Genomic DNA, 72089 nt, shown 5'->3' on the forward strand with positions numbered 1-72089 from the left:
GAGCTACATGGTGAATAGATCCCCATCGACTGTGATTGGATGTCGGATTCCCTAAGAAGTATGATCATGTAATGTTGCTTATTATTCTATTATTAGAATATTTGGTTGCCTGTGTTATGTTCGAGGAGCTCAATAGGAGGGCTAGAAAGTGCAAGTTCCTATGCTATAGACAAGTGAGCAAGGTTATCGATTGTAGTGCCCGAATTAAATTCACCTTTTATCAATAGAGAAATTACATTTGATGAATTTTCAATATTCAGGATAGGAGTGTTATTATCAGTGTTCATGTTGAGAAAACCTCCTATAATATTTTGAAGTTGACAAAACAATCCATGATACTTTGTGAACTTGATAAGTGCCAACATTGTTTATGTTTTAGGTAATATCCACTCTTAAGGAAACTTATATGTACGAAGGAAAAGATTCGTGAAGATTGGATGAACATAAGTTTGAACAAGTTTAAATGAATGTGAAAAGACTTGGAGGCACCATGGTGATCAGGACTACATGATCTACATCTCTAACATACTCAAGTTTCCTATTGAAACGTAGTCGAATATCGCTGGGAAACCTGATATAATCAGGAACAGATATCACTAGGAAGCCAAATATAACTGGGAATTGCTGATATAGGCGGAGTGATTATATTACCTGCACAACTAGTTTAGCACATGCTCAAGAAATCTAAATAAAATATCCCTTGACGATATTTATATAAAATATTTATGATAGCTAGTGATCTGGCTTGGATTTTAAGATCGAAGAAATAGATTGATTATCAATCTCAAGAAGTATCTATGTGAAAGATACTAATTATGCATAGCATCTTGATTGATTGACAATCATTCTTAAGACTTAATACTTTCCATAGTTCAAGCTACTTTGCTTATGGAAACTGGAAGATTTGATTGTATGGGCGATCGAATCTTTGGAAACTCTGATTAATTGACTTCAATGACTAAATTGATCTACTCAACAATTGTCCAACGAATAGCTTAAGATTGATTCTCTTAAAGATTGTCCAATGGGAAGATTGGATACCGAGAAGTATAAAAGGAGATCAACAAACGCTGAAGATGTACAAGAGATCAAGAGTGACAAACAATCCATCTTACGGAGACAGCTGTACTCATTTAAGTGTGATGAAAAGAGTAATCTCTTGAGAAGTGTATCAATATTATAGTTTGTGCTTAGGTGTGAGATAGTGGAATCTATTCGCTTGAGTGTATGCAACACCAGCTTCGGGAAGAAGTGCTTGAGTATAGATGGCACAAACTACTGTTATGACTCAAATATTGCTAGTGGAATCCAACTAATAGGTTGTTTGTCTGGGATAGTAGGCACGAGTTTACACCAAGCCGAACCACTGTAAAGCTCTGAGTGCTTCATTCTCTATCTCTCTACTTATATCTATTACTGTATGATAGAAGTGCACTGCACTAGATAACATTATCTGTTATTGCTCATATCAACTCGATTATGTGATTTCGTTCATATAAAACTTGGCTTTCGTAATTTGCAAAATTTAGTCAAGTTTCTTAGAATTACCAATTCACTCGCTCTAGGTGATATTGTTAGTCATCAGAATTTATACGGATCTAGAAGGTGTTTAGCTCGAGGTGGAGTTGCAAGCAGAAACTCCTGAGGTAACGGGTACCAACCGAGTAATTGACACAAATGGTGATTATAGCGAGTTGGAGCCTGGAGAGCCAATGGTTGTTATAACTACTGAGTTTGACATTGTGCATATTCAATCTCCTAACAGGTATGAATGCAACAATGGTTTTGTTTCATTTATGATTGAAGAGGTTGTATCAGAAAATTCTTGTGAATTAGATATTAGATAAAGGTGCAAATGGAGTTGGTATTCTATTGTGGTCCACGAAATTCAAGTGAGACTTGAACTTGAAATATGTCTGTGGTGAGTGAGCCCATGAGGGGCTATGGGAGATTAGTAGCGAAGTTCATATTTCAATGAAATGATTGTGACTTGGCTCAAATGTTGAGCTATGGTAGAGATTGTTGAAAATAGAGATAAGTGCATTGGAAGTCCTAAAACTTGTCGCGAAAGTACAATTGAGTCATAAAATTTTCAAAGGTGCAATTAAGTCCTAAAACTTGTCAGAAAGTGCAATTGAGTCTTTAAACTTTCAAAATGTACAATCCAGTTCTAAAACTTGTGAAATTGGTCCAATTAACTCATTCCGTTGATTGCACTTTTTGAAAGTTTTAGGACTCAATTGTATTTTCGTGACAAGTTTTAGGATTTGATTACACTTTTTGATAGTTTTAGAACTCAATTGCACTTTCGTGAAAACTTTTAGGACTTTCAGTGCACTTATCCCTTGAAAATATCTCTTAAGTTTTAGCCCAAAAAAGGAAATTTTTCTAATTTGAATAAGTTTACTAGTATGAATAGGTTTCCTATTTTGAATCCAATTTTTGTGTGTGTATACATATACACAAGAGGAACTTGTAATAATCAAATATTTGATTACATTTGATTCTTTAATATATATAATTATATATATAAAGTGCGACTTATTGTGAATAGTATCCAAGAGGAACTTGTACTTGTGAATTACATCTCAAGTGTTTGAAGCCATAAAAATCTGGTGTTAAGATTTTGTATGATTCCTTTATGAGAATGAGAGATTATTTCGTGCGAAATTGTTGGGCTAAACATTATGTGAGTTTGGTGTAAATAGGGGCTGGGAAACACTGAGAGTGTTTGATTAACTCGAATGTGGTTATAATATCCATCTATAGTGGAATTCTTTTCTACTTTCCTCGTTGACGTAAGTCACACTGACCGAACCACGTAAATTTGGGATTCGATTATTTTCTTTTTTTTTGGTGTAAAATGTAAGTAGTATATAATAGAAGATGTACAGCAGCTTAGGGGCATTCCCCGGCATTACAACTAGTACTAATAATTCGAGAATATGGAGGTAGGAAGTCTCCATAAAGTAGCTAAAACAAAGTTAGCTTGCGAAGGTTTGATTTTTTGGTATAGCGAAGCTCTACCTCTTACATTTTTCCGCACCATCGCCAAAATAATCTGTATGTCAGTTGGATTGTTTTGAAACCGCCTATGGTTGCGCTCCATCCAAGTGCAATATACAGTCGCTAGGAAAGATACTTTGAGGAGTTTCGCTGCCAAATCTTTGCCTCTTGTTGCTCTAACCATCCATTGAAGCTCCTCATTCCATATCCATACATTATGCCTGATCCCATGTCTATTTTACTGTTCTGTCGCTTGTTTTTGCAACATAAATATTGTTGTGAATGGTGAAAATATTTTTCATTCATTCATTTTTGGAAACAATATAAGCAATCATTTTTTGAAATATATTATCCAAATCATTCATATTACATGAAACAAATGGAGCCTAAGGGTGTGAATGATAATCATTATGTTCCAGAAATCAATTTTTCTATTTCTATTCCATGAACGAGTTTTTGTGCCAAAATATCCATTTGATAATGATACAAAATTTTTATTCCTGAAATATAAATTCGTTTGATAACGATACAAAATTTCTTCCTCCCCAACGGTCGGAGGCGGCTGGCAATAGCAGGAGGTGGCCGGTGTTGGATGGCGACGGACGACGATGGGCGGCGATAGAGGACAGTGGCGGGAGGGCGGTAGCCGATGGTGGGAGGTAGCCGGCGTCGCGCAACGGCAGTGGACTACAGACGGTAGTGGAGGACGGTGGCGAGAGTAGGTCAATGTTGGCTGGTGGCGGATGACAATGGGCAGCGACAGAGGACGGTGGCAGGAGGCGGCCGGCGAAGGACGGTGGCGGGAGGCAGCAGGTGGGCGGCGGCCGATGATGGGAGGTGGCCGGCATTGCCCAACGACGGAAGATTACAAACAGCGACTGACGGTGAAGGACGGTGGTGGGAGTTGGCTCACGGGTAGCGGCCGACGGCGGGAGGCGACTAGCGATGGCTGACGACGGCCAGTGTCGAGCGACGGCGGAGGACGGGAGGAGGCGATCGGCGAAGGACGGTAGAAGGTGGCTAGCGGGCAGTGTTGAACGGGGGTGGACAGCAGCGACCAATGGTGGGAGGCATACGGTGTTGGGAGGCGGTGGAAGGCGGCCAGCGGCAGAGGACGGTGGCGAACGATAACGGATGATGGTGGTGGGAGGTGGCCGCCGGCGAGGGTAGGTGATTGGTGGTGACGACGGGCGATGGGTGGGTAGCCAGCTAGTAGCGAGGGCGAGCGATGAGAAAAGTTTTTATTTCTCATTTTTTGTTTCAGGAATAGAAAAGTAGATTTTTTTTACTTCTGATTTATGTTCCAAACTTATTTCTAGAGTAAAAATCTGTTTCAGAAATAAAAAAATGAAATTGTGTTACCAAACGGATTTCTGTTCTAAACTTGTTTCTAGGAACAGAAAAATAGAAAAATAGAGAAACAGAATGGTTATCATTCGCACCCTAAATTTAATAGTGATGCGTTACACTATACAACTAGAGCGCTTACTTATATACTTGAAGGATGGGAAAAGGACACTAGAAATGTTAAAAGTTGTGTACGGCGCTCACTTTAGTGCAAAAAGTTTTCGCCGGCTCACTTAAGTATCAAACTAGAGTATAAACAATCACTTAAGTGCTTTCGGCGAGAATTTCCGATCAAAAATATTACGTGGCATTTATATTAAAAAATTTAATACGAGTTGGCAATTTTTATTAAAAAAGCAGTCGTTGGCTTTTTAGCTGCTATCCCACAAAGAAGAAAAGAAAATATCAGACTTTTTTTTTTTCTCTTCATCTCTCTCCTCTGTTACTCTCTCTAAAAGCTCCCTCTTTACGACAATGGCGTCGCCTCCTCCCACGCCTCCAGTCCCTTTTGCTCAAAAAACTCATATGGCTATCCCCTCCCACCAAATTCGACTTTCGCCCCTCCCTCATCGTTGCCACCAGCTAAGTCGCCGGCACTAATCGAGCCAACTAGATCTAGGCGAACGACGCCGACAACGGTCATGGACGAGCATGCGTCGCTCGTCTAGATTTGGCCTCGCCCATCTCAATCTTCAAACACCACTTGTTTTTATTTGGATTCCCCTTTCCTTGCCTTCATCTTTGCCAATCTCGAATTTTGTTCCTGGGAGGAGCAATTACTCACCGAATTAGGGTTTTTAGAGGCTGATTTCTGCAATTTTGTGGACTTTGCTAGTGTTCATAAAATTCTGCACGTGTCAACAAACGCTTTAAATAAGTAATACAATAATGAAAAGAGTATCGTCCCACAGGAATTGATAATAATAAACTAATTAAATATAAAAAATAGACTAATTCTAAAATTTATCTAACAAATCAAAATAGAATTGAGAGTAAATAAAAATTGACAATTTTTAAAAAACGAAATTTTAGAAATTAAAGGCAGATAATTAATCAAATAAAATATGTTAGAGTATCCGATTTCACCATAACCACTAGATATAAATTTTAGATTTTATGCATACAAGAACAATATTAAACATGTGATAGCGGAATTTCCTAGTCTATTTACTATCATATCTCTAGGTATAGCAAACCTACTTAGTTTATCAATTCACTATATCTCTATGTGAATTTAAATAAACATAAGTGCATTAAAATCTGTGAATATTCCTAGTTTACAATGAATCTTTTGGACCACCTTATCACCGAAAGCTACACAAATAACATGGTATATTTCTATCCACATTTAATTCATGATTATATGTTATAATGAGCAATTACATATTATCACTTTTCAGTCTCAAACATGCACATCAGATCATTCAAATGATGGCAAGTCACTTAAAGGCATTAAGCACAGTAATATATAGCTCACATGAATGAAATTACTTGCAAAGCATAAAAACACATGAAATTCATATCATCATGGTTAGGCTACGTCGTAGCTCTAACAAAGAAAATTAGAACATAATAGAAGAAGAAATGAAAAATATAGATTAAACCAAATATCTTGAAACAAAGAACAAGAATTCTGTCACCACTTTTGTCTTCTCTTCAAAATACTTGAAAAACTCTCAGAACATTGAAAAAAAAAACGATCTAAAAAAAACTAGCTGTTCCTCCAAATTATTCTATTTATATGATAACATCCAAGACTCCTCTCACAAGGCAATTGCTTCTTTTTCGCATAAAATTAGGGAATAAATCACAGAATTCTCAATGTGATATCCACCTTCTAACTCTTCTATGGGTAGCATATTCCTTTCCTTCTTTTTGCCATAGTTTCCTTATTTTCTCCATATCTCAATATTCTGCATAAACAAGGAAAAATTAAGTAAATAAAAGGAAATCCAAATATATTCTAACAAATATTGCATTATTTATTGCCTAAAGTAGATAAAATAACTCTATGTTTATAGAGTTATCAAACCCCCAAACTTAACATTTTGCTAGTCCTCGAGCAAAAGTAAGATATAAAACATATTCAAGCTAACAACCCCCTCCATGACTTCCTTCCATAATTGCTCGAAATCACAATTCAAAGAAAAACACAAATTTCATCCAAACAATGAAATATTTTCATAAGTTAAAACCAATTCTAACTATGTGATCCAAATGTGTGTGTGAGTCCTCATTTTTTCGAATTATATGCAATCCAGATAAATTCACATTGGTATGCAATTTCTCAAAAACTCTTTATAATTATAACCAAATCTCATAGGTTTGCTTTTCATTCCTCTCTCCACTAATATAAGCTAATCATCCAACCAAAAATGAATCGGACTTTCCTCATGTTGTAATGTAAGGCTGGGCTAACAGTGAGATGATAGTAAATTTAAGCTCAAATCACCCATGAACACTTTGATTTTTAGGATCTAATTAGAGCACATGCCAATATCCCCAATTTCACATCTTCAAAATAATCTTTCCGCCATCACGTATCATCATTCTTTCTCCTTTTTTTTTCTTTTTTTATTTTTTTATTGCTTAATGGTGGAGTTCCTCCCTAAATCCCTCCTAATATAACGTGAACATTCCCAGCCCATTAGTATCCAAAAGGCTCACTCAATTGAAAGTTGGATGGGGAACCATAAAAGCAAATTTTTTTTCCTTTTCTTTTCTTTCTTTTTTTCTTCTTTTTTTTTAAAATGATACACCCCAAACAACCATAGCAATCAAATTAATTCCATGCTTCACCCTTCCTCCCAAATTGCTATTATGCTCAAATAAACTTTTATCCAAAAAAAATCAACATGTTCATAGGGCGTGGGATAATGATATAATTTGGCAAAAGGTAAGCTAAAAAATTATGCGGATGCCAATGAAAGATTGGATAAGAATTATGGCTCAACGGGGTGACTATGGATAAATAAATAGGGTTGGCTTGAAAGGCTCAATCGATTCAAAATTGCCTAAATCATTTTCTAAGTTAGATGTAGCCTAGGATTTCGCCTCAAATGAAAATCAAACAAATTCTAAGATTTGGGTGAGATCTAAGAAAAGCACATACTTTACATGAATGTTCCTAGATGCACACACTACTAAAAAATTAAGGACTTTTAGTGCTCAGTAAGTGGATCAACATAATCAGAATCAAAATTAACTCACATATCATTCACAAGTTTGAACAAAATTTAAATTTTCCTAAGAATCGCAAAATTCACAATAAGGAATGTAAGCATGAAAAAAAATTCACATTTAGCAAAAATTTTGTCTCCCCCCAAACTTGAATGAAGCATTGTCCTCAATGTGAAAAACAAAAGAAACAAAAGAAAAACAGGAACAAGAAAACTCCCCTTACTATAGGATGTGTCCATGGATGGTCTTGATGACTAAACTCTAAAAAGGTGATCCTTCAAGAAAGAAAATTAACCTGGATAAAAAAAGTTAATTATGTTTTTTTTTTATTTTTTTGAAAAAAAAATGAACATAAAAATTAATGAGGAAACATAATAAAAGTGCTTGGGTTGCCTCCCAAGAAGCACGTGCTTTATAGTTTTCAGCCAAACTATCTCATATGTCCCTATTCTGGAGGATGAAGTTCAATAGTGATCTTCTGCTTGTTGTAACCACCATCGAAGCACGGCTTCAAACATTGACTGTTCACCTTAAATGTGCCTTTGGTATCATGTGCAACTTCAACCATTCCATATGGAAATACCTGTGTGACTGTATAAGGACCAAACCATTGAGAACGTAACTTTCCTGGAAAAAGTTTAAGACGAGAGTTATAAAGTAAAACTTTTTGGCTAATTTTGAACTCTCTTCTGAATATGTGTTTATCATGCCGTCTTTTTGTACGCTCCTTGTACGTCTTAGCATTTTCATAGGCCTCATTGTGAAATTCCTCCAATTTATTCGGTTGTGACAATGTTTCTTCACCTGCAGACTGTATGTCAAAATTCAAAAATTTCAGTGCCCAATATGCTTTATGCTCTAATTCCACCGGTAAATGACAAGCCTTCCCAAACACTAGCCTAAAAGGAGACATCTCAATTGGAGTTTTGAATGATGTCCTATAGGCCCAAAGTGCATCATCAAGTTTCATTGACCAATCTTTCCTAGAGGCCTTCACTGTTTTTTTCTAAAATTCTCTTGATTTCCCTATTTGAAACCTCTACTTGATCACTAGTCTGAGGATGATAAGGTGTTGCAACCTTATGTGTGACTCCACACTTGCTCAAAAGTGCTTCAAACTATTTATTGCAAGAGTGTGTTCCCCTATCACTTATGATTGCCCTAGGAGTGCCAAATCGGGTAAAAATATTTTTCTTCAAGAATTTGACAACAGCCTTAGCATCATTGTTTGGCAATGCTACAACTTCTACCCATTTAGACACATACTCCATAGCCACTAAAATGTATAAATTCCCATAAGAAGGTGTAAAGGGTCTCATGAAATCAATACCCCAAACATCAAATAATTCACATACAATAATGTTGTTTAAAGGCATCTCATTTTTTCTAGAAATATTTCCAGTTCTCTGACATCGATCACATGAAGCTACATAGGAGTAAGCATCTTTAAAAAGTGTGGGCCAATAAAATCCAGATTGTAAAACCTTCGCTGCAGTTTTGGTGGCACCAAAATGACCACCTGCCTCTCTGTCATGACAATGATGTAGAGTATTTGCCTTTTCTTCATCTTGAAAATATCTCCTTATGACCTGGTCTGCACATACTTTAAAAAGAAAAGGTTCTTCCCAAAAATAATTTTTAACATCAGAAAAGAATTTTTGCTTCTGTTGATATGACAATTCAGAAGGAAGAATATTACTTACCAAATAATTCACAAAATCAGCGTACCAAGGAATTTTTGTGGATTTGATGGAAAAAATTTTCTCATCAGGGAACTCTTCCATAATTGGACTTACCTCTTCCTTTAAAATCGAAATTCTTGACAAGTGATCTGCAACTAGATTTTCAGTCCCCTTCTTATCTTTGATTTCCAAATCAAATTCTTGCAGCAATAGAATCCACCTGATTAAACGTAGTTTTGATTCTTTCTTTTCAAGCAGATACTTAAGAGCAGAGTGATCAGAATAAACTATAACTTTTGAGCCAATTAAATAAGAACGAAATTTATCAAAAGCAAAAACTACTGCCAAAAGTTCCTTTTCTGTTGTTGAATAATTCAATTGTGCACCTGACAAGGTTCGACTGGCATAGCAAATGGTTTGAAAAATTTCATTCTTCCTCTATCCCAAAACAGGTCCCAGTGCAGAATCGCTAGCATCACACGTCAGCTTAAAAGGTAAATCCCATTCCGATGCTGCCATGATTGGTGCTGATATTAACTTCTCCTTTAAAGTGTTAAAAGCCTGCACATATTCATCAGTAAAATTAAATATTGTATCTTTTACCAAAAGATTATATAGGAGTTTAGCAATTTTTGAAAAATCTTTTATAAGCCGCCTGTAGAATCCTACATGCCCCAAAAATCCTTTGACAAGTTTCACAGATGTTGGTGGAGGCAATTTTGCAATAACCTCCACTTTCGCTCGATTGACTTCTATTCCATTTCTAGAAATCTTATGACCGAGCACTATTCCTTCCTGCACCATAAAATGACACTTTTCCCAATTTAAAATGAAGTTAGTCTCCTCACATCTTTGTAAGACCAAAGCCAAATTATTTAAACAAAAGTTAAATGATGAGCCAAAAACGGAAAAAATCATTCGTAAAAATTTCAATATATTTTTCAACCATATCAAAAAAATAGCCATCATGCATCTCTGAAAAGTAGTTGGTGCATTACAAAGACCAATTGGCATTCTTCTAAAAGCAAAAGTACCATAGGGACAAGTGAAAGTAGTTTTTTCTTGATCTTCTGGTGCAATAGGGATCTGATTATACCCTGAATATCCATCAAGAAAGTAATAAAACTCATGTCTTGCAAGTCTTTTCAACATCTGATTAATAAATGGTAAAGGAAAATCATCTTTTCTAGTGGCATCATTCAATTTTCTATAATCCATGCACACACGCCACCCAGTAACTGTCTTAGTAGGAATCAATTCATTATTGTCATTTTTCTGAATAGTCATACCTCCTTTCTTTGGCACAACTTGCACAGGACTTACCTAGGAACTATTAAAAATAGGATAGATGATCCCTGCATTAAGTAACTTAATTACCTCAGCTTTCACCACTTCTTGCATTTTCGGGTCCAAACGCCTCTGAGGTTGGATAGTGGGTTTATGTTGTTTCTCCATCAAAATTTTGTGCATGCAAAGCGAAGGACTAATTCCCTTTATGTTAGCTATTTTCCATCCAATTGCACCTTTATGTTCTCTCAACACTCTGAGCAATTTCTCCTCCATCAAATCTGTCAAAGAAGAAGATATAATTACTGGTAAAGAAGAAATTCCATCTAAATAAGCATATTTCAAATGAGAGGGTAAGGGTTTGAGTTCAAAAATATGAGGCTCTTCAATTGATGGCTTAAGCTTTGTTGTGTGTTGCCCCAACTCCTCAAATTTTGTTGCCTTATGCCTTGAATATGTTGGATTTGCCTCCATAAAATGTGCATACTCCATTATCTCCTCATTCTCAATTTCTCTATCTTTTGGTTGAACCGGACATGCTTCAAGTGGGTCTTTAAAAATATTTTCTTGAAAAACCTTGTTCACCAACTTGTCAACTGTCTCAACTCTAAAATAAGAATTATCATCAGACAAAACATTAAAAGAAACAAGATCATCTTGAACTCTAAGAATCAACTTCCCCTATTATACATCAATAAGAGCTTTTCCTGTTGCTAGAAAAGGACGACCTAAGATAAGTGGTACCTCAAAATCTTCCTCCATGTCAAGAACTACGAAATCTGCAGGAAAGATAAATTTGTCAACTTTTACCAATACATCTTCCACAATATCTCTCGGATATTTAATTGATCGATCAGCTAGTTGAAGCGACATTGTGGTTGCTTTTACTTCACCCAATCCTAATTTCCTGAAAACAGAGAAATGCATCAAATTAATACTTGCACCTAAATCACACAATGCCTTTTCAAAGTAAGAATCCCCAATTGTGCAAGGAATTGTAAAACTCCCCAGATCTTTTAACTTCAGAGGTAATTTATTTTGTAGGATGGCTGAACATTCCTCATTCAACTTCACAGTTTCATAATCCTCTAGCTTCCTTTTGTTTGCCAAAATCTCCTTCAAAAATTTTGCATAGCTAGGTATTTGCACTAAAGCATATGCAAAAGGAATATTAATGTGCAATTTTTTAAAAACATCAAGAAATTTAGAAAATTGCTTATCTATTTTGTGCTGCTAGAGTCGCTGAGGGAATGGAACTGGCAGCACGTATGGCTTGGGATTATCTAGAAAAAGTTTGCTCTTGCCTGTCTCCTTTGGTTGTTTCTTAACCTCTTCATCTTTGTCTCTGGAAATCTCTTGTTTAGCATCTTCTTCACCCACTTGTTTACCACTTCTCAGGGTTATAGCTTTTACATTTTCAATTAGATTTTTCTCTATGTTGCTAGGCAAAGAACCCTGTTGTCTTCCCGACATCATGTTTGCTAACTGCCTCACTTGCATCTCTAGATTTCTAATTGAAGCCTCTCGGTTCTGAAATCTCACATCTGTACTCTTGATGAAGTCCTGAGTATAGAGGTGGCCACGGTTCAGAACCGGCGGTTCCGGTTCGTGGCCAAGCGTGAACCGGAACCGTAACCGCCTCTGGCGGTTCCGGTTCCGGGTCGGAACCGTACGGTTCAGGTCCGGTTCCGGTTCGGAACCGGTTCCGGGCCGGTTCCTATTTTTTCTGTTTTTTTTCTTTTCCTTTTCCTTTTCTTTTTTTTTCTTCCTCCGCGGCCGGCCATAGCCGGGGCCGGCGTGGAGGTCGCCGGGCCTCCTAGGCGAGGCGGTCCTCGCCGGGCGTCGGGCGAGGCCGGCCTCGCTTGGGCCGGGCGAGGTCGGCCGGCCTCGCCCCGACGCCGGCGGGTCGAGCCTCGCCGATTGCAGGCGAGGCCGAGCCTTGCCGGCGCCGGGCGAGGCCGGCCTCGCCACGGCCCAGCGGCGGCCGGCCTCGCCCGACGCCGGCGAGGTCGAGCCTCGCCGGTTGCAGGCGAGGCCGAGCCTTGCCTGCGTCGGGCGAGGCCGGCCTCGCCCGGCCCGAGCGAGGCCGGCGAGGTCGAGCCTCGCGCCGGTGCGAGGCCGAGCCTCGCCTCGCGGCGTCGGGCGAGGCCGGCCTCGCCCGGCCCAGCGAGGGCCGCCTCGCCTCGACGCGGCGAGGGCCCTCGCCCGACGCCGGCGACTCCTCCGCGCCGGCCCCGGCCATGGCCGGCCGGCGGCGCGGAAGGAAGAAAAAAAAAATTAAAATATAAATTATAATTTTAAAAACAAAAACAAGGAAAAAAGACAAAAGAGAAAAAGGAAAAACAGAAAAGGAAAAGGAAAAGAAAAAAAAGAAAAACAGAAAAGGAAAAACAGAAATGAAAATAAAAAAAATTAAAAAAATACTATTCTTGTGATAGAACATTATTCAATATAAATTGTGATTAAAATGTAAATTGTACTCAAATTTGGGGACAAAAAGACAAGAGAGAAAGAGAGGGCTTCAACTTAATAAATTATCATTAAGCACATTACAATTAAATTATAACGATCTTAAAAAAAAGGAAAGTACAATATATATACCCTAAAATTATCCCAAAACCTAAGCATTCCGTGCGCAGGGACCGAGAGGTCACATATCGTCGGATTATATTTCGGTTTCCCTAAGCTCACGTGGGCGTACCCGGTATGAGAAACAAGAGTTCCGAAATATTTGCCAACTCCAATAGTTCTTTTACCCTCAATCGTCACTACCCGTTCCAAGTTACCGATAGTGGTAGCGGTAGTATCTCCGTCGTTAAAGAATTCGGATTCATTATTCCGATCTATCTCTTGTTGCCGGTATTGAGCCTTCGTCCAATCAGCAACACAAGCTTGCATCTCCACTGATTTTGGATATAATCTTGAACGATGTTCGTTCAAAATATTACCTCCGGCACTGAATGCTTGTTCGACCGCAACTGTAGAACAAGGGATTGAAAAAATCTGTTTTGCAATAAGAGAAAGGATTGGGTATTGGCTTGCGTGCCTCTTCCACCAATCCAAAATAAAAAAATCTGTACCACCTTCGGCTTCAGTAAACTCAAATAAAATGGTTAGATAACTCTCTAATTCAGAAATATTTCCTATTACTCCCTTTTGTTTTTTTTGTCTATGTAATAAAAGTTGGTACCCTCTACTAATTTTACCTGTACTGTCATTTTGTATCTCCATAGATTGAGAAGATCTAATATCACCTAAATTATATTTAGTATAAAATTCATTATATAATTCTATTACTACGTTTTTAACCTCACGTACTATGGTTGTAACATTTGTCACATCATAATGTAAACATTGATAATACGCACGCAAAAAATCATTTAAGCCATCCAATTTGCAACGTGGATCAAAAACACAAGCAACTAAATAAATCATGGGAATTTCACTATAATAATGAAGCCATTTCATTTTCATTGCAACTACAGTAGGTTGTAATTCAACATCATTTTCATATTCATCAAAAGTTCCGACAATATTAGTACACTCTACTAAAAATAAATGTGTAGTAGGATAATAAACACCAGACAAAGTATAAGTTGCATCATTAAAAACCTTTAAAAGATCTAAAAAATTTTGGCAAATATGCCACTCTTGTGGGTATAAATTAATCTCAGGTATATTATTAGAAATGAATGCACATAATAAATCTTTATATGCTAAAGATTCACTAAGCAAGTGGAAAGTATAATTCCAACGAGTTGGAACATCTCTTGGAAATCTTTTTGGCTTTTTGCCATTATCTCTACAAAATCTACCTCATTCTTTCATTTTTTTGGGGTGTTTCCATAAAAATTGAATCGCCGTTTTTATTGGTTGAAGAAAAATATCAAGAATTTTCAAACCATCTTGTACACATAAATTTAAAACATGACAAGCACATCTAATGTGAAAAAATTTTCCACCAAAAGCGGGTTTACAAATATTTTCTAACTCGGCAATTGAAGCGGTATTTGCTGCGGCATTATCAAAACCAATTGAAAAAATTTTGTTAAGCAAATAATATTCTTCTAAAACTTGCCTAATTAGTCTATAAATATTATTTGCCGTATGATGATCATCGAAAACTCTAAATGCAATAACTCTTTTTTGAATAGTCCACTCGTCATCTATCCAATGACATGTTATGCCCATGTAAGAATGATTTTGCCAATGATCACTCCAAATATCACTACCTATATGCACGCATCCATTAAATTGCATAAAAAAGTTTTGTAAATCATTTTTTTCCATTTTTGTAAAGATCTTTAATTACTCGTTTAGTTGTATTTCTAGAAACACGTTTTGCTTGTGGAGCACATGCTTTTTGTACAAATTCATTAAAACCAAATCTTTCTCCAAAATTAAATGCTAAATGCTCAACGGAAATAAATTTGCCTAATTCTTCCTTATAAGTTTTTTCATTAAAACGAAATAAAGGGGAAGTGTTAGGATTGACGTACCCAGAAATTTGTTGTTGCCCGATATCGATTCCCGTTTCAGTTGGATGTTTGCTCACAAGATGTCGTTTAAATGTTCCATATCCTTGTCCACCTGTATATTTATATATTTTTCCACAATATTTACAAATTATATCATACCTTTTTTGACCGATATCAAACCTTTCCATTTTCGTGAAGTGATTCCAAATGTCGGATGTAAATTCTCGTTCCGCTTCCTTTGTTGTAGATATTTCAGCAGGAGGATGAAAACTTTCTTGCGTCGGGACGCGCTCCACATCGTGAAAAATGTTGATTTCATCATCTTGAAAATCTGCATATTCACGAGGATCAAAAGAATGATGGGATTCCGTCGCGATATTCTTACCTTTGCCAGTTGGCACTCGACTTCCACTTGCCATTTTTCGAATGGATTGAGAGAATTGAGCGGATTAATTGGGAGAATTAAGAAAGAATTGTGTGGATTGAGAAAATTGAGAGAATTTCAGAGAATTTGAGAGAATTTCGAGTATTGAGAAAATTTGAGACTTGAGAGAAGAGAATTGGAGAGAATTTGAGAGAATTTATAGGAAAAAAATAGAAGAAAATTTAGAATTAAAAAAAATAAAACATAACCGTTGCAATTTTGCAACGGTTATGTGTTTTTTTTTTTTTTTATTATTATCAAAATGCCCGTTGGGGCGTAGTCGTTGCCCCAACGGGCCGCAAGCTCGTGCGGCGCGCAGCGGGGCTCTGCACGTCTGCGAGCCCTGCTGCAAATAAATCTTTTTTTTTTTTTTTTGTTGGGTCGTCCGTTGGCCCGTTCTCCCGCGGTGCAGGCTGTCAGCGTGGCTGCCTTGCGGCAGTCGTGCCTTGCTCGCACCGGCAGGCTTTTTTTTTTTTTTTTTTTTGCAGAACCGGCCCGGAACCGGCGGTTCCAGGCCGGTTCAAGTTTTTCAGGAACCGGAACCGGGACCGTATGCCACGGGCCGGTTCCGGTTCGAACCGCTGGGCCCGGTCAACGGGCCGGGCTCCGGGTTTGACCGGGCCGGTTCGTCCGGTTCCGTCAAAACCGGCCCGTGGCCACCTCTACCTGAGTAGTGTTGGCAAGTTTTGTGACTATATCTTCCAAACTGGACTTTGTCTCTTCTGGTTGTTTGAATCCTGGTGGCGGTCTCGTCACATTTTGATTATTCCATGAAAAATTTGGATGATTGCGCCATCTCGAATTGTACGTATTAGAGTAGGGATTATTTTGTGATCTGTTAAAATTCCCAACAAAGTTAGCATTTTCATTAGGTTGTGTAAAAGTATTACCTACCTGACATTCTGTGCTAACATGTCCTCCACCGTAAAAATCGCATGTCATATTCTGAATTTTCATGCCTAAAACACTCATATTATCTATCTTTTTGTTGAGTGCTTCAATTTGCGCAACAATTGCCGTGAAAGCATCCACCTCATGAACTCCGCTAGCTTTGCGCACTGGTATTCTCTCAGTAGGCCACTGATAACTATTGGATGCCATCTCCTCTAAAAAGTTGTAGGCTTCTTCTAGTGTTTTATTATTCAGAGTTCCCCTGCAGCTGCATCAATCATAGAATGAAGATTTGTACTACACCCATTATAAAAAGTTTGTACCTGCATCCATATGGGTAGTCCATGATGTGGGTATCTCCTAAGAAACTCCTTGAATCTTTCCCATGCTTCTTACAATGATTCATTGTCCATCTGTATAAAATTAGTAATATCGTTACGCATTTTTGCAGATTTTGCAGGTGGAAAGAACTTACCAAGAAATTTTTGGGGTATATCATTCCACGTAGTGATTGATCCTGCAGGAAGAGAAGAGAGCCAACTTTTGGCTTTATCTCTAAGGGAAAATGGAAATAATCTTAATTTAATAGCATCATCTGTAACTCCATTATATTTCATTGTGTCACAAATTTCAAGAAAAGCATCAATGTGAGCGTTTGGATCATCGCTTGGTAGCCCACTAAATTGCACTGATTGTTGAAGCATCTGAATCAATGATGGCTTGATCTCAAAGTTGTTTGCTTGAATTGCAGGTCTCTTGATGCTTGATATGGTGCCCTCAACTGTTGACGCAGCATAATCTTTCAAGAGTCAACATTGATTTCTACCATCACCAACTCCCTCAATCTTTTTAGTGTGATATCTCTGTTCTCTCAGTCGCTTTTTAAATGTAGGTTCGATTTCTAGATCAAACTCAGTAAGTTTTCCTTGTTGGCTACGTGTCATACACCAATGTATACTCTGAAAAAAGAAGAAGATAAAAGCTAGATTAAACTTAGAATTATCTGGTATCAATATTAATTGGTATTAAATAAACAATCCCTGGCAACGGCGCCAAAAACTTGTTCGTAAAATTTTGCATGTGTCAACGAACGTGTTAAACAAGTAATACAATGATGAGAAGAGTATCGTCCCACAGAGATTGATAATAATAAACCAATTAAATATTAAAAATAGACTAATTCTAAAATTTATCTAACAAATCAAAATAGAATTGAGAGTAAATAAAAATTGACAATTTTTAAAAAACGAAATTTTAGAAACTAAAGGCAGATAATCAATCAGATAAAATATGTTAGAGCATCCGATTTCACCATAACCACTAGATATGAATTTTAGATTTTATGCATACAAGAACAATATCAAACATGTGATAGCGGAATTTCTTAATCTATTTACTATCATATCTCTAGGTATAGCAAACCTACTCAGTTTATCAATTCACTATATCTCTATGTGAATTTAAATAAACATAAGTGCATTAAAATCTGTGAATATTCCTGGTTTACAATGAATCTTTTGGACTACCTTATCACCGAAAGCTACATAAATAACATGGTATATTTCTATCCACATTTAATTCATGGTTATATATTATAATGAGCAATTACATATTATCACTTCTCAGTCTCAAACATGCACATCAGATCATTCAAGTGATGGCCAGTCACTTAAAGGCATTAAGCACAATAATATATAACTCACATGAATGAAATTACTTGCAAAACATAAAAAACATGAAATTCATATCATCATGGTTAGGCTACGTCGTAGCTCTAACAAAGAAAATTAGAACATAATAGAAGAAGAAACGAAAATATAAATTAAACCAATCATCTTGAATCAAAGAACAAGAATTCTGTCACCACTTTTGTCTTCTCTTCAAAATACTTGAAAAACTCTCAGAACATTGAAAACAAAAACGATCTAAAAAAAACTAGCTATTCCCCTAAATTGTCCTATTTATATGATAACATTCAAGACTCCTCTCACAAGGCAATTGCTTCTTTTTCGCATAAAATTAGGGAATAAATCGTAAAATTCCCAATGTGATATCCACCTTCTAACTTTTCTCTAAGTAGCATATTCCTTTCCTTCTTTTTGCCATATTTTCCTTATTTTCTCTATATATCAATATTCTGCATAAACAAGGAAAAATAAAGTAAATAAAAGGAAATTCAAATATATTCTAACAAATATTGCATTATTTATTGCCTAAAGTAGATAAAATAACTCTATGTTTATGGAGTTATCAGCTAGCGCAAGGGAATCGGCCACTTTGGGGATCTTGAAAATCTCTCTTTTTTCTTGGTGGTGTCATGGTGGAAATGGACGCGAAGAGGGCACAACGAAGCAAAATCTATTAGCGTCGAGCCTTCGTCGTCAGTCACCACCAGATCCATGAGAACAGAGCACATTCGAGAACATGAAAATTTATCTTTCGACAAAAAAAATCGATTAAGGGTTCCAAACAAAAAGAATCGATTAAGGGATTATATTTAGGGGAAAAACGACGTCGTTTCGGGGTTAAATGTTGACTGGGCACGCTGGCGAGCCACATCAGCCTGAAAAATTAATAAAAAATTGTCACATCGGATTTCCAGCAACCTTGATTAGAATTGATACTTAAGTGATCGTTTTTTATTTAAATTGGCACTTAAGTGATTCAAAAAAAACTTTCGGTACTAAAGTGAGCGTCGTACACAACTTTTGACACTTCTAGTGTTCTTCTCCCTCAGAAGGATTAAATCGTGAGGCTCAACATAGGATGTGCTAACGCGAACAATACATCATGTAAGTTAAGCCAAAATAATAATGTCATATCATATTCATCGCTTTTTATGATACTTGATCGACTCAATCCATGATTGCTCCATTCCCATCAGACTCGTACGATATGTAAGAAGTTTGCCTCACGATGGAAAGCCCCTTTACCATTCGAGTTAGCATTTGATTAGGTTGAGACTAATTTCTTTTACTACAGGTTGAGACTAATTGGTTCCCCTATTTAAACACCCAAAAGCAAACATGCATGCATGCCATAATTTTTCTTTCACATTTAAGGCTAAGCATTTAGTGCGACTTTTGGAAGATGAGTACTACTCCTTTTCATAAATGTCCCATTTTCCTTGTGCTGACTGTCATGAATCACGATCCCACCCATTAACCACACTAGACACATGTGCTTGCACGTGGAGTCCTCAAATGTTGACCATCAAGCGTCTTTATTGTCGAAAAAATTCCAGAATCAGCGATTGGAAAGGAGAAAAATTATCTGACACGTGCAAGCAATGTCCTTGATGACAAATTTTTGCTCTTTAGAGAGAGCAAAAGGTAGATGTGCAAATATCTTCTAGGATTCAACAGGCCTTCCAATCAGTATGCACTTCACTATTAAGATAAAGTAAGAACATCGAAAAACGTAAAACCAATAGAAGAATGGCGAAGAAAAGGCTTGTATTTGTAAGAGAAGTAGGCTGTCTGAAAGCTGGAAATGATAAGGATATTAAATTTACAAGTGAGGAGGAACCCTAGACCGGGCCTCGCTCATGTGTCGTTCGTGCGCAGGGGTGTGGTGGCGAAACTCAACTTTACACTTGGTTAGACCCAATTCATGTACTGAGTCCCACACCTTTTCCTTGTTATTAAATTTTTATAGTGAACCCATAAATAAAATGAACAAGAGAGAGCTTTGAAGTAACGTCGGACAAATGTAAATAACATGTATAACTCAATTTGGAGTCCTAACTAAGTGTGTCGTGAGTCTATATCTGTCTTCTTTTGGGGCTCTGATTGATAACTACGGGGGTTGTTACATAGGTTGGCGAGGGAAAAGACTTTTACTTATGTTTTAATGCTCCTAGCCATCTCTAGATTTCTTCGAAATTGAACGATTAGATGTCTAGGGTTAGTGGATAATCTCGGGCGCAGTCAAACGCTACTCCACGGTGCTATGTATATACCAAACCCTAATGATGTTTCGGAGGTTGCAATTTAATTTAGTATTGCTGTAGCCTAGCCATTGTTTATTTAAATAGCGTTCTCTTCTTGCAAAAAGAAAGAAAAAGGTGGTGGGGGATAAGAAGAAAGATAAAAGAATTCGGCTCACGTGCCACAGTGCACAGCTGCACATGCATCCTTTCACAAGAACTAGGCCTCACATGGTGGACAATTTGGGGAAATGCTAGATTATAGTTGCATTACATTTCAAGGTGTACAAATTTACATGAGCAACCTAAAGTTCTAGAAAGGATAGAGATTTCACATATTGAATCTCGGTTTACCTTGTCAAATAAATCTCGAACCTTCTAAGATCTTGTAAAAAGATCTTAAAATCCGTCTCGAAACTCAAAATCCGCAAATCCCACTAGAGTTGGAGCAGGTCGGACCCTAATTAAACTCTAGTCACTCGCATCCCGTCTCTACTCCCATGAAAGGGTCCTTCACAATCACAATGCGAATATTAGCATCATTATGTGAAGACATCAGTACGATATATTTGTGCCCTTGAAGTGAATGCACCTTTGTCCACAACTTAATGTCACAAAATTTAACTCGCAAATCGTACTGTACCACATCTATAACCTCCAAATTAATGGTACTTGGACCGCTTGGACTTTCATATGGTCATATCGTTTGTACAAGTGCATTAAAGTGGTCAAAAGTACACAAATTTCCGATCATTTCGCAACCGTTTGCGTGAAGCAATCATAAAAAGCTTGCGGACAACGGCTATCACAAGTAATGGTAGATGACTAACTAACTGCTCTTGGTTGCATGCTCTAACACATAAACTTAACCATGTTTATTACACTCATTTGGCAATGACCAAAACCCAAGTGACACAATCCATTGCCATTGTTCGGCCAATTCATGAATAGATACCCTATCGAAAGCTCTTGGCTAAGTTGAAGTGGAAATCATCCGATGATGGGTCTTTTCGCACCAGGAATGTTAGAAGTCGATATCAATCGGAAATGGACGCGCGCTCGTCCAAGTTTTGATTGAGACGGTGAACCACCCAATGAAGTTCATCCTCAGGAACTGGGGAAGTATTATTGCGTCGAATTCAATGTGATCCTGGACCACAACATAGAACCGAGGCCGCGGAATCCAAGGTATCGTACTACATGCGAAGCATTTCATTAGCTGATAAGGCTCCTCCCTCTATCTGATGAATGGTTTTCGGAACAGCTGAGAGATTGAAACCAGAGCGTTGAGAAGTGACCTAACTATTGCGTGCCGAGGATGCACACATTAATTTGTGGAACGCGAATGAGACTAATAACCTTATGTGGGGGGTCTTTGTCTTCTATGTGTCCTAAATAAACAGCCACGATATGTACGTTGCTCGTCCCACGAGCATCAATCAAATCAAACACATGTTGTTGGAAAAATTGTTAGATAACATGAAAAAATAAGAATAATTGTGGAAATTCTATTGAAAAAGATGAGAAAATAATATCGATGTCTGAGGCATGCTAGTGACTGTCCTTAAGGATAATTCCGCCTCTTGGGGTACAAAACTCGATGCGCAAAGCTCTGGTGGCTATCCTTCCAACATACAACAGACCTTCTTCTATACTCCGCATTGAATATTAGAAGGAAACAGGAACAACGTTATGTGTATAACCCAGCAAAGAAAGGAAAGATAGATAAAATAAAGAACAAAGAATATTCTTTATTTTATATGTATATATATCACTTTTTAATTATGCTCAAAGTAACAATTTTATAGATACAAGAAAGAGTGCAGTTAAGAAACCGTTATAAAGCCGTTGTAAAATAGTGGAGGGTTAAGAACAATTAAATCAAATGTTACAAAGCCCTTAGAAAGCCGTTGCAAAACCGTTACAAAATAATGGCTTCATGGCAATCATAAATTATAACAAATATTTCAAAACTATTGAAATATCCAACACGTGTTCTATGCGATTTTAGCGTTCCCAATTTCCCGAGCCGATGTTCTCAAGTAGTGTATGCTTTTTGGCATGTCTTCGTCATTATAAATACGTCATCGGAATAGAGTTCTCGCGTGGGACTAAACAATTGTAGTTGTAGTTGAATAGGTAAAAATAAGTTGGAATCTTCCGGCGTTGCGAATGGTTAATCGGATCGGTAATTAAGGTATCTATGACTTTAGAACTCGGACAGCCTAAAAAGCTCTTTTATATCAGATGCTAGCTAGGGTTTGGCATAGAGTAGAAACCGGTAGTTTAACTTCCTAGTCTCAGTCAACGTACATGACCTGCATTTGACTGGATCAAGAACATGACACTTGATCCGGTGATACCAAAAAGACCGAGGCAGACAAATGTTTCTGACATTTGAACTGTTAGAAGACATGCATTCCATGATTTTTCCCTCGCACTTTTGCCCTATTTTGAACATGAAACACAATGTGTAAGCATCAAATGAAACACGGCAATCATAGTACTTGGATAGGAGAAAGCATCGTATGTGTGACATCCTGAAAATTGATCCATTTGGGATTTATAAAATACTGAGTTTTATGAATGTACTCATAGTTAGTTCTCACCCGGAACTGATCATTCCTAGGATACCAACCATTAGGGAAATGCTAATTAGGGATTTAAATTCGTACGACTAAAAGAAAATTCGATCGTGGACTGACTTTCGATCATGAAATCGTCGAGGTGATATTTTGAGCCACTGTTGGCCGATCCAAGGATAGCCAGGGGTCAGCTCGCCACTGTCATAGTAATGGATCGCGGGTGATACCGCCAGACCACGAAATGAATTGACGAATGATCCTGAGCCTATACCGAACGATCGTACCTTTCGGATCTAGTGATTGATCCTCGCGATTTAATTGACAACCGAAGTCGTCATGAACCGAATAAAATTTGCACGTGACTCGATTTAGTATCAGTCACAGGTCGAATACGCGAATTTCTCCAAAAAGCCACCCGTTAGTTTGAGAAACGCTCGAGTTGCGTTTAATAAAATTTAATTATTTAATTGAGCCCAAATTGGACATCGGAAAAATTTGGAAGTCACAACGGGACGCTAGGACGACGTTGCGGATGGAACGTGCAATTTTGGATCGTCCCGATTTCTTCAGAAAAATTCAATTTTGGCGAGAAATGAGAGAAATGACCATTTTGCCCTTGGGAATTTATGAAGGGCATGTTTTATGAAGGAGGGGTATTTTGGTAATTTTTCCCTAGTTTTGGAAAATGACAGTTTTACCCTTGGACTTTTTGAGAAATTTCTGAATTGCCCTTGGATATTTTGGGTAAGATTCGATCTCGGCCGTCAGTTCCAAGATAGGATCGAATCTGGGCCGTCGATTTCGTTTGTGAGAGATGGGTAGGATTGTAAATTGCTAATTTGGTCAAAAGTGCACTATTTAGTCCAAGAACACTCTCTCTCTCTCTTCATTCTCCCTCTTCTCTCTCCGGCCAGCCCCTCCCTACCGTGAGCTTTCTCTCTCTCCCTCCCTCACCGCCGATCGCCCCCCTTCGCCCGTACGCCGGCGCCGCCGCTCACCGCCCATCGTGCCACCGTTCCCCGCCGCCGTACCGTACCCCCCATCACCACCCCATGCCGTCCGTCTCTCTCTCCTCACCGTGGCCGTGACCCACGGCAAGGAAGCCGTGCCGCCGCCGTGCGCCGATCGCCGTCCGCCGAGCCAAGCCGCACCGTCCGCCGCCGTCCCCGCCAATCGTCGCCACTTGTCGCTCTAGCCAAGATAGTCTAGGGCTCGGTAAGTCATATCCTAAACCTAACCTAGGACGTCGGGTATCGACGGATAATTTTTGGGTTCAAATCGGGTTTATTCGGGTACGGAATTGTACGGATTAGGAGTAGAATCAATTGGCGGGCCTAGGATTGAATTTGGGAAATTTTTAATGGAGACTTTGAGGACAACAGTTGACTGTGAGCGACTGTTCAGTGGACTGTGATGGGCCGATCGGGACGAAAATTGAATTTTTAGAACCGGCAATTAATTGTGAGAAAGTGTCGTGAAGGACCGGAATTGATTTGACGCCATTTGGTTGGAGAAAAATGGCAAATTGTGTGTTTAATGTGTGTTGGAACTGCAACTGGGTTGGGGTGATGAAATTGAGTACATGTTGCGTAATTACATGATTGAAATATGCCTATTGGGTGCACGCTTGGGCCAAACTGATTTAATTATTAAAATTGGCCATGTCAAATGCTTAGTGAACATGTTTTGCGTGTGAATTGAGGCGTGCACGGGCCACGTGTGATTGGCGAGTTAAGTGTGGTAAATGCTTGTTGAGCATGTGCATGAGTAAGAAAGAAATGTGTATGACATGTGTTCGTGGAAATTGTGCCGTCCTGAGGCGTGTACTTCAACGCGGGACGATGCCCGGTACTACCGGAAGACTGCCAGCCTGAGGCGTGTACTTCAACGCGGGTTGCGCAATAGGTGGTAGATGTTGAGCCTGAGGCATGTACTTTAACGTGGGCAAGAAACATGGCCTGAGGCGTGTACGTTAACGCGGGCCCTGAAGTGTTGTGATAAGTGGTCGCAGTGAACCTGAGGCGTGTACTGTAACGCGAGTCACTGGCGAGGAATGTGGAAAAGAAATAATGAGAACGGCATGAGTGCATGGCATGAGATTTGTACATGCTTGTGATTGTACGTGATGTGCCTGTTATGTGATAATTGGGTGTATGTGTGATTGTGTTCTGTGATTGTCTGGAGGTACGTGATAGCATAGGTGGGGTTTAGGGGTGTACTTACTGAGATGTAGTCTCATAGTTGTTTCAACCAACATTTTTCAGAACCCCGACCTGAGCCATGAATCCTCCGCCACCGCCACCTGAGCGTTTTGGGGTACGAGTGCACACCGAGTATGAGGTTGCAGAATTTCCCATGGGTGATGGCATGACCTGGATTAAGCATATTACGACTGTTTTTGTAGAGGTAGGACTACCTTTATGGGAGACCCATGTTTATACTGCCTGGTTCTTCTGGGATATAGCAGGGGATGAGTTCGGGCCCGTTAGGGGTTTTGATGTTCCGTTTGACTTAGTTGGGGATTGGGACTCGTCTGCCATACCTCCGATAGATGGAGAGTTGACCAGTGCAGACACTAGTTTAGCTCAGTCTGGTTTGCATCCAACGCCCGCAGCTCAAGAATCTTCGGGGGCTGAGCATGAACTCGAGCCCGAAGCATCGCAAGCTGAAGTCGACCCGATGGACATAGATTTAGAGCCTATTCCCGAGGAGGAACCAGAGGAGGTAGAGCCCGAGGCAGAACCCGAGAATGAGCCTAATGAGTCTGACGAGCCTGAGGAGGAACCCGAGTATATACTCCCGTATGAGCAGTTTATGGATCCCAATTTCGTACCTGAGTACAATTTCTTTGATGGACTAGCTGAGGAGGATCAGGACGAAGTTCCAGCTGAGTCTGGTGACATTAATCACCCGATTGAGATTGAGGCAGAGCCGGATTCTTCGGAGGAGCAAACTGCTCAGGGGAGTTCGGATTCAGACGACGAGGAGTCGGACTTAGAATGGACGCCGAGCAAGGGGCGTAGGGCCTAGTATAGGGGTTGAGAATAGGTTTTTTTTGGAGAGCACCATTTTTGAGGTTAGAATACCAGGTCATCGAACCCTTTTTATTATCGATGGTTTGTAATACGGTGTGCAATTGTATATGATGGTTGTAGCTTGTAAATATTCTATAAGTTTGTTAATGGAAAGGAATATGTGTATATTCTCCCTGGATGTTTCCCCAGTTTTAAATTGTCCGGGTATAATCGTGGTATCCGATGTTGCTTTAAATCTCTGATGTTATAAGTGAGGTCGGCGATACCCTGGGATGTCGTCTTAAACGACCGGTAGAGGGTGTCGTGCGCTCGATGGGGTTCGGGGCGTGACATCCCTGTTTGAATTGGTATCAGAGCGAGGACAGCTCGATCTAAACTGGCCGAAGTGGAGTGATAAGCAGCAGAGAGCCTGGGGGTAGTATTTTGGGGAGACTTTAGTAAGTTAGAGGGCGGAATGAGCTGTACGTACCTCCATATTGTTTGCTGTGATTGATTGATTGATTGAGTTGATTGTTGTGACAACTGAAATGCAGGTGCGTCTGGACCTAAGGTGAGTGTTCTGACCCTATTGATTGTGGCTTTGTGCTTGTAGCATTTGATTGCCTGCTGAGTGAATCTTTGCGTTAATTCACTGCCTAGGGCTGGATAGATCTAGTTGGCCTAGGTTACTAATTCCTGAGTGGAATTATAGCAGGTAGGAGAGTGGTAGAACTGTGACGATGAGTAGCGAAGGAAGAGGTGTAGGAAGAGTCCCAAGAAGGGGCGCAGAAAGAGGAACAAAGGGTAGAGGTCGTGCTCGAGCTAGAGCTGTAGAGGACCTTAGAATGGGTGCAGGAGTGATAGAAAATCTTGAGGTTGATGCTGGAGTTGCAGTGGATCCCTGAGTCGATGTTAGACCTGCAGAGGACCCTAGAATGGAAGCGGTCATGAGGACCCTAGAGCAGATTGGTAATATAATAGGACAGCAGACTCAGGAACGAGCTGCTACGATTGCCCAAGCTGCCGAGGCCGCTGTGGCCGCTGCTGCCGTTAATAATAATGAGAATCAAGGGCAGGGGCAAGTGGTTGTGAATAGACCAATGCATCAACTGGTAGAGCAGTTTATGAAGCTAAAACCGCCTAAGTTTTCTGGGAAAGGTGACCCTGAGGCTGCACCCCGATGGGTAGAGGAGCTTGAGAAAGCTTTTGAGGTGTTAGAGTGTACTGATAATGAGAAAGTAACCCTGGCAGTATACCAGTTGCAGGATAACGCGAATGATTGGTGGAAGGCTACCAGGGATAGAATATTTCCGGAAGGTACTGCCCGGACTTGGATTGCTTTTACTGAGAGTTTTTATGAGAAATATTTCTCGGCCAGCGCCAGGGAAAGGAAGCTAGCCGAATTTATGAGACTCCGCTAAGGTCTGATGACGGTAGATCAATATGAGGCGGTATTTGCGAGATTGTCTAAGTTTGCGCCGAGAATGGTAGAACATCTCGATGATAAGGCGCAAAGATTTCGGGACGGATTAAAGGCTGATATTCGCAGCCAGTTGTTACTGGTAAATCTGAGGACGTATGAGGAAATATTTGATAGAGCTCAAGTTCTAGAGCGAGATTAGGTGGAAAGGGCTGCTGCTTCTGGATCAATGTTTGTCCAGGGTAGGGATAATCGAAATCCTGGGAAGAGACCGATGTTAGATAATAGGCGTTTTACTCCTCCCGTTAGAAGAAATATTGGGAAGCCAGCTCGGAATCAGAATGGTCCCTGTAGAATATGCGGAGGTAGGCACGGAAATGGACCTTGTCCAACCCGGGGTGGAGCGTGTTTTGGATGTGGAGGATTCGGTCACCACATAAGGAATTGCCCCAATCCCAGATAGAATAGGCCGCCTGCATTGCCGCCACCTCGAATCGGGAATCAGACTGGAGCGGCCCAGACAGTAAACCAGAATAGGCCTCAAGCGCAAGGACGAGTGTATGCTATGACCAGAAGAGAGGTTGAGAACGCACTAGGGGTTGTCACAGGTACGATTTCTCTGTGCAACCATGCTGCGTATGCTTTATTTGACCCTGGAGCGTCACATTCTTTCATATCGAAACAGTTTGTTGAGTTAATTGGATTGGAACCGCAATTGCTTGATATGGTGTTATGTGTGACAACTCCCTTAAATGATAAAATGCTGGTCTCATTGGGGTGTACAAATTGTAAGATCGTAATTGGGGCTAGGGAGGAGAAGATTGATTTAGCGGTTCTAGACATGTATAATTTTGATGTGATAGTGGGTATGGATTGGCTGTCTAAGCAGAGGGCTGTAATGGATTGCGATAGCAGGGTGATCCAATTTAATCCCGTTGGACATCCAGAATTTAAATTTGTGGGAAGTCGAGGAGGACCCTCGATTCCATGGATTTCGTCGCTAGAAATGACGAAGTTGTCAAGTGAAGGTTGTCAAGGATTCCTAGCGGCAGTAGTTGATTCAACGGCTGAGGAGCCGAGATTGGAAGATATAGCTGTGGTGTGCGAGTATCCCGATGTGTTTCCTCAGGAATTGCCGGGACTGCCACCAGCAAGGGAGGTAGAATTTATAATCGAATTGGCACCTGGAACCAACCCGATCTCGAAAGCACCTTATATGATGTCATTGTCGGAGTTAAAGGAGTTAAAGGTGCAGATACAAGAATTATTAGACAATGAATTTATTCGTCCCAGTGCGTCTCCCTGGGGAGCGCCGGTGTTATTTGTGAGGAAAAAGGATGGATCATTGAGATTGTGTATTGATTATAGGCTATTGAATCAGGTGACAATTAAAAATAAATATCCCTTGCCGAGGATTGATGATTTGTTTGACCAATTACAAGGGGCTTCGGTGTTCTCTAAAATTGATTTGAGAACGGGATATCATCAGTTGAGGATTAGGAAGGAGGATATACCGAAGACGGCATTTAGGACGAGATATGGACATTATGAATTTACGGTAATGCCGTTCGGATTAACAAACGCCCCTGCTGCCTTTATGGATCTGATGAATCGAGTGTTTTTGGAATTCTTAGATCAATTTGTGATTGTGTTTATAGACGATATATTAGTATACTCGAAGAGCCTAGAGGAACATGAATTTCATTTGAATCGAGTGTTTCAGACTTTAAGGGAGAAAGCGTTGTATGCCAAGTTTAGCAAGTGCGAATTCTGGCTCAGTCGAGTAGCATTTCTTGGTCATGTAATTTCTGGGGAAGGAATCTCAGTGGACCCATCGAAAATTGAGGCAGTAATGAAATGGCCTAGACCATCGACGGTAACAGAAGTTCGAAGTTTTCTGGGCTTGGCTAGATATTATCGCCGTTTCGTGGAAGGATTTTCGGCGATAGCAACGCCGTTGACGCATTTGTTGAAAAAGGAAACAAAATTTGAATGGACTGATAGATGTGAAAGAAGTTTTCAGGAGTTGAAGCATAGATTGACAACGGCACCCGTATTGACGATTCCATCAGGACTCGGAGGGTATGAGATATATAGTGACGCGTCGTTGAAATGATTAGGGCGTGTACTCATGCAAAATGGGTGAGTAGTGGCTTATGCGTCAAGGTAGTTAAGACCGCATGAGTTGAACTATCCGACGCATGACTTGGAATTGGCCACAATTGTATTTGCCCCGAAGATTTGGCGACATTATTTATGCGGAGAGAAATTTCAGATTTTTACAGACCATCAGAGCCTCAAGTACTTATTTTCTCAAAAGGAGTTAAACATGAGGCAGCGTCGATGGATGGAGTTATTGAAGGATTACGACTGTGAAATTCTATATCACCCAGGAAAGGCTAACCGGGTAGCCGATGCTTTGAGTCGTAAGTCGAGTATAGCCCATTTGATGGTCAAGGAGTGGACATTGTTGGAAAAAATGCGAGACTCGGAATTTAGATTTGAGGTAAATCAAGTCTCGAGCTTGTTGTCTACGCTTAGGATTGAACCGGAGATCCAGGCTAAAATTAAGATGTTGCAACCTTCGGATCAGGAAATTCAAAAGTTTTAGAGATGGAGGAAGCTAAAAGAAAGCCAGATTTCCTGGTATCGGAAGATGGGATATTAAAGTTTCGTGGGCGCTTATGTGTACCCGACGATGCGAAGCTTAAGGAAGAAATTTTATCAGAAGCGCATCGTAGCAGTTATAGTATCCATCCATGTAGTACTAAAATGTATCGAAATTTGAGGCAATATTACTAGTGAAACGGTATGAAGGCGGATATCGCTAAACACGTGGCTAAGTGCCTGACGTGTCAGCAAGTGAAGGCACAGCATTGTAAGCCTGGAGGATTATTGCGACCCTTGAAAATTTCAGAGTGGAAATGGGAGTATATAACTATGGATTTTGTGTCGGGATTGCCAAGGAGCCAACGAGGCCATGATACTATTTGGGTGATTGTCGACAGATTATCAAAGTCAGCACACTTTTTGGCTGTGCGAAAGGATTTCACATTAGAACGGTATGCTGAGTTGTACATGCAGCAGATAGTTCGTCTTCATGGGGTACCAGTGTCAATAACCTCATATCGTGATCCTAGGTTTACCGCCAGTTTTTGGAAAAGTCTGCAGACGGCTTTAGGATCCAAGTTACAGTTCAGTACGGCTTACCATTCTCATACAGATGGCCAGTCTGAGAGGACGATTCAGACTCTAGAGGATATGCTCAGGGTATAATCGTGGTATCCGCTGTTGCTTTAAATCTCTGATGTTATAAGTGAGGTCGGCGATACCCTAGGCTGTCGTCTTAAACGACCGGTAGAGGGTGTCGTGCGCTCGATGGGGTTCGGGGCGTGACAGTATGTGATAGTAACTAATGTAGCAAAGGAAGTCAATCGTTTGTTAAAAGGTATAAGTGCAACAAAAATCCTATAAGTTATCGCAAAAGTGCAATTAATCATCCTAAAACTTTCAAAAAGTACATTAAAAAATTGTCAAATTGATGTAATCAAATCTCTCTCTTTACCCCATCCAATATAGCTAATGAAAAATGCCGACATGAATTTATTTACTACTTATTGTTTCTCTGGGTAGATGCCTCGGATTTCAAGAAAGTACCCGATGAAGCCGAGGACAATGATGTGCAAAAAATCCTCTTTTAGATTGAAAACCAACATGAGAGTTCCAATATCATCTCTTCAATCACAATTTTGAGTTTCAGCAAGCTCGTGATCTGGAGCAATAAGTATTGCTAGAGTGAATTTCAGTTTTTCCAATACCAGCATGAATTTTGAACTGAGAAGAGATTTCAGTATTCCGTTCATATACTTTCCCAGTTCATTCAGGATCCGAAGGAGCAAAGTGGGAAGCTGCTATACGAGTTCTTCAATATCTCAAGAAAAACCGGGAGGGATTCTGTTTTCAATCCCAACTTTGCTTCACTTGACTGCTTTTTGTTACTCCGATTAGGCAAGTTGCCCGATCATTCGGAGCGCGCATGATAACTGTTCTGTTTAACTAATTTTTCTATTTTTATGTTCCCGGAAACAGGTTTGAAACAAAAATTCGTTTAACAACGCAATTTCATTTTTTTTATTTTTGAAAGAAATTTTTAGTCTAGAAATAGGTTTGGAACATAAATGAAAAGTAAATTTTTTTAACTTTTCTATTTCTGGAACAAAAAGAGAAAGAAAAACTCTTCTCATCACTCACCCTAGCCTCCCGCCGCACACGGCCACCACCCGCCGTCGGCCACCGACCGCCGTTGCCACCCATTGCCAGCCGCCTGCCGGCCGCTACTGCTAGCCCCCGCCCACCGTCCGTTAATGAATGGAAAAGAGCATAAGAGGGAGAAATTTTATATCGTTATCAAACAAATTTTTGTTCCGAGAAGTGAAACTTTGTGTTATCATTAAACGAGTATCTTTGTTCAAAAATTCGTCAAGGGAATAGAAATAGACCAGAAATCTATTTCTGGAACAGATTGGTTATCATTCACGCCCTTGGCAATTAGTTACCGGTTACTTTGTCATGCTTGGTGGTTATCCCGTGTCTTGGATATCCAAGAAGCAGACCACAGTTTCTTAGTCCTTTGTTGACGCTGAATATCGTGTTGTGGCAATTGCCACTAGTGAACTCATTTGGTTATGCACATTACTTGCCTTCCTTGAGGTATTGCATGATAAAACAATGGAACTTTAGTGCGACAACCAAGCTGCTTGACACATCACGGCTAGACTTGTCAAAATGGGTCATAAACCCATTTTTTAACCCATATATTAGTAAATGGGTCATAAATGGGTTTGTTATATTTAGTAAATGGGTCATAAATGGATAGAAGTCTTATATTAGTGTTAAATGGTTCGTAAATGGTTCGTAAATGAGTTTACAACTGATTTAAACTCAACGTGTAAGGACCCGGGGTCTACACTGTGTAATATTGTCCGTTTTGGGTCCACTGACCCTCACGGCTTTAAAACGCGTTACACAGAATAGAGAACCCAAACCTTATAAACTAGCCCAGGACTCCCCCCTAAGCGATGTGGGACAGAGACATGCCCCCCCTTGTCATCCTAGAAGCCTGCCAAGAGCCGCTCCTTGTCCAGGCTCTCTGGCCCCGGCGACCACTCCTTGCCCTCGTCGGACCGGGTCGTTACACAACGCATCTCTCTCGCCCTCACTCATTTTTGCACTCACTCACTCCGCACTCTCATTTCAGCTTGGGTATGAATTTTTCTATATTTAATTAAATATGGAAGTGTTTTAGCAATATGGGTCTGATCGGGTATGGATTGGGTATGGGTCGGGCCGGGTATGGATCAAGAAAATTGCATTGCGCATAAATAGGTCATAAAAGGATTAATAGGTCAATTTGGGTCGGACCATTTATGACCCGACCAAAACCCGATCCAACCCACCCATTTGACAGGTCTAATCGCAGCAACCCCGGTATTTCACAAACGAACAAAGTACATTGAGATTAACAGCCACTTTATTCGCGAACATGTGCAGTCGAGTCCCATTAGAACTGAGCAGGTACCCACTAGATTTCAGTAGACATTTTTACCAAGGCTTTGGGTCGAGATCGATTTACATTTCTCGTCAGCAAGTTGGGCATTCGAGACCTTCATGCGCCAACTTAAGGGCGAGTATCATGGAAGATTTGCTAAGATTTACATTCAATTATCTAATATTTGGTGTATCTATTATCATTAGTTAAGATTTACTTTTTGTTTTTAGTTAGCATAATATTTGGTATATCTTTTATAGTTAGTTAGAGATATTTGGTAGATCTTTTCTTTTCCTTTTCTATTAAGCAATACCTTGTATATATATTTGTACTGTACGATGAACAATACAAGCAAGCAATTAAAATTTTTTCACTCTCAATTTTGAAAACCCAACCCTAATTTGTCCTCTATAAGCGTTCAAGAAAGCTAAGACTACTATATAGGCAGGAGAGACAGAGAGATAGAACTGACTGTCGATTCTCCCCCACCTCGTGTGACTGAGCCATCGAAAAACCCTGATCTGCTGGCCGGCGATTGTCAGGGGCCTGTGAGCGCTCGCCGTGATCGAAGCGCGGCTTTGCAAGCCCTGCTCATGTCACGCGGTGGTGGCAATGGTGGCACCACCACCATTTGATTCAGACGAGGGCCCGCAATTCCTCACCTGCAAGCGATCAGGGTCAATGGCCCCTCACTGACCCTCACAGATGCCCCAACAAAGGACACCGAACTACAGTTGTGGCCCTCGATGGCGAAGCCTGATAGTCTCACCTTTTCTTTTAAAAAAATCTTTTTGTTTAAATCGTATTCTTTCTTCTATATTTTTTATCGTTATTTATTTATTTATTTTTCAAATTTTCAGGTTTTCTTCTGATGTGGCACTTGGTGGGCACCACATTGGTGTCACGTGGCTTAAGAAATTATAAAAAAAAAAATCATGTCAACATGTTGCATTTGCCAAACTAGACAAAGTTAACAGAGGGTTTTGATTGCACAAATTTAACAAGTTTTATGACTTGATTGCCATTATTATAAATTTTAAGGATCAATTAAATTTTCATGGTTAATTTTAGGATTTCTAGTACACTTATCCTTTATTAGAATGACTAGGTCTAGAGGCAAATTAACCGAGAGACAAATAGTACACTCATAACTATGACCTAAACTTTCGATCCCCTTGTAATGTGCATGTGCACTCAGAAAGTAGAATAACACATGAATTAAGTAGGTATCATACCTAGTAATGGATCCGATCCGAACAATATTTGGGAGGGAGGTTATGGTTGAAAAACTAAAATGATTTGAAAAATTATATATCTCTCATCTGTTTATTTAAAGGAAAACTATTTTCAGGAAATTTTTTTTCCCAACTTTCCAGTATTTGGATAACGGAAAACAAATTGATCTATAAAAAAAATGTTTCTCATGGACTGAAAATAACAAGCTTAGATTGGGAAAATATGACTTCCCCTCTTGACAAGAAGGAAACCACTTTCCACTAATCACCAAACAAATGAAATATAATTTCAGGGAATATAATTTGATAGAAATGTATTCCTTTATCATGAAATCTGTAGCGAAATAAACACACCCCTAGATTAAAAGTAAACAACCTTATGGACCTTGGGAGGACTTGGGGCGCACCCAACCCCCCTTGAGTTCCATATCCAAGTTTTCACTTGACCCAAATGTTCCTACTTATTTAGGGTCATGTTGCGAGAAGATCTCCTAATCCTTACGATGCTTCCACTTGTGTCTCGAAAAGTCCTAATCGTTAATCAAAACCTCATTTTCATAAATCAACATTTGAGATTTATCGAGACACTAAAAGGAACACCGTCTCAAACAGAGGATCCACGCCAGGTCATATCCCCACGTAAGTCCAATTTATCGATCAAACGACAATCTCTCCTAAGAAATAGAAAACAACAAGACAGTCTATGAGAGCCTCCAACTTAGTAAAACATCCAGCTCACTCGAACCCACACCAGGGTGAATGATTGAAAGAACAATGTCAAATCACAGCAACTATTGAGTCGAGGGTTGGCTTCACAGTTGTTTTCAGTAGGTATGGGTCTGTGCGTGCTGTTGCAGATAATGGTCAGCGTGTGGAACCAAAGGTGAAATATGGGCAGCACCAAACTAGGGACTTGTCATTGTTTACCTTAAAGAGGGCCCAATGATCTGATCTGTGTAATATCTCAGATGCAAAAGCACTCGTCCACAAGTTCAAGCAATGGGGTATGTTAGAAGAAAATGTGTGGGCGCTGATGTTAAGTTTGCTGAGCCAGACAAGGTATTAATAATACGCCCCTAGTTAAGTAGAAGAAGATGTGGTTGGTTGCCCTATTTCTGTAGTCTCCAAGTAGGCCCCCCAAGAAACATCCCAACCACCATGGTAGATGAGCTAAAATAAAATAAAATTTGCATTTTCTGTTGTGTACATTTTAAATGTTCAGTGCCAGCAAAACAAGCAGCACTTCCGAAGTACGCAACTTTAAGGGGTCAATAGAGTTAGCCATACGATCGAAACATTATACTCTGAAAAAATGCGAGGTATTCTGTTCGGTTTTCATTTTGGATAATCTCTTCTTAATCAACACTAGATTTGGAGACTATAACTCCTCTCGATTCTCACATCTCGACATCTGACGGTCTTCGGCGAAATGTGATTCTCTTATCACGCGTTAAGACAATAGAACTGGGGTTTGTACTAGCTTTGCACTGGTAGTTTGCTTTTCTCCTCAAGAGTCCCCATCAAGTATTCCTGTACGGTCTGCAATCTATCAAACACACAACAACATATCACGGAAAAAATCAAGTTACGAAGATAGCCCCACAGTGAGATGAAATAGTACGGAATCTTGACTCCTTGTTTATTGAGTCTAAGAAAATCAACTCGCTTAATCAAGCTTTACGCTGAGATTTGCAGCAGGGAAGCACGTGACCCCAAGCCCATCAAATTGATTAAACAAAATATTAATTATTTCCGGGTCAAGACTTAAATTGAATGTGAATCGCGACAAAAGCCAAGAAGTTTGTGTCCGAATCAGATCTAGTTCGAGTACGATGTAGGGATAAAATATTCAAGGCAAGAATGATTAGTTGATTGATTTTGACGTGGATTTAGGCGATTAAAGGCGGGTTTAGCTTAAACTAATGCGGATGAGGCTCGTATTATATTGTCGTCGCCTCTAAGTCAGTGCCAAGGAATTTCTATTTGGCATGACCACATGATATATACGCGGACCATGCAGCTTTCACGGGAGGAAACATACTTTATAAATAAAATGACGACGACGTAAAATGCAGGCTTTGCGTCCTAGAAGAGCCCAGCTAATTAATGGTTGGTTATTTAGTTAAATTTTAGCTCAAATGGTGTGACCAAAAAGTTATATATATTAGAAGCTCAAATTCCAAAACAAACTCAGGAAGTCAAACCTTCAATTCCCTTGGATAAAATTATTTTATTTATTGATTAATACGTTACGGGTTATGGAAAATCTAGGTCAATATAGACTTCCTCCTTTGTGCTACAGCGGTCAATGATCTTTCCCCAGAAGAGGACTTATTGACCACCAAAGAAAAGGGGGAAAAGAAAAGGAATTTTCAGTTGATAATTCTCTTTGTCTATGTTAGCATAGACATTTTTATTGCATCAATGAAAGTCACTTTGGAATTACTCCATAAATTACTATCACTTTAATTAATACAATAAACAAAAAAAACCTAAGGATTGACGCATTTGATTGGGGTGTTGGGCGCTTTTTGATCCACCAACTAGTAATTATCTCCGTTTGACTATCTCATCAATTGCATATAAAGTGTTTCGGGTCAGTGTCACTTGCACACGGCAAAAATCTAGAATTAATTGGTTGATAACCTCGCAAGGCATTCCATGGACTCTCAAATAGCCAAGTCCTCACGTCCGGGTCCATGGAAAACGCACCACAAGTCCAAGACGTCACGATTTCTAAGTACTATCACTCGAGAATCACATAAAAGCCTACCCAGTGCAACAATTTTCTTCCTTATTTTGCCATACGCTTTGCATAAAAACATTGAAAATTGATTCGATGAAATAGATTTCTATATTGAGGGGTTTTTTTTAGGGTTAAAGTAACATTTCATTCATTGAGCGCATGTTGATGATCATGACCGGACGCAGGGTCCCTGAAATTTCCTCCGGCTCCCAATTTTCTACTAATAAACTGAGTTTTCTAACTATATTTTTCGATTTTCACGTTCAGGAATGATGGAACCAGCTATTTCAATTGCAGCAACAGCCCATACTACATCACACAGAGAGAGTCAGATGGAGAGAGAGAAACACGGCAGATGTTTATGCTGTCGCAGTTCCCACTAATTAAATAGTGCCCGGGAATTAGTTAAATGTCAACTTTGAGAAATTAAAGTGTGCACGTGAGGCTGTCCTATAACCCAAAATTATTGGCGCAGCAATGTTAATTTTCGCATCTCCCGCCCTAATTTCCCAGTATATCTCGTCCCTCAAGGCAAAACAATTGGCACCATGCTCCATAGGTTTTCCTTATTTGAGAAAATATCAATTTGACTGACCAAAGGGTGGTTCAGCTAAAAAATAAATAGTAATTAAACAAGGAAAAGAAAGTGACGGAGTATAGTCGAATTGAGCTGGGGAAAAGTACAAAAAAATTCTTAAATCTATTATATTGGTATTAAGTCTTATCAATTGGAGCTGATTTAGTCCTAAACTTTTTGCATTTGTCCTAATTGAGTATATCCGATCAATATTGATCGGAAATCGCTGACGTTGATAATTTTTTAATAATTTTTAAAATTTTGAATTATTTTTATTTCTTTTTTCTTTTCTATCATTTTGGCTGCCCACCCTCACTAGCCACTGGGCGGGTGGCCGGCGAGGGCGCAAAGGCCCTCCCCCAAGGTCGCGGTCCTGCCTAGATTTGGGCAAGGGCCACCTCGCCTGCATCGAGCAAGGTCGCCCAAGGCCATCACGGCCTCATCGGCAGCGAGTGAGGGTGAGGGCCTACGTGGCCCCGTCGGCTTTATGCGAGGCGGCCCTTGCCCAAATCTAGTGAGGGCTTGCTGGTCCTCGCCCTCGCCGGCCAAAATGAAAGGAAAAAAATAAAAAAGAAAAGAACAAAAAATTATAAAATATTATTAAGAAAATGTTCATATCAATGCCGGCTACGTCACGTAGAACGCCCGACGTCCACATTAGCAATTTTTCGCCAAAATTGGCTAGATGGACTTGATTGACATAAATACAAAAGTTTAGAACTAAATTGGTCTAATAACAAGGTTCAAGACTGAATTGGTATCAATGCAATAAATTTACGACGTTTTTGGTACTTTCGCCAATTGAGCTGTCTAGTAAGAAAGCTATCGAATTCGAGATGAAAACGAATGAATTTTGAGCTAGAAAAAAAAAATAACATTAAATCCATTGTTATGCCTCTTTTCTAATGCCTGTACGGAGCCTTTGGAATTTAGCTTTGCCATTCTTTTTTTTTTTTTTGGTAAGGAAACGACAAAGCTTTGCCATTCTTTATCTCTCGATTATCAAAAAAAGAAAAAAGTGGTGTTTTATAATTGAATTGATTTTACATACACAATTAGTAGCATCTATCACAATTAAATTGGGACACGTGACAGTCCCGAAACGACGCAACATAAAAATCCTTTATAATTTGGTATACGAACCATCATTTTATGAGCAGTTGCACTTTCTGATATCTCTCCTTATCAAAAAATTTTAATTTTAATTTTTTTTTGCAATTTCCTTTTGCTAATATTCTAAGACAAATGGTCCTCCTGGATGCTTTCCATTTGTGGACATGCCTAATGGAATCTATATAATGCCATCGCCCGTCCCTATATTTATATATCTTTAGCCTACATTATTTTAACAATTCAGACATTTGCAGTTCTGCTCAGATTTTTTTATATTTTTTTCCGTTTATATTAACAATATTTTTTTCTCTAAAGCACTTGCCCTAAACAGAGGAAACATGAGGAACGCAAAGCAATGGCCAACATAAAACCTCATAAAGGCAACGCACAAAGAACTTTGTAAAAGGGTTTTGCTTGCTCACCAAATGCTCATGGTTTCTTCAAAACCAAGTGTTAGGTTTTAGCTTTACTACACACAAAAGATAATAATAATAAAAATAATGTCACTGCTAGATTTGAGGCCAGCCAATATCCAACCCCAATAAATTTTTAATTTTCTTGAATAGTCAAATAAATAAATCTTAACAAGAAGACAGAGTGGAAAAAGAAGAAGTGGGTCCTTGGTAATTTGACGCGATTTTGCCTTTGCTCACGACACCTTCTGTGGAATGGGCCAATGGAGGTTGACTTCTTTGTAGAGGAAACAATGCATCTCCTTGTGGGGGAAGTAGGCACTGGGCAGTGAGTAATAGATATTAAAAACTATTTTTTTTGACTAATTAATTGATTTCTGAAGGCAAAAAAGGGTTTTCTTTGTTAGTTCTTTGCTCGGTCCAAGTCCACTCTCCACTCCACCCAAATATTCCTCGCAACCCTTTTCATTAAATTTTCTAAAATTATTTTATTATCTCTTTGATTTTAATCAAGACTAGAGGTGCCATGCTTGCCATAGCTTGTGCAATTATGCCCCTCAATCAATTCTATATTGTTACTCAAGATCTTGACTTAGAAGTCTTGTAATGAGTTGAATCTTTGGTTAAATATCTTCATTGCCGTAACTTAGGGGCTTGAGAAATTATTCCAATCGTGTTTGGACTTGCCATTAGGGCAATGATGGTAGGCTTTGATTTATATCTTCTCTGAGCAAGTTGACCCATGTTGGCCTTAATAAATAGTGCTCTTGCTACTTCATTTATAATAAGGTGGGCTGGAATTTAATATGCTCAAAACCGAATAATTAGCGCGACCTTGATTAGGTCATGAAGATATGTAGGACCGAAGCTATCATTCACTTTGTATATACCCCACAGATTCTCTTAGCAAAATCCTTGTACACGCACACACATTCACCTCCATTTGGGTTTGGGTTTGACAAATAATAATGTGTACGAACTTTTATAACCCAATGAAAAAGGGAAGAAAGAGAGAAATATGCACAAAGTTTTAGTACGTTGGAAAGTCTAATCCCAAGAGGCTTAGCAAAGTTTAGAAATGACATGTGAAATTCGAGAAGCGGGATGGACGCACAATCGATATAAACTGGGACAGAAGCGGACCCTATAATGTAGCGATTTAGGATATTTAAACATCGTATATGGTTTCGTGTTGCCTTTAACTAGTGATTTGACCTTGATGGAGCTTTTTTTTTTTCTCCTGTATGGTCTTGCCATACCTATTTATTGCTTCTTCATTAATTTGATTATCGTCTAATTCTCCAATAATTTTTTCCAAGAAAGTGTCAATTATGCATATTTTTGGCTCAAAATTAGAAAGGGGTCGTATATAAATTATACTGACGACTTCTTTATATGCACGCCATTCGCATTGGTCGTCCATTTTTATAATTTAAATTTTTTTGTGCGATAGCAGGCTAAAAGAATATATAAATTCATTATTAAAATAATTGCCCCCCCCCCCCCCCATATATATATATATATACATGCGCACATATTTATAACAAGTCGGTTAGGGAAAGTTGCAGGTATACGGTGGTTGATATGCCATTGTCAAAGACATGAAAAGACTCATACAACCAAAAAGAAAACAATACGTGCGTATATTATAGATATTATGATTAATGTAATTATTTTTTTTGTTTTTTTTGTGGAGGACAAATGTCGTTGAAACTCGAAAGTCCGTCCGACTTCGCGGCTTAATAATAAATTCTGGGATTCTCTCGATTATTATTATTATTATTATTATTATTTGCAATAAGGCTTGAAGATAATTAGTACTTTTTCTGGATTAAATAAATAAGAAATGCGTACGTCGGTCCGAAAACTGACAAAATTCCTGAGTGTTTGGACCCTATCTAGCAATAATTCACGGTGCTTGCAAGTCTAACAAACTGTCGGGCGATGACGAATAATTGGTGTGCATATTCGGACTAACTGTAATATGCACGAACTATTATTAGATCGTGCACGTAATTCCAAGGTAAATCGGCTTTTTTTTCCGAGCTCTTTGCAGTGATCTTCTTGAGATGACGTCATGTAACTCGAGACGATTAGGGCTTGCGTCGAAGTCAATTCACTCCGAGGTAAAATCATCCCTGATGTCTATGCTTCGTTTCCTAAAATGGCAACTTTTTTGTAACACGGATCTTATCACGTGATAATATTGAAATTATTATTAGATTGTGTATGTAATTCCTAGTAAATCGATCTTTTTTTTAGCTCTTTGCAGTGATCTTCTTGAGATGACAAGTAAACTCGAGTCGATTGGGGCTTTTGTCGAAGTCAATTCGCTCTGAGGTAAAAACACCCCCGACGTCTATCTTTCATTTCCTAATTTGGCAACTTTTTTCGCAACACGAATCTTTTCGCGTGACAATATTGTATTAGATTGTGTACGTAATTCCAAGTAAATCGATCTTTTTTTGTGAGCTCTTTACAGTGATCTTCATGAGACAACGTTACATAAATTCGAGACGATCAAGGCTTGCGTCGAAGTCAATTCGCTCCGAGGTAGAAACACCCCTGATGTCTATCATTCATTTCCTAATTTGGCAACTTTTTCGTAAGACGGATTTTTTCGTGTGATGATATTGAAATTATTATTAAATCGTGCATGTAATTCCAAGCAAATTGATTTTTTTTTCCAAATCTTTTTTAGACATCGTCATGTTAACTCGAGACGATTAGGGCTTGCGTCGAAGTCAATTTGCTCTCGAAGGGAAAAACACCCCACGATGTGTATCTTTCATTTCCTAATTTGGCAACTTTTTTCGCAACATGGGATCTTTTCACATGACGCCATTGAAATGCCATGTTCCACCATCCGATTCGCGCAACTAATCAATACGTCGACAAAAACATAGGGCATCAGTTGGAAAAGCACTGTTACTCGACTGATTTTATGCTCAAAATTGGAGAGGCCAAAGATGGTTCCCGGGAAAACAAACTATTTTCGCCCTTCTTCCCGGTCACACTTGCCAAGTTCGCAAGCGACCCAATTGATTGTATTCGTACGTGCAATTTGATCAAATACCAATTTTTGTATGGGCGCTGTGGAAATTAGGAGAAACAAGAAGAATATGGAAAAGGAGAGAAAGGGACAGATATTGTCTTTAATCTGTAACATGCATGCAGGGGAGAGCAAAAGAGGCCGTGTTGGGTTTCCTTATCTCTGAGCCAACCCCATCTCAACTTTATCATCTCATCATGTTCATTTCTCCAAAAGGTGAAATCGACCCTCTCTATCACACTCTCTCTCTCTCTCTCTCTCTCTCTCTCTACTGTTCATGAGGAACAAGTGATTGCAAATCTGTATCCATCTGCTTCAGTCACAGGCTCGCAGCGACGACTTTTCATTGCTTTGCTCCTGAATGAAAACTAAGAAGAAGGAGGAGGAAAAGGAGAAGAAGTTGCGAGAACTTGAGGAGAAAGGAAGGTATAAAGTATCCATTCAAAGTGGGGGTGGGGGGTGAAAATTGGTTAAAAACTAGTAAGAGGGCTTAGCTCACATTTGATTTTCTTTATCAAGAAAAGAAAAGGACTTTGAAAACGAAAGTATTCCAAAGGAGGGAGCAGAAAAGAAAGGACGCAAAAAGAAAAGGGGTAAAAAGAAGAAGGAAGAAGTAAGAAGAGAAGACAAGGGTCAAGCACACTAAAACTCGAAAACACAAATGACAAACCCGTTTCTTTGCTTTCTGCATTATTAGGCATTAATATTGCCACAACAAGGCGTCGAAACCGCCGGCGATACCGCCCGGCTCAGTCGCCGTCGTCTGGTGGTGGTCGTCGCCGCCGCCGAAGTAGTCGTAATCCTGACCGTACGGTTCCGGAGGGTACGCCCACGCGTCGGCCACGTCCGCGTAGATGAAGTCGTTGATCGCGCTCGGGTCGGTCATCATCATCATCATCGGCTCGAACCCGAAGCTGGCCCCCAGCCGAGGCAGCTCCACTATCTCTCCGAGCTCTTCGGGCGCGGACACGTCGTCGTCGCGCGAGGACGACGTCGAGTGGGAGGAGGAGGAGGAGGACGTGGTCGGCGCGGAGCTGGGCGGCGACAATGCGTCCAAGGCCGAGGGCACAGCGGCGTCGGCGGAGTTGGAGGAGGCGGAGGCGGGGGAGGCGCCGGTCATGGAGGCGGCCTTGGCGGCGGCGGCCTGGACGTCGCGGGGGCAGGAGCTGGCGGGGCGGGGGAGGGAGGGGGCGAGGTCGGGGAAGTTGAGGATGGCGGCGCTGCCCTTGATGGCGAGGGCGGCGACGTCGTGGGCACGCGCCGCCATCTCGGCGGTGGAGAAGGTGCCGAGCCAGATCCGGCTCTTCTTCCTTGGCTCGCGGATCTCGGACACCCACTTCCCCCACGTCCGCATCCGCACCCCGCGGTACACCGGGTGCTTGCTGCCGCTGTCCCGCCCCCTCTTGGCCGCCCGGCCCTGCTCGGCCCCAGCGGGCTGCTGCGGGCTCGTCGACGACGCCGACGGCCACGGCGGCGAGCTGGTGCTGGAGGACTCCGGCTCCGAGCTCGGCGGCTCAGCCATTCCCCTCAGTTCTTCCTCCAGAAAACTCGGTGATCCAAGCAAAAGCAAGAAGCTGCTCTTTTTCCACCTCTTTTCTTTCTCTCCTCTTTTGGTGGGTTCAATGAATTGTGGCTTGCTTTCGTTGCTCTCTAGTTGCTGCGACTCGAGGCTTAAGAGGAGGAGAGAGAGAGAGAGAGAGAGAGAGAGAGAGGGAGAGAGAGTTTTAGTAGTGACAGAGAGGGAGAGAGAGAGAGGAAAACGTGCAGGTTCTAAGGCGACTCCTACACTCGACCGACCCCTAACCCATCATAGTCTTAAATGACCAGGCATTTATATGCCCCCTCCCCCCCATATATATAATAAACCAAACCCTGGGGAGTGCATAAACAATTCGTTTGAGGATGTGCCCCTCGTACTTACATGGCTATTCAATGGGACTCGCTCTGTATTCATCTTTGGCTCAATTGATGCTCTCTTTATATCTGCTAAGCTCAAGGGCCTTCTCTCTTTCTTTCTCTTTCTATTCTATTTCTTGTTTCTTGTTATCGCGGCTAGGGAGACCATTTAGTACAGGTTTACTAGTGTCGGCCTGAGTCGTGTACGAGAGGGTATTTGTGAGATTTAGGTGGGACCACTGCCCATTGCCAACTATTCTAAAAACTTAAGATTTGAATTCAGAATCTTCTTCTTTGATACATTGTGGGATTTAGGTGGGACTACTATCAACTGTTCTAAAAGTTTAAGTTGATAGATGAAAGCGTGATTTAATATTTAATTATTCTAACAGTATTCGTTGAACACACGGATCACGACGCTTCGCGGGATAAACTATTCAGGGTACAGCCAGCGGCTTTGTCGAAGTGATGCCGATTGAAGTACTCTGTTCTCTTTGTTAGGCTTTCGTTCAACTTCGCGGCTCGTACCAAATGAAGCGCCAATTATAGGACCGTTTAATCATCTCTAGAGGCGTGGCCGCTAAGGCCGGGTCGACCCGAGGAGCAGGGCTCAGCCGATCATTGGAGTTCGGACGGTGAAAGAAAGCGTACATGGACTTAGGACTGCTTCCTGTCTGCATATGTCAGTTTCTTAGCTATTTGTAACATTTCTTTACTGGAGGGTTGGAGTATATCGTGCTCGACTATTTTGTTGATATCTCAATTAAATGTCTTTACATTACATGAGTATAAAGTCATTTTCACTATAGAAATTGTCTTGCTTGTTTTATTTTTGAAAATTATTCTAAAAGTATTGCCGAATGCCTTTTTTTTTAAAGGTATCAAATGCGTTTTCTCAAGGTTGTTTTGGTCCAAGCTCACCCCTTTTTAGCCGACACTTAATGTTGACTAATTTGACGATCTTTAAAGTCGAAGAATATGTAAAGACATCATATTTATTCATTGTTGTCCTCTTTTAAACTTGGACCATATGCTCGTTTTCCCTTATATACACGCAAACTTCCATGGCGAGCTCACTTAATATTGAAATTGTTAGATCATCGTTTAATAAACTTCCATGACCGCTTTACCAGGGAGGAGAAAAATACAAAAAAAATTCTTAAAATCTATTACACTTATACCGGTTAAGTCTTAAATTTTTCAATTTGCTATTGTAGTCTAGTCGGCCAATTTTGACCGGAAACCTCTAATATGGACACTCAACGTCATACATGTAATGATCGACACTGACCTGGACAAATTTTTTTATTACTTTTCTGTTCTGTTCTTTTCTTTTCTTTTTGCTTTCTTTTTTTCCTAATTGTGGACTGGGCATCGGGCTCTCACCAAGATCCAAGAGAGAGCCATGACCCTTGCCTATTGGCCGCACCTGGTATGGGTGAGGGCTACGGTGTCCTCACCTAGATCTGGGCGAGGGTTGCTGGCCCTTGCGGGCCCAAAGTTGTGAAAATATACAAACAAAGAAAAGAAAAGAAAAAATATTTACAAATTGTAAATTTTGTCTATGTCAAGGACAACCGGCATCCATGTCAGGATTTTCCGGTCAAAATTAACTGGATGAACTATATTGGCAAATCGTTAAAAGGTTTAGGACTCAATTTGTATAATTAAAAGATTTAAAACTAAATTAGAACGATACTATATGTTTAGATTTTTTTGGGTACTTTACCCCCGAGGGTTGTGACACCCTTCCCGATGGTGGGTAAAGGTCATGCAACCCTCGCCCTAAAAAAACAAGGTTCTTGGTGAGGGTCGCTTGCACTCGTCCATCGATAGGCTAGGTTCAAAAACCCTTGATAGAGCACGTGATGGCGGGCGGTGACAACTCCATTTCTCTCTCTCTCTCTCTCTCTCTCTCTCTCTCTCTATGAGTTAACTCACTCGATATATTGTCTATTTTAACTCGTTCCATATTGAATCTCATTATTTTGTCTTTTGGCAGTCAGGTAGGCACTTCTCCATGAGTTTACCCATTCTGGTAGTGCGCTTATCCTATTTAATGCACGATTCAGTTGATTCATGCCCCCTCCACCACCTAGAAACCTGTTGAGAGCCATTCTTTATCAAGGTCCTCTAGGTCCAGCGATTACTCTCTGCTCTCATTGAACTGATTATTACGCCACTTGTACTTGAAAATAATCCAATATCACCACTAACGAGTGCATTTTTCTTAGCAAAAGATTTGGTTTTGAATTATTACTCGAAATCGGAATATTTATCAAGAATAAGTAAAGTTTATTACGAACTTATGCATTCTAGCTACAACGACCGTGGGTTACAGTTGATGTTTGCAATTATTCACTTATAATGAAGATAAATCGTGAAAAGAAATAAGATTTATCATGAAATAAACAAAGTTTGTCATGAAAGGCCTCCCTCGGCTCTCAATGAACGTGTCATACCACACTATGAATGATACCGCCAGCTACTAACAGTCAGCATTTACTGTACACAACCAGAGTTTGCTGTCACTCAGAAAAAAAACCAGTGATTTTACGATTAAATGAAATATAGTGTACGACGGATTCGATTAACAATGAATGAGTTGATGACATATGAGAGAAATGAAAGAGGAAAGAATTTACGGCCAGAGCGTCCGAGGGGTACGAGAATCGTCGTCCTTAACTTATCAAAGGGCTCTCGAGAGAACCATAAGCCTGGCGGGACAGACCCGCCTGCAAAAGAATCGTGCATTTCTTCTTTATTTCTCGTAACTCGTGTCAATCTATTATTGTTTCCTTCCATTTTCGACCTGCCTGTGTCTGTACTCGTTGCATCCACGAATTCAATCACAACCTTCGTATCCTCCTCCTCCTTAATTTTCCACCCACCTAATCGAATCATCTTGTTACGTTCCCTTCTGTTGTCCTGAGTTTTTATCCGAATGGATGCACTTATGTTCATGTCTAAGCACCTGACTGAGTGATTACTTTGATCGATGAGGAGTTAGAGGTGTCACACTCGGGTTAGAGTTTTCATTCCGTCCGTCGACCACCAGATGTGGCGGATAGGCCGTTCCGGGCACTACGTTAGGGGATACAAATCCGTGCTCGGCTGAAACTCGTTTTGTGTGATGTGGTCGACTGTACATTGGTTGGTGTCTCATGGTGGCAAAACTGTTCCACATCTAAGATTCCAACTCAATCATTCCAAAGTTTAGCTCAAAGTGTTTTGTTCGTGATATGTTTGCTACATGCCTACTTGACGCTTCCTCCCTCGTGTATATTTGATGAATTTCCCAATCTATGCAAACGGGGAATCGCTCGACATGCATTGTACTCATCCCACTCCACTGTGCGAACAAGTTTGGCGCTCAATCCCCGTGAAAGTTCGATTCTTGTTGAACAATCAGGTTTACGTTTTTCATCTTACTAGAACGAATACGAAAACGGGTCATGCGAACGAATCGAGTGGAGAAATTTCCATCTCCGGGGCATGTGCTGAATTGTCTTCAACAAGATCGCTCTAATTTCAAACATTATCCGTGAAAACAAATAGCCGTTCATCTTCGTTTCTGTGTTATCCACAATCACCATGCTATTTATGATACTTGCGTTGCCAAATGTAACACTCCGTCGATCGGTCTGTGTGCCAACCCATTTTTGGGCTTCGGTTCTTCAATTAATTCAGGGTTGGAGGTGTTAAAAATTAGGGTTTTTGGGGTAAGTACCACCATGCTTCATAAAGATACGAGTCGAAGTCTTCAATGACTCGGCCCCAGCAGGCGTGAGAAGAGAGAAGAGCGCAGGGTAAACACTGGACTTTCATTCAATTAATGGTCCAATCCCAAGATAACATACTTTAGTCATGCACGGGAAAAGGGATCTACAGGTTCCCCTCATCAGCTCCTGAATTTCCATGTCATAATTCAAATTTTTATCTCAGTTATTAATCTAAATTTGAGAGCCCGTTCAATCTATTTTTGGTGTCTCCGTACATGATTGTGTTGAGGACGCTGAAACTAGATGTGCATCGCCCATTGAGCAAGACATTCTATTTGATGCCGAGACAAATCCATTTTTATGAGATGAGAGTGTGTTTATCATAACAGTTTGTGCTTTATTGTTTTACTTTGTTGTTTGCGATTTACTTTATTTTGAACCTCTCATGTATCATCTTGCGATATGAATGGAATATTTACTTTCGACAAAACAAAAAACTCAGCTGTTATTTTTATTTTGGCAGAGAAATCTTTAAGGACTGATGCAATTTTTTAGAAATTTGCGCAGCCATTTGTGAAAGATAATGAGTGAATTGATGCTTCAAAACTAGGGGTAAGCATGATCCGGGTTGGGCCGATTTTGCACCTAACCTAGAGACCAACCCGAACAATGTCGATTCCCAATTTTTGGGATTGGGGACCCGACCCTATTAAGTGCAGGATCGAATTGGACCGACCACTGTGGGTTTGGTTCAAGGTCAATCCGGGACTAGGGGTGAGCATAGAGAACTACCCAAATTGGGAACCACTCGGATCGGCTAGTTTTGAGCGGTTTTTCGGGAGCCGTGCGGTTCCTCATGAAATCGGTGATTTTCGATGCGCTTTTCGATTTCAAGGTGGGAGCTGGACTATCTAGACCGCCCGAGACCGGCCTTGGACCGATGTATTTTTTTTAATTTTTTTATTCTTAAAGATCATTAACAGCACTTGCACTAAACCCTAATCGCCTCTCAGCTCCATCGCCTCTTTCCCTCTCATCTCAGCTCTCATAGTCATCACACCTCTTTCTCTCTCGCCTTTCACGCTTTGCTCTTTCCTTCTCTTGCCTAAGTCATCATCAATCTCCTCCATGGCGGCCGCCAATCACGGACGGTCTTCTTGCTCTATTCACTTCACTCCCTCGCTACACTCTTCCAGAGCTGAACTTGCCTCTCTCTCTCTCTCTCTCTCTCTCTCTCTCTCTCTCTCTCTCTCTCTCTCTCTCTCTCTCTCTCCATCTGCTCCCAATCTCCCATCTTCTTCCGACCACCCATGATGCTGAACCTATCAAGCCAGATCAGGGCGTCATCATCGCTGATCAGGTGATTGCGACTACGATTGCTTAGGCGTTGGCTCGCGAGCCCCGCCCAATGCTTTACCACGATCGAGGGGCACCACCCCACCATTGCACACAAGTGCAGCCTCGACATTCTCCACGATCCTTGGTTAAACAATCTATTCTCTGATTGAGTTCGTTCGGCCTTCATGCTGGAGCGCTTGGGCCAAGATGATTTCGCCGAAGTAGTTGTTGGTAGCGAAGGTGGATTATGTGGAGCTTGGAATTGCTAGAATGTAGAACTGGTGGTGTCCTAATGTTCATTGTGTACACCAAAGTTGCTCTGACTATCCTTGTTCATGAAGGAATGTTTAGCCAATCATTTCGATCTTGCCCATTCTCATGGCCTTTTTTCGTTCCTTTGTTTGGTTTTAGTATAGTGTTAGGTTTTCTAGTTAGTTTGGATCTCATTTAACACGTTTGAAGCACAAGAAATATTGTGAATCCATCGGTTCCATTGAATTGCCTGGTTCCGGTTCAGTCCCAGGGCCAGGTGGTCCAATTCCTAGTTCTAGCTCGGAATTGATCCTTTTGGTGGGGTTCACTGATTCTTGGGTGGGACCGGACCGAATCAAAAACCGATCACCTTTACTCGGGACCAACCTATTCTTTTTTTGTTTCATTTTTTGTATATCTAGAAAAGACAAACGTACTTTTTGAAATTACATATCCATTAACAATGCGATTACTGAGCAACAAACTTGTGAGCACCATTACAAATTAACAAAAAAAAAATCCGAAGTCACACCCCAACGACAGATCCCCTAAGCTGCATAATTTTGTTCCTTAATTAGAAACCCAAGTTGGAAACCAAGAGAATTAGCATCAAAGAGGAGAAAATTGTCCAAAAAGTCATAAACCTATTGCAGTTTTGCCATTTCAATCCTAAACCTTTCAATTTTGCTAATTGAGTTTTAAACATTTTCACTTATTGCCAATTGAATCCATCTGGTCAATTTTGGCCGAAAATCACTGAAGTGGACGTCGGGTGGCCTACGTGGTGCTAACGTAGATAAATTTTAATAATATTTAAATATTTTTCAATTTTTTTACTTTTTTATTTGTTTTCTTTGTGTTTTCTATTCTTTTTCCTTTTTATCTTTTTCTTTTTTTTCCCTCCCTTCTTCCTCCTTTGGCCGGTCATTAGATGTTGGCAACCGGCTAGAGGAGGGCCGGAGAGGTCGACCTCGCCCGCCTCGCCCTCAGCGCTCTTTGCGAGACCCGAGCTCACTCGGCTCGCTAGATCCGAACGAGGTCGAGCCTCGCCGTTTCTTGCGAGGCTCGATCTCGCCGGATTTGGCGAGGCCACCTCGTCTAGACCTCGCCAAGAGGCGCGCAAGGCTCGCCCTCGCTAGTGGCCAGCGGTGGCGAGGTCGCCGGGCCGCGAGGTAGTTGTTGACGCCAGGTGGCGGCTGAGGAGGAAGAAGGGAAGGAGAAAAAAAAGAAAAAAAAATTGAAAAAGAATAGAAAAAATATTAAATTATTATTACAAATTGTCCATGTAGGCCAACCGATATCTATGTCGAGCACTTTCCGAGTCAAAATTGGCGGATGAACTCAATTGACAAGAAATGAAAAGGTTTAGGACTCAATTGGCAAGAAGTGAAAAGGTTCATGACTTAATTGGCAAAATTAAAAGGTTTAGATTGAATTAGTAAAAGTCAATAGATTTATGACTTTTTGAACAATTTTACCCATAAAGAGAGACACTACATGACTTCGACAACTGAATGAGTAGCAACATATCATAAAAGAGAGTCGAAATGCTTGAGAATTAGAACAAAATGCGCTCATACTTTACTTAAGGATCAATAATATGTGGCATTTCTAATTCTTGCATGAGTCTTGAACTCTGCTAGAGCCGGAGAACTCTTTGAGATTGTCAAATTCATCTTTGTGAGTTGAATTAAGCACCCATAATGCCACATGATTAGATCCACAAATTTATCATCTTTGTTTCGCGCATGAAAAGGGAGATTCTGATATTATAGATTCTAGATTCGACAAGGACCTTGGTTACATGCCCCCTTTTGTTATTATTTTTCAAATGTTAAGATGTATGTTCAAGTTGATGGTATTTATTTTAAAGTATCAAACATTAATAAAAAGAAATTGTAACTATGATTGTCGATGAAGATACAAAATGAATGTGGCCATTCAAGTTAAGATTCTTAGCCTCTATTTCTCTTAGAACCGAGTATGGAGGTACTTACCTTTAAGATGCAGATATTGACTATCAATGATGATCAATCAGAATTGCTGAGATCCTGGAGTGTTCGTTGTTGATGACCGGTATCAGCGAAGAATTAATGAGCAAGGAGAAAGTGAGAGTGAGACTCAGAGAGAGAGAGAGAGAGAGAGAGAGAGAGAGAGAGAGAGGAAAACGTCGAAAGAAGGGGGGATGAGCACCTTAAGTTATGTACTTAGGGTTTGGAAAAGAAAATCTACAGGGTTGGTCCCAGACCAACCCCAAAACCTCAAGACCAAGGGTCAATCCGGACAATACGGGTTCCAGTGACCTCAAGACTAGGGACTGGCCTAGTCCCCCTGGGAACCATACCAAGATTAGTTGGGTTGGGTCGATCTAGGGTTGACTCAGGTTCAACCCTGGACCGATACTCACACCAATTCAAATTACCACACAATTGGAGCTTATGGCTCTAGCTAATCTAGGGCAATTAGATGAAAAAACTCCCAAATCTGTTTCGAGTGGCTCTTACTTTTAACTTTTGATTTTCACGAATCTTGCCGTGTAAATACCTTGATTTTATTTAATGCAAGATACCTTAATATTTTAGAAGAATATATATATGTAGGTTTTCACATATAAATTACTTTGTTCATAATTTAAAAAAAAACTTGAATAATATTATAAAATTGACAGGTAAGTAAATAAGTAAACTTTTGCTGATTATAAATTGCAACGGGATGGGGCCTGTTTGATTTATATTGCTTTAAGCAAAATGTTAATTGTCTATTTTTCCAAGACCAAAAGAAAATATTTTTTGACTGAAAAGAATTATAGAAAATGTCAACATAATGACCTTAAAAGTCCTAGGCATGATTTTAATGATTCCGGGATTTCAACATTCAATAAAAGTTAAATTTCAATTATTAACAAGTAAAAGGTCAAGTGAAATGAGTACTGAAGATAAAACAAGAAGAGGTACTTATACATGTAATATCTTTCAATATTTTGCGAGAGGTCAGAATAAAAATATTTTATGTTAAACCAAATTAATAAGAAACCTATATGAGTGAACGGATAATTAAATATTTGACGTTAAATCCTGCACTTTTATATTATCAAATGAAGGAATTCAACCTAAAAAAGCTATATAAGTAAGGTCAAGAGATTAATCTCGTAGTATAGTAACACAGCATCATATGATAATATAAAGTGCAGGATTTAACTCCAAAACTCGACAAAAACGTACTCGGGATTGAGCTAAAAATATGAAAAGTTATAGAAGAGTCCGTTTGTTTCGTGAAAAATGAATGATTTGGAAAACATTTTCATAATAATGATTGCTTGTGTACGCTTAAAATAATTAGTCAATGAATAATATTTTCATTATCGTGAGTGATTTATGTCTAAATTTTGTCGTGCACGATAAATATAATTTTCATTTATTCATTTTTATAAGTGATACAAACAATCACTTTTAGGATAATGTTGTCTATATCATTCATTTTTCACAAAACAAATGAAGCCCTAAATGAATCCTTACTTTTTCACATTGAGCGGACAAGAAGAAAATATTGTCTCATTATTGTAAATCTAGCCGAGATAATTATCCAAAAAATCTTAAACTTATTGTACGGCGACCAATTCGGTTGTAAACTTTTCAATTTGACCAATTTATTCATAAATCTCTTAATGATTTGCCAATGTAGTCATTTTGACTAAATTTGTGGAAATCGCCTAATATGGATGCCCGATCGTCCTACATGGCACGGTAGCGTGGACATAGAAGATTTTCGTAATTTTTTAAAAAGTATTTATGATTTTTATTTTTCTTTCCTTTTTCTTTTTTTTTTTCCTATTTCCCTCCGCCGGTCGGGGCATTGGCGATGGCCAACGAAGGTTGCTAGCCACAAGCAAGGGTCGGGGCGCCCTTACAAGACGGGATCGATCTCGGAGTGACCATGTTTAGCGGTAGGAGGAGGAGTTGCTCGCTCTCCGCCATCGCAAGTTTCTTTTCCATGTCAATGGCGGTGATTCGAGTTATGTGACACAAAGATGTTTCATGTAACCTCCCAAATTATTTAAAATGTCATAAATTGATATTCGAACCCCTATTTTATACGAATCTATAACATCTACTATAATTTGTTCCAATCTATTGAATCAAATGACCGTGATAGAATTTAGAGTTAATAAGGAGAAAAGTTCATTAAAAGTTCTAAAACTTGTGTGTAGAACATAGTAAAATCCCAAACATCTCAAGCTGGTGCAATTAAATCACAACCTTCTATAAGAAAAATGAAATCGAGGTCGCCGTCAAAAATTGCTAGTAAAACAACAAAAAATTATATGTGCCGCAACCTTAGATGTCGCCATGTAGGAAAAATTAGAGAAGTAATTGCTGGAAAGATCTGATTGCACTTTCATTTTGTAATGTTGAGGACCTCATTGCACTAATTGAAAAGTTTATAACTCGATTACACGTTGCGGGAAAATGATTAGGACTTCTGATGTAAGTGGAGCCCATAATAAAGATAGTGTTTTTTTATTATGCTTCTCCCACTTTTTTTGTTTACCAAACTTTAATAGGACGGACAAGATCCCCATATCTATTCAATTGGCCCTCTGCATTGATTTTACACGCCTAGATCAAGCCAAAAACCGAACCAAGACAAGTGCCAATTGATGAAATCAAAACTTGTACGTGCAATTCGAGATGATTCAACGGGAGCGGATGATTGATATGTACGACATGACTTAGCCCCAACTGATGATAGCGGTCACGATTCCTTCGTGTTTGTTGTTGAGACTTGATCATTCTAACATGTTCAATTTTTTCTCGTGTTTGACGAGATTCATTGCACGATAAAAGATGAAACGGTCCTATACCCAATAATAGAAATTATTTAACTGTACAACTATCTTGTCAGAGTTTTTGTAACAATATCGACCCCTTTTACCTTGCACAAACATTTGGAAGTTAATTCAAGCTTCGATTTTGAAGATTTTATGATTCTATAGGGACAAGGGCATTGCTGATCTTTCAACTTATGCAGCTGGGTTCTCGAAGTTGTAAATTTTTATTATCTTCCTCTGCAATCAATTTTTTTTTTGTTATTAACAGATTTAATTACGTTCGGTTGACTGGTATCATTATAACTTCTAATATGAAAATAATAGAAAATGATTATAAAACTCACCTTAAATAAGACAGAAAAAAACTTAAAAAAGAGAGATGCAAATTAAATGATATGAAGCACAAGTAAAGAAAAGAGAGACTCCGACCATTGACCGCCCGTTGCCGCGGTCGGTATCTTCACTATCTCCGCCACCAACGCCGTCGACTCGCCTCGGTGCCACGGTATCAATATCTTCCCCTTGAGTCAAGCAACCACCACCGCCACCACCGCGGTTAGCCACATTGTCACCTCACTCCGCCGCCGCCACACTCGCCCCTCTTTCTCTCTCTCTGCGAGCGTGCGTGTGTGAGGTCGGAGCACGGTGAGGTCGCCGGAACCAATCTACACTCAGCGAGGTTCATTGGACCCTCATTGGTGTTTAGGCTGCCCGGCCCTCCATACTCGCCGAAGCAGTATTCCACACGACGATCATACCACGTGATGGTGACGACACAGTGCAACCAGCCCAATCACTCTTACCCGTGCTCTTCGTGTCCCCTATACTCGGCATCGTGCGGTACGTCACACGAATAGAGGACGACGACAGGCCATGTTAAACCACGCCATCATCGCCGCGTGATGGGATCGTAGTACAGAATACTTTCCCTCTACTCCGCACCTCTTTCGCCCCTTTCTCTTTCTCTCTCTCGTCTCCTCCACCTACGCTTCTGTGCAACAGGGTTCAGATCAAGAGGAGTCACATTCCTCCTCCCCCCCTTCAGTCACATGCCCCCCGGCACATTCGTCCATACCTTCCTCGTTGTCTACAGTGATTGCACTGCGCTACTCAGACTCGGACTGCACGTACGTGTCACTCCAATCAATTTCATCAACGCCACGTACAAAAGTCATTTACGAAAGAGAAGAAGTCACAAAAAATACTTTAAATCATGCTAATTATGACATGTTTATCTTAAATTTTTTTATGATATCAAAACCCCAAATTATGCCCTCTATAACACATTTATCTGAACATTTTCGGTGACATAAAAAAACTCCAAATTTATACCTACATAACACATTTACCTTAGTCAAAGTTCAGTTAGATAATTTTTCAGCAAAAAGAACGATAGATTTTTATTTCACTTAAGAAACGTGATCAACACTATTTGATTTTTGGCATCTATGTAAGCAAATTTTTAATAATTCACATTGATAGAACTTTAATAGAGGGTAAATATGCTTGGAAGTACTGAGTTTGGGATTTTGGAGTCACGGAAAAAAAATTATGGTAAATATGTCACGGAGGCATAGTTTATGATTTTTGTGGCTTTAGCCCTACAAAATCATAACTTGATGGAAATTGCTAGGTCGATGGAGAATGCACGTATATAAAAAGCATTATGCATTAACGAGTTGACACACAATGCGAAATAAACTAGGCAATACCCAACTCTAATACTATGTCGGGAATGTTGAGCTCAAAAGCTTAAATTGGATAGGTACGGAGATGCCGCGTGTATAAACCTTAGAGTCGAGCGATGTTGAGATATTTTCGATAACATAATAATGATACACTAAGTGAACGATCTAAATAAGCAGATTATGTCCCGAGCGCGTGGAATCCGAGTTTCTCCACGTTTCTGTTTCTCTGTTGTTTTGTTTCTTCCTTCTCCTTTCCTTGGATTAATGATGCATGTTCAACCAAAAGTCAACCTTACAATGATCGAAACCGGCCGATTGTCTGGTGATGGAACTGGCATCAAATGATGGAGATGCAAGCGGGACGTGCAACGAACATTCCTGGTCTTTGTTTATTATCGTCATTATCACTATCATGTCGGCTAAATCATTACGTAAAGCCACTTCTTTTTCTATCTGTTGATTTCATGCTTCTTTTGGTAAATTCCCGTATTCAGAAATCTTGAAAGACAGCTTCGCGTTAGTGAAACTAATTCCAGTCAATTTTAGAAATTAATTGATTCCTTTCATTTTACTCGTCGTTGTGATCTAGGTTTCTTTCTTCTCTTTTCTTTTTTGTGCGTGTTTTTTTTTCTCGATAATATATCTCATTGGAATAGGAAAAGGGAATTAGTTACATGTGAAAGTCATGTTAGGATAAGTTTCTAGTTGGTTTCAGTCTGGAATGTCTTACGAGTCCGTGATGGAAATGGGTGGACTTGGAGGAGCAGATGGTAAGAAAAAGCTCTATGCTTCTAAATTAATAGCCTGTTTGGTTGAATCGTAGCTGCATTGTGCTATAACTGTATTGTGTTGTAACTCCGAGATATATGTTTAGTAGTACATATCACTAAAGTAGTATCATTTCAAAATTGGGTCAGATAACTTCTCAAAGTTGATGTAAACTATTGTGACTCTAGATGTGTTTGTTGAACAACTTTAAAAAATAATGAAACACCCTTTTTCACGATTGAAACTACTATGGTCAAATAGTACCAAACAACCTCTTAGATGGATATGCATCGTCATTTCATGAAATCACCATCGGCGGTTGAATCGTGCAAATGGTAAGTACAAAGTTACTTATAACTTGAAAATCACCATCATTGTTTGAATAGTTTGCTAGATGACATGTCTCTCAAGTTTCAAGAGGAATCATCTCCTGTTTTCCCTGGCTTCTCAGGCCTCGACGCTTGATTGAACCTCTTAATCTCCATCTAAATTGGAGATAATCCACATTCGATTTGAAGCCATGCCAAGGGCCCCTAACCAGTGTCAAGGCCATTATGCCAAGGACAGCCCTGTAGTTGGCAAAAGTACCATAAACCTGCACTTTGCTTTCCTCTGGCTCTAAATGCTCCAACATTGTCCTCCAACGAGACGAGCAACTTCCATATAAGCAAAGCATTGCAATTTAAGGGCATCAATTAATGGGCTAAGGCACTTGCAGTTGCAGGCCCACAAACTATATTGTACCGGCGATTTGATCAGTCTTAGCGACGTCGAGCAATTACCCTTCGGGCCCAACTGATGCCACCAGGGCATTGCCCTCTTCTTACCTGATTTGGGGAGCACGAACGAACAAGCCAGACTGGTGGTCCGATCAGAAACAAAGGGTTTCAAAGTTTGGTTCTTGTTAGCTTTCTAACCTCCTACAAGGGCACCCATCCATGATGCAATAACAAAACATGGCTCATTGAGCGGGCCAAACGCCATTGATGCCTCAAGCTGAGCCCCAAATTTACCACTCTGTCATTACAACTGCTGAATCTGATTCATCAAGGAAGCTTCATGACATCGTACCTAGCAAGGCCCTCCAGCATAGAAGGGTCCAAGAAAGTAGGCCTTCACAGCCCTTTACTCACATCCAGGGGAAAAAAACAAAAGATCAAGTGGGTAGAGAAGAAAGCGTAGAAGGGCATGGACCAGAGCCCTTCTTGGCCTTTTAACCAATTTAAGAAATGAAAATTCTTTTGATCGTACTATGCCCCTCCAGTTCATGTTTCTAACATAATCAGCATATGAAAATGACTTCCCCACCTAAAGAACACAACTTCCTGAACAACGGTGCGGTTATCTTTACGTTAAAATTCGTTTTGGCTTCAACAGCACGGAATAGAGTTTTGTTCCAAACTAGTAATGTGCAGTTTCGCCGACAAAATAAACACAAGAACATAAATCTAGCAATGTGAAGAGTATGGCAAGGTAAAATTTCCTCGCGCTAATTCGCTCAATTTCCATTGCACAATCAACATCACTTTCACAATGCCTACAAATCTTCAGTCCACTTCAGCTGGCAAACGCTTAAATCTTTCAGTAAGTACCTCTTTGTGTGCTTAACTCATTTTGGACCTCATTGATATAGAAATACCTCGACAGGATCGTACCTGGACAGTAGGCCTCTGAAGTTTCCCGAGCTGTTCCGGGGCATTATTGTCCTGTACACGGAAGCAATCTTAGCCGCCAGGGGGATTAACCTCCTAAAACCATGATAAGAGTACAGCAAACGGAGATATACCCATCCGAGTGAGCTCGGAATCAGAGAAATGGAAGAATGCACCTACTCCGACATGCCCGATCGCTACCTCCCATAGCATGCTTATCTTTCATTGTTCTCGTTCCGCATATCATCTGAGTATCTTGAATGATATCATAATAACCTAGCTCCTTAAACCACCACCCACAGTGCAATTATCGGGTAAGGTTTATCATGCCAGCGACCAATCTTTTCCCACTTTTGAAAGTTTACCCTCTCAAATAGGAGTGAAGCGTAATTGGATGGGCGGTTCTCCCATGCGAGCCCGTGAATAAGCCCATTGAGGGGAATTCGAAAAATTGGGCAAGAAAATGGTCGTCGGTTATGCAGAATGGACCGAGAGAACCCGGATCAGCGGTAAGATCGGTTCGATGAGGTCGATGGAGGCTGTCACCACCAAGTTTTCGGAGGAGACTTTTGTTTAGGAAAACTCATAATGAATTTTGAAGCTAACAAAATTTTGTATGTTTATCTTTGTGAATCGGCGTGCATTCCATTCCAGGGTTAATATATTACTGGAAGTTGAGGAAAGGGGAAATATCGAGACTTTACGAGATCTCGAACTAAAAGTTGAGACTTTACCATAAAAGCCATTCAGACTTTTTAAGTCTTCAAGAACTTCAGACCCTATGAGAAATAGATTCATATCTTATTAAAAGAATCTCACTAATCTAAGTTCGAAAGAAACGGGGAGCCTTGAAGAAATTATGCAAGCGCGAGATGCGAAGTTTTGGACGAGAAGCCAAAACTCATTCCAACGAATCACGTGACAACTATGGAAGAGGGATTCGCAAAGCGAGGAGATCTTTCTTGAACCCTTTAAAAACACGCGAAAGAAGGAATTAAATGCGGCATAACATCAAAACCCAAGCCAAAGTGCAGCGTTTCTTCACACACGTAGAGCCCCACATTCGGGCAGAAAGCGCAGCCACACCCATGGAGAATCAAGAGCAGCAAAGAAATGCAAAAGGGACAAGCTTGGGCTAAAGAATAGCGAGAGAGCTGGCCCTAGGTCGCAGTGGAAGGGAGACGAAGACGAAGATGGAGACCGAGGCCCGGGCCCGACGAGGCGGAGGCCCAGGGAGATGGAGACGGAGACGGTGAGAGTGGGAGAGGAGAGGCATCGGAGGCGAGAGGCGTCAATAAGAGTGAGATTGTGAGAGAGAGAGAGTATTTAATTTAGGGTTTTGGATTTTTTAATTAAAATTATATATATTAAATTATATATATTATCTCAGTCCAGTCCCGAAGTGGGTGGGTAAAAGCAGTTCGCATGGCCCGGCCCAGGAGGCTGGATCGCATCTGCATAGGTTAAAAAATTGGAGGCAGGGGCCGTCTGAAACCCTTAGGGAACCACCCGGTCCGGTCCGGTTTTGGGCGGTCAGAGTGGGTCGGGTTTTTACACTACTCTCTAACTGGTTAGCAAAGCACGAAAGTTTTTGTCCAGCAAATTTCCTTTCTTGAAATCAGATGATCAGTTCTCCGAATTTTTGAATCAAACAAACAGATAACAGGCAGGGATAAGCAAACACTCAGTAAACCGGACACGAATTTTGCATACATTTCTACTTTGGCGATTTGTATTACATGGGGAAAAAACGGTCATCAATCACAAGGGAAATGAATGAATGAACAGTCTTCATGATTGAGCTATTCAATCACTCTTTTCCCCTATTGTTACGCTCCACTACAATTTCCACAAGCAGAGTCAAGATGGCCTCGCATCTCACTAGCATCAGGCTCACTGGGGTTCTTCTTCCTTGAAGAGTAAACCATCCATGCATGGTCAAGTTTCCGGTCTGGTCTAATCACGACTGATCCGAGAACTTCGAATGCGTCTTGACACGTCAGTAACCATCACTTTTCTCACCATACCTTAATTGCAGATGGAGAGCACAAACAGTCATAGCAGCAGGAAGAGGAATGGCAGCAGGAACCCTGACCTCCTGGCAATACAAAGATTGTCCAGTTCTCTGCCAAACTTCAGAAGAGGAAGCCCACGGAAGCTCTGCATGGGCTATGTGCGTCATCGTTCAGCGAGTATGCCCCAGAGCTATACTTGCTTCAGAGCGGAAAGAAATAAAAGGGATTTCATCTGGAAGCTTGTTTTTTAGGATAAACTCCTTCCTCTTTTCATACATTGAGGTCCTCCAATGCCCGTATATCACCCTAAGATAGGTGACCAATAGATTTATCAAGTTTACAAAACAGAACAAGAACAGGCCAGGAAGGTTATCCCTTGATGCAACATAGATTTCATCATAAAAGGAGCAGCGAGAGGCGAAAATCTCCTCAAATTAAACTTTCTGAAACTTTATTGGTACAGAAAAGGTTCATAAATTATCAAGGAAAAGTTTTGATGTGAGTTGGGAAATGCATATCCTAACATTCATGACTGATCACATTTGCATTTCTGCAAATCGTTTGAAAGCATTCCCAAACTTGCTGGACCAATGATGTAATGAATCTAAATGAGTCATGTTCATAAACAGAATCAAAATTAAAGCTTTAAACCAGATAAAGTACTAAATGATCCTTGACAGTTCTATGTCCCTGTGCAGTCAGCTTGTCCTTCTGAACTTCACTTAGTCCAGCTTATCGTTGGCAAATTTCCAGGGTAATCTTGTCTAGCTTGAATACTCATGAAAGAATAGACGTTTAAGAATAGCTTGAAGTTATAGTCCTCTCGCACCAGAATGCCATAGCTCAAAGAATATGATCGTCCAAATGGGACTCTGGAAATACATATGCATATACATGTTTTATGGATATATGCATGTATTATTATAAATATTTTATATCCACGTGAATCTATCTATACGCATATGGATATCCCTTATGCTGTTATACGAACTACACTACATGTGCATTTGACTGTCTACACGCACGTAAAGTTGTATTGTGTGTTACTTGTAGCTAATACATACTGTAAGCACACTCTATTTTCCCAAGTTTGAAGGGTTGGATTAAGATGTGATTGGAAGGTATTGCAGAGAGAGTATTCTGTCAGTCAATAAATTCTTTTAGGTTTGTTGATGTAACGTCTAGATGAATCTCTTGGCTTTCCATTATTTTTGCTGCTGAAACATTTCGCATGTAATGAAATAGATGAGTTGCCATTTCATACAAGATCATCCTAAAGCAATTCTTTCAGTGAATGAGTACCTTAATTAGCTTGCAAATTATGAGCTCCATTATCCTCCTGGTTTCTTTGTCAACAATCTGGCCCCTTTCACGAAGTATATCAGAAGCTACAGGAGTGCCGCCATATGGGCTCTGAACCAGTGCCAATCCAGCAACTTTTCCTTTTTAAATTCGTCCCAGAACATTGACAAGGCGGCTGCACCATCCCACCCCGCCTTTGCTGTGCCCTAATATAATCACACGCTTGCCGATCCCCAGTAGAGCTCTTCCAATATATTCCTTTAGTTCCCATGCATTGTTAACTCAAGGCCCTCCATAGAATAAGATTCAAAAGACCCACAAGTAGTTGTGTCAACACTATAAGCTATACCGGAAAAGATCTGTAGAATTTAGTGAAAGAGCATACATGAGAAGAAATAACCTACATAATTTGATTGGTAACAAAAGAAAATAAATGTTTTAATGGTTTTTTGGTGAAAAATTTGGCTAACCTCCAAACTTATTACCTCCCTATTGGTTTTTCGCTATGTGACATGTCAAACCCATTTTGAGAAGATCGCCTATTGATTGCCAACAAGGCGCAAGGCCATAATTGCTAAAAGAAGACCTGAAATATAAGTTCGTTTTAAGGCAACTCAGAGAGTTAAACAAGAATGACTGTTGAGAATTGCCTGAAAAAGAACCCTATTGAACCTAGGAAGGAGTAGGTAAACGAATGTGGATTGGGCAGTCTGTACCCCATTCCTGAAGAAGGGTTAAAGAAGACCAAAACAATGGTAGTCATCAAACCCAGGTACCAATAAACATGGATTAAAACAACATAATCTAACACCGCAAAAAAAAGCAACAAAATCATCAGATGTACATGTTTAGTATCGGCTCCCAGATTGCCAAACCAAATCCCAGATTTGCCTGGAGGATCAGAAACGCTAAGAAGGGATGTAAACTGACTCATTCAGGAAGATTACTAATTAAGGATGGGACCAAAGCAAAAGTGGTGCTAATTAGACACAAATTTTCACATTCAAGTGGAAATTTGACCATGATGTCCATTGTGAAGAAACCCCCAATATTATGCTTCCAGTAAGAACAAGATATGGGTGACTATGGATAGCCTAAATTATCAGATACCACATAGACTTCGAGAATTTCTAAAAAATCTTGAAGTGCCCATCCTCGGACCGGAGCCTGCTCGGGATTTTTATTGCAACCGTATCGATACCATCAGAAGACACATACAACGTCCTTTGAACTCGGGACATAATACTGAAAAATACAAGAGTGAATGTACATCCAGAATGAGATTAACGAGCATAATCACACCATAGATTCTCTATTGCACACATCTTAGTCCATTTTACTCATTCAAATGCAAACACTTATGCTGTTGTACCTACTGAGTTGAAATTGTGTGTATCTGATATAAGAAAGAAGAGAAGAGCCCTCCAACAAACCACCGCAAACTTCATGCCCGCAAGGCAAGTTTCAGACTTAGTAAGGAGCATCAACCTGGGCACAGGCAAAGAAAAATAAGTCTAAACAAGGGAAGAAGAATACAGAACACAGGAAGATAAACTGATGCAAGGATAATTCTGTTTGCCAACAAGAGAGATAAGAGGTTTAGGGAACACGAGCATGACTGGATCCAAATGATCGAGAGTATCTTGTAGTACATGAGTTCTTCAAAGTTACTATAGTAAAATAGATTCTCAACAGTGCGATGAACCATATAGCGCAAGATGAATTCCATAATGGAGACAAACAGCAACCACAAATAAGGTGTTAGTAAAAACCCGTACCTTGGAATGTGTCATACCTATCTTTTTGGAACTAGGAAGAAAGAAGTTGGGAATCCTTACCCCTGAAAATAGAGGGGACATTTCTAGTGTTATCACCTTCCATTTCTGCAACTTCCAGATCTTTGCATGGCCGAAGTTCTACCTGTTTAATTCCACTGATCTTTTGCATGGATTCCAGGACTCGAAGATGATGGACCATCTCAAAGCAGATTCTATATATACAGTCCAATGAAGATCTTAGGTAGCAACAGATGAAAAAGGCCACCGAGCCTTCTCTGTTGACATCTATTAACTGCATCTCTTAGGACAAAATTTTCTGGATCAATTTGAAAACTTAAGGAAATTATAAGGCAACCCCAAGATACGAAAGAAAACTAAAGGAAGGGATAAAAAACTCCCGTACTGATCAACGGAATTTATGTAATAACAGTGACAGAATTCGCACTGCGGACAAGGAAGCCAGAAAAATAAAACTTACCAATAAAGAAAAGAAATTACTACAGGTAATGTAAGAGGCTCTGATGCCCAAAATAGCAGGGAAAATATCATTCATTGAAGAGCAGAGCCCCAAGTCATCAAGTGGACATGGATATGTTTCTGTTTCAAAAGGCATGTGAGAGACCCCAAACAAAGGGCCCGCCATTGGACCTGGAAAAAAGAAATTTCAAACTTGGCAAACAAATAATTTAAGTCCCACAGAACAAGATATGTGATAGCGAAAACTGGCTGTGATCTAGAAATGCCATTCAACAGATCATTGTAAGATGGCAACTGAACATCTTCCAGCGTTAGTCTTAGAACAAAAGGGTAAAATATCAAACTAACTGGAGAACCTGCGCCAATCCCACTCCGAAGATCCTGTCCCAAGTCGATGTTTTAAGATGGATATTCTTACAAAATATCATGAACCTCAGGTACATCGAGAGTCCAAGGACTCCTGGTGTTCTCATACTCAGAGTGGCTCATATTGATACACTGACACATCTTACGGAAGCAAATCTTGATCTATAGCGTATCTCTACGTATTTGCTAGTTGACACCCACGTCCATCAAGAATGCAAGTATTTGGCACATTTCCAACCTGATATGATCCGCAGTTGAAAAACGAGAAAACATCACGTAAACTATTCAATTCGGCTAAAGAGCTTAGTCCACACCATCCGAGTTATCTATGATTAGGGCGATTTCTAAAACTCACGGTGGTATAAGTTTCAGATGTCCCATCGTTGTTGTAACATAATCCCCATCCAACACATAAGCTCCAGGAATTGTGCCTTTGGGCATGAAAACATAAAGCTGCCTTCCTTCAAGTATAAAGATGATATAGTTAAAGTAGCCTTTATTACATATAAGAAACATAATATAAATAGCATATGAGATGAAGGTAAGAGAGCCAGTAAGTAATTTCAGGGCTCCATGTCTTTTGGGACAGATAAAAAGATTAGCCAGAGAGATATTCAGGAAGCCCTTATTCACCTAGCCTCTCTGAACTAGTACATCTAGACATTTAAATCGTCGCCGAGGTGAATAGAATCCAGAAACAAGAATCTTGGCTTGAGTTTTGCCAATATTGAGAGTTCATATTCTACAATTGTTCAGTAATCACACAACCTCACTACAAAACATTGCCCTCATGCGCAGTTCCGCTCCCGCGCACGCTTCACGATCCACAATCGGCGAAAAAACCAAAAGCAACTTAAGTTGCTACACAGTTAGTCCCAAAACGCCGAGGAAAAACCACGTTCCACGTGGGATTGGCTTTACAGCTCCAAAAGGCACCGGATAGAAGAATCGTGGCAAATACCCATGGCAAACGCGAATCAGGTCAGAGAAAAAGAAGGAAGGACAAGTTTGCTCTCAGATATTGCAGTGAACAAGGAGGAGGAAACTTGCGCAACAAAGCAAAGAAAGTGGAAGCTTTTTTTTAAGAAGTTCCAAGATACAGGGCACAGGCTCAAATCTGACGAAGCCGCACAGAGGACGTAATCCCATTAATAGACGCAAAACTCTGATTTTGCAACTTTCCCTAAAAATCTTAGGGATGTATTAAAAAAAGAGAGAGAGAGACGATCGTTCGAGGAAGAAATGTCATGAAACAAGTCGGAACGAATGAACAATTGCCGATCTTTATCCTTTTGCTTTCTTTTTCTTGAATTGCAAACATCACTGTTGGAGTTTGGCGAATCTTGGGGCCGCCTGTTTTACACATGCGGCGGATGCGATTGCGCCAGGTTTAGAAAAAGAGAAGTATTGTCAGGCGTTATCTTATGGTCCCGCCAATGCGTCACGAATCTGCGCAGAGTTAGGCGGCGCACATAAGATGCCCAGCTGCCGTATGAAATGGTCAGTGCAACTGCTTAGAGCCAAGCCCAGATTAGCAGTCCATTGCCTGGTTAGCGTGACTGACGCCCTCTTCATAGGTGAGGATGGGAACTCAGGGCTTTCCAACCTCTACATGGACAAAAATTTGGGCATGCAGTATGTGGTGCTGAATTAAAGATTTAATATAGGTTTAGATTTTGAAATTCGTTTGGGTCGTATATATTTTGCTCGTTTTTCGATCATTACTTGAGTTGAGTGGTGTAAACAGCTTAAGTGGTAATCTCTTTCTAGGGAAGTATTACACCTCTGAAAAGGTGATACGGATAAGTGCCGTGCGTCGTCTATTTTCTCTTTTTTGCGTAATCGGATTTGTTTAGGTTTGCCAATCAAGTCCTTCACCACCTGAATTGGTCACCCACCAAGCATTGCAGATGAAAGAATCAATAAAAAATAGTTTCTTTTTCTCTCTTGGGTTAGGAAGAATCCGAAACGCAACCGATACCGAGAGACAAGAGGCACTCCATCTGAACCGGGATAAAGAGCAGCGTGCCCGCGGCAACTCGGAAACCAATGCTTTAGCTTTTTGTTTATAACCGAAAACGAGAGGCGGGACAACCGGGTTTCGTGCGCTCCAACAGTGACAGTGTTCGGATGCCTGGACGACAAATAAGGGTGGCAAGATCGAACACGCGGCGTGCTCCTCGGGACGATCGAACTATCTATCCATGATCGTAATACGTCGACGTCGGACCCGCGTTTCTTTCTTTAGGATGAGCGAATCCACAAGCAAACCCATAAAGGTAAGGACATGCATAAAGCAAGGAACAATTTCGAATGTCCTCGAAAGTGACTCAGAGCATTGATCTCTGTTTTTTGTCCGCGACTTTTTCGTCGTTTACCTTGTCTAGATTGGTGACCTCCCCTATATCTAACATTCATATTTGCGTCATAAAAAACCACCCAAATTGATATTTACACGACAAGAAGTTTTCATCCGAAAGTAAAAAAAATTCTAAATTGGTTTCTCGATTCAAACATATTATTTGTTAGCGTTCTGTCTTATACCCTTTCAAAAGCCCCTACAACACGTGACATGCGAATCTGCAAAATGTGGATCAAACGTGAAAAATCCATGAACATTGACCCATGCACTTGAATGGAGGGTAAGTTTGCGTGAAGGATATTGGTTTGAAATTATTTATGAGATGAAATTTGTTTGGGATAAATATGTCGAATCCAAATTGATTTTATTTTTGGAGAAAATTTACTTTGCAAGTAATAAACAATAGCATGGGATCTAGTTTGGGATTTATAGTCGTAATTAATCCTAAAAAATTTATGTTGTCTCCAAGCAAACGCATTTGACGTGAGGACCTGTTCACATAATATGAATATAAGTCGAAGGTCGGTATAATTACTATTGAATTTGGTTTTGCTTTATCCTCGTCTTTCTTTTGAGCTGGTGTTGACTTGTCCTGAACTTGATACTGTAGCTCTCTAAAGCAAAATCGCACTTGGTTGCTGCAGAAGAAGCTACAAGATCGAGGATCTAAATTTCTTTACTAGACCAAAATGTTTAAGGTAAGCACGTAGGAGAACACTACATACACTATGTATGACACAGCAACAAAGGCCTCTACATATCCCATCTCACAATGGCACAAAAATGGAAGCTCTATTAGATCAGCAAAATGCCAAAATCGTGCTCCGCTCACCTTTGAGATCCATTTCTATTACCTCTAAGTCGGATTGCCCTCATCTTGATTCTCTTGGTTTCCTTGAAGTCAAAATGCCGTCAAGAAAGCTTCAAGAACTATCTACGTTTGATCTGAACTCTATTATAAAATCGGATGAAGCGTCATGTAGAACGGGTGGTACTTTACAGGCCGCATACCACAGAAAATGCCGCTGAACCTTGCCCACTCCCAGGCTGCATCTCCTTGTACTTCTCTTCTGGTATTGAAAGCAATATGTTCTTCAGTTGGGAATGACCCTTCTCAGCCATAAGTACGGAGAATGCCCCCAATCGAGAACCTCGAAAAATGGTAGCCCGAAGTTGTCGGATATTATCCGGCACTTGTTCATAAAAAGATGGCTTCAACCACACGAGGGCTATTCACCTCATAACCCTTAGGGCATATAAATTGCTTACTACTCTTCATGTGCTGGATGTGCAGTTCATCTTGCTTGCAACACCAGGTAGCATTGGACCAAAGATCTCCATATCTAGGTCTTTATCTTTCCAATGTTTAAGCAGAATTGGTAGAAGTAGATACCCGTAGTTATTACCAGCATAGAAGGCGAGAATCAAGCCTCTGGGATGGAGGTTTCCCACAAGATCTCACAGGAGTTTCTGGTAGGGAGCGGATATATGTTTCTGGTAGAGACACATCTCTCCTATTTTGAAACCTGCAGTTACATCAGCATTGCATAGTGCTTTGATGCATCGTTCCATATGATGCCTTGTCATCAGGAGCCTGAAATGAAGCAACATTGGGCAGCTAAGACTAGGGTGTGGATAGATTGAGTAGCACTGACAATCAAAAGAATTGCTATGATGCAAACTTTTACATCTCTATCGATAACATTTTGATGATTTGGAGCCCCAGCTTGACACAGGAATTTTTATTACTTGGTTCATCACAAATGGCTCAGCAAGCCACAGAAATAAAGGAAACGAAGAAATGAAAAGAAAACATCAATAGCCTACCCAGTCATACGACAAACAGCTTCAAAAGTCATCGGCCCCTCCTGTTCTGTTGACATGGATATCTTGCTATGCGCAGAAGTGTACTGCTTCAGATATCCAGGCGTAGGTTTGTCCCGTTATACAAGGAAGTTTCGAACATAAACCGTGTACTCTCTAGCATTAAATGAACTAAATGGCATATAGAACAGTGAAAGCACCCCGAGGGATCCTTCACCACAAATTGTTTGTTTCCCCTCCTTGCTTCGCCAAACCAACCTTCTGAAGCATATAAGCCCACCTATTAAGTATTGGTCGATGGAAGGCGGGTCTTGCTCCTTCCTATAGACATAGACTTTAAGAATGTGTTCCCTTGAGCTGGTAACTCCTAAAATGCAATTAAAAATTTTAATTTCAAATGAGAACCACAAACATCCTTGCCTGTTTCTCTCTGCACAAATATTGGAAAGTAAGATGTGGATCAGTAACAAACTTAGCCCAGGACAAGATAATTCTTAGCCATGAAGAAGGCCTGGACCTGACACTGATATTCTGTGTTGCTATCAGCTTATGTTAAGCTAAATAAAGTAAGTTCTGATAGGGGGTCCAATTCTTGTTGGCTTAGTGAAAAATAACTGCTCTCAACCTGTTGACATTGGAACTACAGATGCATCTCACAGTCGAGATAGGGGAAAAGAAGCTTGATTTAGCAACTCCATGTTCTGGGAGTAAGTGAATGAGGTGAAAAGCCACATAATTCACTACAGCTGCTCATGGACAAATTAAAAATAAAGCATCTTAGTCAGGTCAACAAGCCAAAGAATAGCTCCTCTTGTTGATCTCACATCACCTATGCCTCCATAAAAAGTGCAATTGCAGGCCATGAAATATTGGAACTTCTGGTTAGACAGTTAGTTTATCAGGACACACTGCATGGAAGCAGATAACAGATTATGAAACTTCCTGCAGCAATTCTACAAACAGCAACTGGCTACTATACATGATTCTTAGATTACAATTCTAACTCAGAGAAGGCAAATGCACTGTACTCAAATCCTCTCTGTTGAGGCCTCCATTGACATGACTAGGATAATAATGCTGAAGCAAAAATACTTAATTTGAGCATATCAGCATTCACCTGAGGCAAGACACCTCAGTCAATTAACCAAAAAGGACTTTCCTTCTCTCAAAATTTGCAGCGAAGTTTCCGCACTTAATTAATAGCTCCTCTTGCCTTATGAACATGGAAACATTCCGAAAAGAGAGGGGAATAAAGTTCTCGTTGGTTGGCAGCAACTGGAGCATTCTCAATTTACACCTTTGCGGCTAAAATTTCCAGATCCCTTATTGAGGACCATCTCGGCCTCTACAAGCACCTGGTCAGTTTAGATTTGCAGAAAAAGTGAAATGGTTGTAATCTAATTCTTAGTCCTAATAGTGAAATGTTCATACCGTCGAGCGAAGATACTCGATTGCATGCACATATACCGGTTCATCTCCCTATAGTTGTAGCCCATTTAGGTGGCATATCACACCTCGTTTGCTTCTTCCCTGGATGCGATTCGTAGCTGATGATCGATTTTTACGGCGAAGATGACACCGGGGCTCAACATTTTATTAACCAGCAGGGGCATGAGAAGAATCACTTGCATTCACATCAAGTCTTTCAAATTGTTCGTGTCGGATGGGCCCTGGCAGGTGTGGCGAGTGATGCAAGTGTTTGGGCTGAATGGAACTCAGTTTCTGAGATCTTTCAATATTTCGGGCAAACTTCGAAGTTTCTGATTGAATAGCATCTGATGATGTTCTATTGTTTGGTTCAGTCTGCTCCAAGAGGTGCCATAACGTATCACCGGCCATGACTGGGACATAGAGTATGATTTTCAAGTTCACTTACCCTGCATTACCAGACTCTTGCTCATCTGCCTGATATTATCCAGAGGACAAACCACCATCTTACTTTCAACTGCACCATTCCAATCACACTGATCAATCCTGCCTTCAGGTGCGTTACTTTTCTCTTCTAGTCTGTCCACTCTATTCTGCCCATCATAATGCCCAATGTCCTCTCCTCATTAAAATTCTTATTGCTTTTAAACACTCAACAAACATATGAGGCTTCTGCGGATTCTGAAATGTTAACTGTAAGAGGGTAGCGAACTACCATCACCGAGTTTAGCAGAGGAATGCGTGTTCAGAAGGTGGAATCGTGCGGTCAAAATCTTTCGATTAGGTAATAAAGACTGAAGAGCATTTCCATATGGAGGCTTAGCAGAGACTGAAAACATCAGAGCGAGTGGCAGCGACTAATGCCACTAGAAAGAGCCATCTCCTATTTTTGCTTAGGAAGAGCATTTCAAATTTAACACAAAGCCCCATAGCAGGAAGAGAAGGATCCACCAGCACTTAAGTTCAGCGAATCATCTTCCAACGAAAAATGACACGCTTTTTTCGGTTCTGCAGCACAAGTGGATATTAAAATAGTCTCGGTACAAACAGGAAAAACTTCAGAAAGGAAAGGTAAAAGAAACAAAAATTTGATTATCAAAAAAAAAAAAAAAAAAAAAAACAAAAATTCTACAAACAAAGCTTTGAAAACCAACAATGAGTTATCTAATGCAGGTATCTAGCTGGAAGTCTACAAAGAGGCAGAAAGAACTGAAGGTTGAGCGCGCTTGAGAGTTTGAAATGATCTAAGTGACGGAAGAAATAACTAAAGAGACATAAAAAAGCTATATGTGCCATTTTCCTTAATAGAATGAAGTCGACATGCGTATTAAATCATAATGAAACAATCGAAACTCGTTCTCAATGTCAACTGCGCATCACCAATTACAGATCAACAAATTGCTTGGATAAACACCAAATTACAAGAACCATTATATGAAGAAATAACTTTAATTGCTTTCAAACAGGACATCCCCAGATATACCCCAGTCAAGTGCCACAAAAATTTAGCCCAGGTGATATTGGCAATCAACTGATGAAGAAATCCTTTATGCCTCTCTGTAGCAGAGAAACTATCTCAAACCAACAACACCGGGTTACATGTTAAAACACCGGTTGAGCACAACAAAACGAGACGACATTGTGGCATAATTAGCAAGCAAGTGCAAAGCAAATTTTGAAACAGACTCTTGAGGAATTTCTGCATTCAAGCAAATTCAGAAGCAAAATGAGAGAAGAACTCTTACTCATCCCCAATCAGCGTGCCAACCTGAAGCAGTGGCAGTCACGAGCCACCGAGAGACAAAGCAAACTAAGAACTACTCCGCTGAGCAAGCAGCTTCAAACCCTAAAAGATGCTTCTTCACCAAACTGAAGCGACCAGAACACTGGAAGAAGGAGAAAATGGCACCATGTCAAACTATTCTGGGAGTAAAAACAGCAATCTATGACGCAAAGCCATTGGCTCTTCTCCTGTCTTGATGAAGCTCAGAGAAGCAGAGAATCTTGCATCACACCACAAAGAATTTTCGATATAGATATAGGATTTGCATGTTCAAGATCCAGCAAGCAGTACAGGGAGTAGATTAATTAACTGATAAACAAAACAAGAAACATTCTGATCCTTTACAGTCAATTTATTAACTAATCTTCTCTCGAACTAATCAAGTGATTAACGATGCTAATGTTGATGACTGTGAGGTCAAAACATCAGTGGAATCAATTCGTGGGTCTTCTTCCAGCGACTTGCTTGCTATCCACACTCGCAGTTGTAAATGTGTTTGGTAGCAGTTACTGTTGATGGTTGAATGCTCACAGCATTTAATCGAGAACAGGCGCCTTGGCCAGGGACATAAATTTGTCTTCTTGCTCATCAATGACTTTGCTTAGTTATAGTTGATTTTCCTTTTTTTCCCCCTTTTCCCCCTGTTGAGTACACCCAGTGACCATGAACCTAAGCAAGTCTTGC

The 72089-nt window shown here is 40.2% G+C and overlaps 1 protein-coding gene, 1 non-coding gene and 2 pseudogenes across 2 annotated transcripts; 1 reads left to right on the forward strand and 3 right to left on the reverse strand.

Moving 5' to 3' along the window:
* Window positions 1-16634: 16634 nt before the first annotated feature.
* LOC130140775 (small nucleolar RNA R71) lies at window positions 16635-16741 on the forward strand. The gene has a single exon (XR_008818759.1). It is a non-coding gene; the product is annotated as a small nucleolar RNA R71 (small nucleolar RNA).
* Window positions 16742-42546: 25805 nt separating this feature from the next.
* LOC130140696 (ethylene-responsive transcription factor TINY-like) lies at window positions 42547-43742 on the reverse strand. The gene has a single exon (XM_056320770.1). It carries the CDS (start codon window positions 43446-43448, stop codon window positions 42627-42629), a length of 822 nt encoding a protein of 273 aa, XP_056176745.1. The 5' UTR covers window positions 43449-43742; the 3' UTR covers window positions 42547-42626.
* A 16138-nt stretch (window positions 43743-59880) lies between these two features.
* Window positions 59881-63463, reverse strand: LOC130140761 (uncharacterized; annotated as a pseudogene).
* Window positions 63464-67300: 3837 nt separating this feature from the next.
* On the reverse strand, window positions 67301-70128 carry LOC130140762 (probable glycosyltransferase At3g07620; annotated as a pseudogene).
* Window positions 70129-72089: the final 1961 nt, after the last annotated feature.

This window comes from Syzygium oleosum, unplaced genomic scaffold, assembly GCF_021117445.2.
Source record: "Syzygium oleosum isolate NSW1041296 unplaced genomic scaffold, Sole_v2.1 Sole_v2.21, whole genome shotgun sequence".
In the NCBI taxonomy this organism is placed as follows: Eukaryota; Viridiplantae; Streptophyta; class Magnoliopsida; order Myrtales; family Myrtaceae; genus Syzygium; species Syzygium oleosum.

Excerpts from the sequence above, each read along its gene's own strand:
- LOC130140696 (XM_056320770.1), bottom strand. The coding sequence starts at position 43,448 with ATGGCTGAGCCGCCGAGCTCGGAGCCGGAGTCCTCCAGCACCAGCTCG.